Source organism: Bombina bombina, chromosome 4 (genome assembly GCF_027579735.1).
Source record: "Bombina bombina isolate aBomBom1 chromosome 4, aBomBom1.pri, whole genome shotgun sequence".
NCBI lineage: Eukaryota > Metazoa > Chordata > Amphibia > Anura > Bombinatoridae > Bombina > Bombina bombina.
Window position 1 is genome coordinate 985,614,844 of NC_069502.1, and position 72,089 is coordinate 985,686,932.

Here is a 72,089-nt window from a genome sequence, read left to right on the forward strand (position 1 = left end):
TTTTACATGCATGAAAATAATTATCTACATCATTTTAATCAGCATTATTGGTTTAAAACTACTAAAATACTACTAATAATAATAATAATAATATTTTTTTTCTCATTTTTGTATATAGTATTAAGTATAATATGTGGGGAATCTTTCCTCAGTTAAATGCTCAAAGTCAAGAAATGTATGACTTTATGGGGCCTATGTAACAAGGTGCGGACAGATATGATCCGATATTGCATATGCTGTCGGCATTTATCATTGCACCAGCAGTTCTTGTGAACTGCTGGTGCAATGCTGCCCCCTGCAGATTTGCGGCCAATCAGCCACCAGGGGGTGTCAATCAACCCGATCGAATTGGATCGGGTTGATTTTCAGCGATGTCTGTCCGCCGCCTCAGAGCAGGCGGACAGGTTATGGAGCAGTGGTCTTTAGACTGCTGCTTCATAACTTGTGTTTCTGGAGAGCACAAAATGCACAAAAAGTAAGATAGAATATGTTTTACTCCATGTTGCCTTCATAAATATGCTGATAGCATCATTAATGACATCATAGATGACATTGCACATATGTCATTACAGACCACCTGTTTAATTATGTATTCAGGTATAAAATAAGGGTGCAATAAGAATGCAATAATATTACCATATATATATAACAGAGTGTCACACCCAAAATTGGCCTAGTTTCCATTCAGGTGCTAAAGTTTGGAAACTGGTGGTAAAAACATCTATCTCCATTAAAGTCTATGGAGGGATTGATGGGTCCAGGAATTAAATGATGACCCCAATCTCACTGATCACTACAATCTAATCCTAACTGTAGCCAGAAGTCTCAAAGATTAAAGTTCAGCAGATTGACATTTCATATGATGATATAATACCCAGCTAATGGGGCCTATATGACAGTCATAACTGTTAGAAAAACAGTATTATTCAATGCATGCTTTCACTGTGTGTGTCACCATCACATGTTGTTTTGGTCCTGTGCTCTCCCTGATTCCCATTATAGAGCTAACCCAGATAGCAATTAATATTAAACTTCAGTTGTGTAAAAGAAAAAACTGTTAGGGCTCTAGCTTATCGTTTGACTTTAAGTGATGGTTATTTAGTTATATTCATCCTTCATATCCTCGTTCTTAGTGATGCTTGACTTTCTCCTCTTGATGGTATTCCTTTTTTCTGAATCTCGATTAGTTGTTTTCCTGTGATTTTCCTACCTTGGTCTGAGCTTTTATTTGTACAGTTGTGCCTTTGTGTAACTGCTTTAGCAGTTTACTATTAATTTACTCTCAGCCTGACAGACACATGCACATTACATCTAAGCCAATACACGAGACCTCTGTGGAAGCCTGCTCCTCTTTGTAATTTATTACAACATAATTTATTTCATTCTCAGTTGTTTGGGTTATCTAAACTTCACATGCTAACCACTCATTTGTTTCACTTGCCCATGGAAATTTTCCATTTGAGGGTAGCTGTCTCTGAAGCTTCTACTTTTGGATCATGGTAGTAGTTTCCCCATTGTCAAGCTGACATGATTCGCTGTAGCTGCTTCTTAACTTTGGTTTCAGGCAAGCCTGAAATGATTGGTCTCCAGAGCAGCAACCACTGCTTGATAAATTGAGCCATTTGTGCTTATCTTTGACACAAGTGAAATTTATTCACAAACAAACTCTCTGAGCAAATTACTTTAGGCATTTACGTGTGGTTTAGCAATGCACAAAAACAATTTAATCCACCATTTAGCTCTTCTAATTATTACATTTTTACATATACCAATTTAAAGTAGCAGGTATAGGCATATTTTGGCCCAGAATGACTAGACCCATAAACAGGGTAGAAGTTTAAGAGGGGGGGGGGGCATTTTTTAATATCAATTCAGTATGCCTAGGTAAAGACTACAGTGATGGAGGATACTTGAAAAAGTGCTACATACACAGCACCCAACACAGGCTAACATTAGACATCTTATGGCTTTCAAATGACAATCAAGCCTGGGGCTATAGGGGGCTTAGTTGGGTCTGCATATCACTTAAATAATCCAACATCAACAGCATCAACAAATCAAACAAAAGCATTAACCCTCTCAAAGGCCCTGATATGCAAAGGATTCTCTATCTTGGAGAGAAATTGTAGCTCAGACTTCAAAGGGGCTGAACTGAATGCTTTAAAGAAAAAGTGCAGAACTATCCAGCTCTGCAAGATCCCTTGTATGTGAAGGAGACAAGCCCTGTGCAAAATAGTGTGATATGAGAGTTTTGTTACACGTACACTTTGTATTTTATATTACTTTACATTTAGGAATGGGTCCTTTCATTATTATTGCATTTACGCTTTGTACTTTCTCTTTAATATTTTAATACATTTAGATTTAGATCGAGAAGGGATTTTACAAATTCAAATTATGTTCTTGAAATTTTCTGTGCTACTTTAACAAATTATTATCATTCTTTGTTAATTTCTGGGTATATTTTACAAATTACATTGTGCTTTGTATTTGCTCCATTGCAAAATAAAACTGACAGTTTCAGAAAGTGGGGGGACAGGGAAGTTTTGTAAGCCTTTTTATCACCAGCTATATGCAGATGAAGTTTGCTCAAAATTCACTATACACTTATTTTAACTAACACAAAAGTAGTATGTACTAAAATATAGACAAAAGCAAGTTAAATGTTAGTGAAAAAAATTAATTTAAAATTGTAATTGATGCACACTGAGCCTTTATATCAGCCGCAGGGATTCTCCAGTTACCTTATCTATTTCCCATGTGAACTTTTGTATCCCAGATTTTTATGGAAGGCATCTCTCACCCCTCTGGGACTTCAAGGTTCTTCACTTTCTCTTATAGATTTCAGTTAGTTCTGCCCCCAAGAAGTCTGCCCTATAATTTATTTTAACTAGAGATTGTTTGATTATCTGGCCCATAGAAAGTATTGAAGCACTCTGGGAAACTGAAGCTGGCAGTTTTTCAGTTTTAATTTAAATAGAAAAAATGTAAAGTGCAATGTAATTTGTAAAAGATACAAATACATATACAAAGTATGAGACTAATTTATTAAAGTTACACAGAAACTGTGAAGACATAATCAGAATTTGTAAAATCACAATCCTAAATACAGTGATTTATGCAAAATAAAATACAAAATATAAAATGAAAAGCAAGAATATAAGTTTAGATGCCAGTCCATTTTTGATGAGCAACCTGAGTTGTTCTTGCTGATTGGTGGATAAATTCACCCACCAATAAACAAGCGCTGTCCAGGGTCTAAAACAAAAATTGGCTGGCTCCTTAGCTTAGATGCCTTCTTTTTCAAATAAAAATAGCAAGAGAACAAAGAAAATTTGATAATAGGAGTAAAAAAGAAAGTTGCTTAAAATGGCATGCTCTATCTGAATCACAAAAGAAAAAAAAATTAGGTTCAGTGTCCCTTTAACCCTTTGGCTGCAAAGCCATTTCCCACCTGGGTGCTAATATTTTTTTTTATTATTATTATTTTTGAAATTTTTTAAAACTTTTTTTAACTTTTTTTTTTTACAGACCCCCAAGACTTACACTGTTGGAAAGGTTATGCAATTACCTTTCCAACAATGGGTCTTGGGGGTCTGTAGCTGCTTAGATGCCTGAGATACAGGCTTCTAAGCAGCATGCCCCCTCCTCCTATACTTAACATTGTTAAGTATAAATAAAGTTGCGCGGTGACGTCATCACGTAATTGCGCGTGACTTCACTGCGCATCACATGAAGCCCCGGCGATGCCTGTCACTACAGGCATGATCGCCGGGGTAGGAGCAGTAAGAACCCTGCCAATTACTTGTCTTCTTACTACTAATTACACAGTTGATACCAGAAGATGCTGATAGTAGCAGTATTATAGCCTATTGCCAACACATTGAAGACTACATATTTATGAATGAATTAGGAAAAACAGGCTCCAAACACATCAGTATCACTCACACATGCACAAGCTGAGCCAAATAACCTGCTATAAGGAAGAAGTATGACAGTCATGAGTTAGTCACTTTGCAGAAAGTCCGGCATGAGAAAAGAAAATATTTATTTATTCTTAGCTCTTGTAATGTTTTTGTTCAAGTTGAAGTGCACAATGTTTGTTTCATTAACACATTAGCTACAGCTGAGGTCCTGTCTGGAAGCTAAGGTATTATAATGAAAGCCAGTCCAGTGCTATTTGAAGTAATAAAACATGGTGAATGTGTTATTAACAAAAATATTAAATTATAGTGATTTTATTGTGCATATATGAAATGCTGTGCCTCCATGATTCTGGTATTTACTTCCTATGGTGATTTATTAGTGGTGATGGGACATTTAAAGCTTTTTTTATCCAAACTGTAGCTTGAAAAATCCAGTGACCTTAGTATGGCTTACAGAACGAAATATATCTACCAGCGCTAAGAATAAAAAACTAGCCTGTGGCTCCTAAAAGCTGAATAAGGTCCCTAGCAGACCCTAAGGGAGAAGGTAGAATGGAAAAAAGATACTTTAGGAGCGCCAAGGGATGGCAAGGCATAGGTATTATTTAATAAAACAAAGGTATAACATACATTTAAAATATTAATAATGTACAAAAAATCTTAACAATAAAAAACATGGATCCATGTGCAGACCAACTTATTGGAATGGCACTAATATGTTACAAATATAATTGAAAATAGCACTAATATCAATAGTGATAATTACCAGTGACAGTGATATCTGGATAAGAAAATAAAAAATACAGATATGTTAGAAGTCCAATGTTAAAGTATCCAAAAATAAAGTGTCCAAAAATAAAGTGTCCAAAAAATAAAGTGTCCAAAAAATAATAATAAATATGAAAGTTCATCAAATGGATAATTATGCGATGTGGATAAGTGATGTGGATAAGTAAAAAGTAATTCAAAAATATAAACTTGGAAAAATTGTCAAACACGTGATTAACAAGGAAAAAAGAAAAACAAAAAGGCAGTGAAAGACTCCAATAAACTGAAAAATGTGATGTTGATAATCCAATAGAACAAAATTTGATGTTGTATCCAATAAAACTAATAAAAAAGGTAAAATAAAGTCCTAGTGCAGATCTTCAATTAATACCTTAGGTAAATCAAATAAAAATCAATAATGTGGTATTGATATCCCTAATAAAACCAAGGATCCTCATAAAATAAATCCTGGAAACCTAAAAGTAAAAAAACAACAACATAGCGCAATAACTTTTATAATAAACAATAAATAACTGAAATGAAGCTCACCATAGGTTGTAAACGTGTTTCGGCCCCTAGTGTGGGCCTTTCTCAAGACTATGATATGGTATGGTGTGTTTGCTTCTTAAATATCTAAATGTAGCCAATCAACTGGTAGTTGTTTTGGCGCCAAAACTTGTGAAACCTGAACCAGAAGTGGTTCATATGAACCGGAACTACAATCTTACTGTATAGAAATTCTTAAAAGTATGTAATTGAAAAATATTCTCTCCTTAAAAATATATAAATATATAAATGTGTTTGTAGAACTTAGAGATCCTACTGGCTCGTGGTCTCTTATTTTCTATTATTGGTGATTTTGTGTATATGAACTATTTTGTCCTCATTTCTTGTTCTAGTGGTACCGGAGGTGTTAATATGGTCATAATAACCTCCGGTGAGGTCCCAGTGTTGTTGGGACTATTTGGGGGACAAAAATTAGTATCTCATATGTGTCACATCCTGTTTAGTTAATAATTATGTATCGTTCTCGACCTTTGTATACCTCTGGAAGCAAAATATTGCGGCTAACTTATAACCGGAAGTGTCTCTCAAAACTACACTCTTCGGTTAAGACATATACATACCCTTTCTAGTAATATCTCATTATATTTCGTAGTGACGTATGTGTATATTTCATAGGATCAAAAGTCGGAAGTGACTTACTCGTGCTTGGAGTGATGTGTGCGTATTAGCGTCAGATCGAGAAACCGGAAGTGATGACTTCCCTACCTCCGGCGTCGTGACGCACTACCGTGGGAGTCAGAGTTCTCACTTCCGGTTTTTAGCTAAAAGGTGTGTGTGAAAGGGTTTAGCCTTCCTAAAGGTTTTTGGACAATATTACAAGGTTGTATATATTTTAACTGAACGGATGATTCTAGGATAAGTGTTGAATATTAAAAAGGAAAGGAATAAAGGAATAAAAAAGCGACCGTATTAATAGTATCATATGTTAGTGCAAATATGTCAACCTATGAGACAAATGGATAAAAATTGAATAAAAAAAGGGGGAAATGATTAACTGGATATGGAAGTCATCTATATGTGTGCATAAAACATACTAAAGTAACTACACTCGTAAACCAGATGACCATAATGGGACATTCAAAAATGGAAACCAACGTGGAGCTGGAGGAGAAGGAGATAGATAGATAAGTATTGCAGATTCATATAACACTATCAATGTGACTATTGTGTCTATACCAGCTTAGCTAGTATGAAAATACATGCTACCTATCAATGGATACAAATGTCACTAGAGGGATGAAGTGTGAGAAGCATACTCTAGATATATATATATATATATATATATATATATATATATATATATATAAAGAAATAAATATATAGGACCTTAAATAGAATAGGGATATAGTGTCTTATGATGTTTATTTGAGGTGTAACAAGTTAGCTAAATCCTCCTTATTGTTCAGTTCTCTAGGGTATAAGCAGTCAAGGTCAAAGATCCATTTGGATTCAGAAGTCATCAATTTCTTTTCAAAGTCTCCACCCCTCCAATTAGGTGTTATTATTTGGATACCAAAGTAAACCACCTTCGTGAGCTATGCACGTGTACAAAGATGTCACATCACATGTGACAAGTATGTAATTCTCTGCCCATTCAATGTTATCTAGAATATTAAGAACCTGGGTCGAATCTCTCAAATAAGATGGTAGTGCTGTGACATATTTTTGGAGGTTCTTATCAACGTATTCAGGTAAGTTACTCGACAGGGAGCCAATACCAGAAATGATAGGTCTCCCTGGTGGATTGGTTAGAGATTTGTGGATCTTGGGTAGGTAGTAAAAGACTGGGGTAATAGGATGTTTAATCCCCAGGTAACTGTATTCTTTGTCATTTAGTATACCTTTCAACTTAGCCTCACCCAAGATCTCTTCTAATTCTCTTTTAAAACCTTCCACTGGATTAGATCTGAGTATCTCATACGTATCTGTATCGGATAAGATTCTTTCACATTCACAGCTGTAACCTTCTTTACTGAGAATGACGATTCCGCCACCTTTGTCAGCTGGTTTAATGACCAGACTGTGGTTACTTTCTAGTGTTTTAATGGTTTGTAGTTGTATCTTGGACAGATTATGTTTGTGTTTTTTCAACCTATTTTGATTGATGCCTTTAATCTCGTTGCATACCATCGTCTCAAATGTGTCTATAGCGTTGCCTTTGCTGGCAATCGGAAAAAAGTTGATCTTGGTCTTAGATCAGTGTGTTGATATATGTTTGTATCTTGACTGGCACTGTAGTTCGTGCCAAATGCTTGGGAACTTGATTCTAACAGTGTTTTCATGAAGTGTCTTTTTAACGTGAGTTTCCTCACAAATTCTTTAGCGTTAATGAATGTATTAAATTTGTTAAGGCTTTTAGATGGAGCAAAGGACAGTCCATAACAAAGAATGGATTTTTCTTTGTTTGTAAGTGTTGCTGAACTCAAATTATATATTCCTTTCGTTATAACTTGTTTTTCAGGTATAGGTGTAGTTTTAGTATTATTATTATTTTTTATTCTCCTTCCCCCTCTTTTCCCTCTATGGGTTTCCTTTTTTCGATTGGGGTGTGGAATTCTTCTGTACCTGAATTCTTTCTTTTTATTGATGTTCTGTCTGGTTCTCTTGTCACTGAGTGGCCTATCCCTAAAAAAGGAGCAGAGGAAGATGTAGAATGCCTAGAGGTAGATGCTTGTGCATCTGTGATATTCCCTTGGTTTGTACATTCCTTAGAAGGAGGGAAAGTTCCATTGTTTGATGTTTGGTTATGAGCTACATCCTTATTGTAACTTTGGGGTTGTTTGTAATGATTCTGGAACTGTCTGTTCTGGTCATTTCTACTCTTGTGTTGGTAATAGTGTCTCGGATTCGAATATTGATAAGATCCATTTGATCTACCTTGAGTGTATATGTCACCTTCATATGTGTCCATGTGTGATGTCTATTGTCTCTTTGGGGACCATAAAAATTCCTGTGTCTTTGTCCCTTGTGATGGTTAAAAGAGGGAGATGAAAAGTTCTCTCTTGAATCTCTCTGATAGTAGTTCCACTGGTTGGGTGTGTGTGGGATCTGGTTTCTATTATAATTGGTATTATAATTATGAGTAGTATATGTGTCATATCCTCTATTTCCATCCCAATTGTTCCTCTGTCTAAAGGAGAAATTACCTCTCCATGGGATTCTATTGTCATACGATCTCTGATCAGTTCTAGCTTGTCTCCCTCTGTAGTCACTATTGTAAAATGTGTGACTTGGGTGTTGTGGGTTAGGCCGTGGGTGGTTATATCCCATTCTATTATCTTTGAAATTGGCTTTTTTGTTAGGTCTGTTTCTTTTATGTGTGACTTTAATCCAGTCGACCTCATTGTCTAATCATCTATTGTCTCCCTGTTCCTCTGGGGGGCTTTCTGTTTCTAAGTTTTCTTCGATATGTTTTATTTGTTCAGCACTTCTAATCAGCTCTAATTCTTTGTTTAGTTTCTTTGATTTTTTACTGATAATGTCATCTCTGATCTTGGTTATTTTGTTATTCAAATTTTCTTTTTTGTCTAGAATCTCTTTTGTTTCTAGTAGTAAACCATCAGGGCCAATTAACTCATCTTCATTATTTTTAATGTTGATGTCTATTTGTGTGAGTATTGCTTCTCTGTGTTCGATAATAACCTGCATCAATTTTCTGGAAGCATCTATGAGAGTGTTAGACCATTTGGCTAGAAAATCTGGGTCCTCTGTTTGGAATGCACACTCTTTCTTAATCAATAGCCCTTTGGGGATTATGTTAAATGCCAGACATTTCTTTAAAAACGTGATTTTAGCCTTATATTTAACTTCTTGAATCAGTAATTTTTCTAAATTTTTAAAAATCGATATGTAATCTATTTTGTCTATACCGTTAGAATGATGTGTACATGCAGTAGAATCAACATCTAGGACAATATCCTGTCTCATGGAACTAGTTATATTCAACATACTAGAACCACTGGAGGATGGTATGATATAAATGGTAAAATTGGTCTGAATGATATACAGGCCTAATAATCTGCCTATGAAGTAGACAAATATGCTCAAACCTTACAAATGTGTAAAAAAGGTAATATCCAGCTGCTGATAAATGCTATGAAGTAAGAGGACTATAGAATTAAATATATCTACCAGCGCTAAGAATAAAAAACTAGCCTGTGACTCCTAAAAGCTGAATAAGGTCCCTAGCAGACCCTAAGGGAGAAGGTAGAATGGAAAAAAGATGCTTTACGAGCGCCAAGGGATGGCAAGGCAAAGGTATTATTTAATAAAACAAAGGTATAACATACATTTAAAATATTAATAATGTACAAAAAATCTTAACATTTAAAAACATGGATCCATGTGCAGACCAACTTATTGGAATGGCACTAATATGTTACAAACATAATTGAAAATAGCACTAATATCAATAGTGACAATTACCAGTGACAGTGATATCTGGATAAGAAAATAAAAAATACAGATATGTTAGAAGTCCAATGTTAAAATATCCAAAAATAAAGTGTCCAAAAATAAAGTGTCCAAAAAATAAAGTGTCCAAAAAATAATAATAAATATGAAAGTTCATCAAATGGATAATTATGCGTTGTAGATAAGTGATGTGGACTCCAATAAACTGAAAAAATGTGAATGTGATAATCAAATAGAACAAAATTTGATGTTGTATCCAATAAAACTAATAAAAAAGGTAAAATAAAGTCCTAGTGCAGATCTTCTATTAATACCTTAGGTACATCAAATGAAAATCAATAATGTGGTATTGATATCCGGAATAAAACCAAGGATCATCATAAAATAAATCCTGGAAACCTAAAAGTAAAAAAAACAACATAGCGCAATAACGTTTATAATAAACAATAAATAACTGAAATGAAGCTCACCATAAGTTGTCAACGCGTTTCGGCCCCTAGTGTGGGCCTTTGTCAAGACTATGATATGGTATGGTGTGTTTGCTTCTTAAATATCTAAATGTAGCCAATCAACTGGTAGTTGTTTTGGTGCCAAAACTTGTGAAACCTGAACCGGAAGTGGTTCATATGAACCGGAACTACAATCTTACTGTATAAACATTCTTAAAAGTATTTAAAAGTATTTAATTGAAAAATGTTCTCTCCTTAAAAATATATAAATATATAAATGTGTTTGTAGAACTTAGAGATCCTACTGGCTCGTGGTCTCTTATTTTCTATTATTGGTGATTTTGTGTATATGAACTATTTTGTCCTCACTTCTTGTTCTAGTGGTACCGGAGGTGTTAATATGGTCATAATAACCTCCGGTGAGGTCCCAGTGTTGTTGGGACTATTTGGGGGACAAAAATAAGTATCTCATATGTGTCACATTCTGTTTAGTTAATAATTATTTATCGGTCTCGACCTTTGTATACCTCCGGAAGCAAAATATTGCGGCTAACTTATAACCGGAAGTGTCTCTCAAAACTACACTCTTCGGTTAAGACATATACATACCCTTTCTAGTAATATCTCATTATATTTCGTAGTGGCGTATGTGTATATTTCATAGGATCAAAAGTCGGAAGTGACTTACTCGTGCTTTGAGTGATGTGTGCGTATTAGCGTCAGATCGAGAAACCGGAAGTGATGACTTCCCTACCTCAGGTGTCGTGACGCACTACCGTGGGAGTCAGAGTTCTCACTTCCGGTTTTTAGCTAAAAGGTGTGTGTGAAAGGGTTTAGCCTTCCTAAAGGTTTTTGGACAATATTACAAGGTTGTATATATTTTAACTGGATGATTCTAGGATAAGTGTTGAATATTAAAAAGGAAAGGAATAAAGGAATAAAAAAGCGACCATCCATATTAATAGTATCATATGTTAGTGCAAGTATGTCAACCTATGAGACAAATGGATAAAAATTGAATAAAAAAGGGGGAAATGATTAACTGGATATGGAAGACATCTATATGTTTGCATAATACATACTAATGTAACTACGCTCGTAAACCAGACGACCATAATGGGACTTTCAAAAATGGAAACCAACGTGGAGCTGGAGGAGAAGGAGATAAATAGATAAGTATTACAGATTCATATAACACTATCACTGCGACTATTGTGTCTATTCCAGCCTAGCTAGTATGAAAATACATGCTACCTATCAATGGATACAAATGTCACTAGAGTGATGAAGTGTGAGAAGCATACTCTATATATATATATATATATATATATATATATATATATATATATATATATATATATATATATATATATATATATATATATATATATATATAAAAAGAAATAAATATATAGGACCTTAAATAGAATAGGGATATAGTGTCTTATGATGTTTATTTGAGGTGTAACAAGTTAGCTAATTCCTCCTTATTGTTCAGTCCTCTAGGGTATAAGCAGTCAAGGTCAAAGATTCATTTGGATTCAGAAGTCATCAATTTCTTTGCAAAGTCTCCACCCCTCCAATTAGGTGTTATTATTTGGATACCAAAGTAACTGAAATCTTTTTGTTTACCATGGTGCTGTGTAGCAAAGTGTTTGTAAAGTGGGGTTTCGGTGTTATATTGTTTGATCTGGAGCAGGTGTTCACGGATCCTATCTCTCAAAAATCTCGAAGTTTGGCCCACATATTGTAGCCCACAGCTACATTGAATAACATATATAACTCCTTTGCTGCTGCACCTGATTAGATCTTTGATCTCGTATTTTGTTCCTTTTTCTTTTTTACAGACCCCCAAGATTTACACTGTTGGAAAGTTTAGGCGATTACCTTTCCAACAATGGGTCTTGGGGGTCTCTAGCTGCTTAGATGCCTGAGATACAGGCTTATAAGCAGCATGCCCCCTCCTCCTATACTTAACATTGTTAAGTATAAATAAAGTTGTGCGGTGACGTCATCACGTAATTGCGCGTGACTTCACTTGCGCGTGACTTCACTGCACATCACGTGAAGCCCCGGCGATGCCTGTCACTCTACAGGCATGATCGCCGGGGTTTGAGCAGTAAGGAGCCCCCAGATCTCCCTCAAGATGGGAGAGTGCTCATGACGGCTCTGAGCCGTCATTAGCACCAGAGTGAGAAACTCTGTGATGGCTCAGATCCGTCATTAGCACGCAAAGGGTTAATCTGAAGTGTAAAGTTATATAAAATACAAATCAGTGTGTGAATGCAGCAGAAATATAATGTCACACCGTGCTATATTACACTGGGCTTGTCTCTCCTTCACATACATAAATGCAGGAAACAGCCCTTGGAGAAATACAGCAAAATCTGCCTTTTGAAAATTTTACTTGGGATCTTGCAGTGCTGGAGAATAATGTTTAGATCAACTGACTTGAGTGGAGAAGTTTTTAACATCAGACCCAAAGAGAGAGTTCAGCTGCAAACATGGCTTTAAAAGACCAGCAAACATAAATGAAATACATTATGAATTCCCCCATTCCCCTAGATTAAATGTGATCCTGCCAATTACTTGTGTTCTTACTACTAATTACACAGTTGATACCAGAAGATGCTGATAGTGGCAGTATTATAGCCTATTGCCAACACATTGAAGACTACATATTTATGAATGAATTAGGAAAAACAGGCTCCAAACACATCAGTATCACTCACACATGCACAAGCTGAGACAAATAACTTGCTATAAGGAAGAGGTATGACAGTCATGAGCTAGTCACTTTGCAGAAAGTCAGGCATGAGAAAAGAAAATATTTATTTATTCTTAGCTCTTGTAATGTTTTTGTTCAAGTTGAAGTGCACAATGTTTGTTTCATTAACACATTAGCTACAGCTGAGGTCCTGTCTGGAAGCTAAGGTATTAAAATGAAAGCCAGTCCAGTGCTATTTGAAATAATAAAACAAGGTGAATATGTTATTAACAACAATATTAAATTATAGTGATTTTATTGTGCATATATGTAATGCTGTGCCTCCATGATTCTGGTATTTACTTCCTATGGTGATTTATTAGTGGTGATGGGACATTTAAAGCTTTTTTAACCAAACTGTAGCTTGAAAAATCCAGTGACCTTAGTATGGCTTACCCCTGATATGCAAATATTTACAGAATCATATGGGTACAATTTTGTGCTTCAGTATGTTTTCAAAAAGGAGAAGCTAGTGGAAATGTGGATTGCTAGGTCAGACTTCACCGGTTTCTTTGTCATCTCTTTCTGAAAAAGGGGTTTTGGTTACGGATGTTTATGTATTGACTTCCTATAGTGATCTATTAGTGCTAATGAAACATTCAAAACGTAATTGTATTTTGTTTTGGACTATGTGAACTGAAAACCTAAACTCCATATTTGCATTTTGCTGTTTTAAGTAAGTTTATTTTTATTGACACTTCCTTGGCAATCTTCTGGTTTGCTTCCATTTGGCACTACAATCTGGTATTACAAGTGATTGGTAAAAAAAAAAAAAAAGATTTACCAGAATATCTTAACATTGCCAATATTGCTTTAGCTCAATCTACATTTTCAATAGATAGCTCACGAGGATGCACTATCATCGCTCATATTACAAATTGTGAGTTATGTGTTGTGCTCATGCACATAATAGTGCTGGAAAACTTAACAATATACATATATACATACACATATATATATATACACACCCATACATACACATACATATGTACCACACATACATACACTTACATATGTACACACCCATACATACACATACATATGTACACACACATACATACACATACATATGTACACACACATACATACACATACATATGTACACACCCATACATACACATACATATGTACACACACATACATACACATACATATGTACACACCCATACATACACATATATATATACACACCCATACATACACATACATATGTACCACACATACATACACATACATATGTACACACCCATACATACACATACATATGTACACACACATACATACACTTACATATGTACACACCCATACATACACATACATATGTACACACACATACATACACATACATATGTACACACACATACATACACATACATATGTACACACCCATACATACACATACATATGTACACACCCATACATACACATACATATGTACACACCCATACATACACATACATATGTACACACACATACATACACATACATATGTACACACCCATACATACATATGTACACACCCATACATACACATACATATGTACACACACATACATACAAATACATATGTACACACACATACATACACATACATATGTACACACACATACATACACATACATATGTACACACACATACATACACATACATATGTACACACACATACATACACATACATATGTACACACCCATACATACACATACATATGTACACACCCATACATACACATACATATGTACACACACATACATACACATACATATGTACACACACATACATACACATACATATGTACACACACATACATACACATACATATGTACACACACATATATACACACATAAAAATAGTAGATGAGTACAAAAACTAAAATCACTTTTGATTAAACCTGAGCAGTGCAAGTGCATTATAGCTATAGTATTTTTGTGCTCCACAAATATGATATTTTACACTAGACTTTATATATACTGTATATATATATATATATATATATATATATATATATATATATATATATATATATATATATAAATACATATGTACAATATATCCAAGTTTCATTATTGTATTGTGTCAAAAGAGGTTCAGTTTTGGTTCACACATGTAAATTATATTGTTATTCAATAGTGTATAAAAGGAACATTTACATTACACCTTTGCTGTAGATAGCAATACTGCTTTTAACATTCTGCCTACAGTGAAGTATAGTAAAACACCACTGCCTTCTAACAGTGATTTTATCCCCTTTAGAAAATTTCACCTGCAATCTTGATTCCGATGCACATACCTTTTTAACATAGCGTTATTGTGACAATGTTTTGAACATTAGACCCTGAGTGTTGCAACCACCATCAGGATCTCCTCTCCGGTCCAAACTACTTTGTGTACAACCAGGAGGGGCATTCGTCTTATGATGTATTTCTTAATCACTCGTGTGTGTAACATGTATCTCTCATACATCAGTTCCCATCATAATGAATAGATCACTGGGGTTGATCACAATCCTTTAAAAAAAAATCTAATGATATATTACAGATAATCACAACTAAGGTTGATTGTTATTTTTTGTAGATATATAATTTGATAAGTTTTTTTTTTTCTAAAGGAATGAAATTAACCCTTTATGGCCTCATCTATTAAAGCCTGGGCAGACAAAGTTCTAAGCTAATACTCTACCATTTCTTCAAAATTCAATTTATCAATTAAAAATATGTATTTCCTTTTAAAGGGATCATCCCATATGCTAAATCACTTGAAAGTGATGCAGCAAAACTGTAAAAAGCTGACAAGAAAATATTGTTTGAACATCTATATGTAAAAAAGGAAGATGTTTTACCTCAAAGAAATGTCAGCTCACAATAGTAAGTTCTCTTTTTACAGCTATCCTAATTCCTTAAAGGGACATGAAACCCAATTTTTTTTATTGCATGATTCAGATAGAGAATATAATTTTAAACAACTTTCTAATTTACTTCTATTATCTAATTTGTTTCATTCTCTTGGTATCATTTGTTGAAGGAGCAGCAATGCACTAATGGTTTCTAACTGAACACATGGGTGAGCCAATGACAATCTTTATATATTTATGCAGCCACCAATCAACAGCTAGAACCAAGGTTATCTGCTGCTCCTGAGCTTGCCTAAATAAACCTTTCAGCAAAGGATAACAAGAGAAGGACGCCAATTAAATAATAGAAGTACATTGGAAAGTTGTTTAAAATTGTATTCTCTATCTGAATCATGAAAGAAACATTTTGGGTTTCATGTCCCTTTAGGCTACTGTCATCTGCTTGTTGAAAAAAATCAACCAATCAGCTTCATCAGTACTGATGTCATACTTTATTTTACTGTGATATCATGAGATTTCAGGGAAATCTCATGAGACTTCATAGTAAAAATCCTTCAACTGAATAGGAAAATAACATGACTGTGCCTGTGCATGCCAAATGCACGCTCCCTTGCAGGTCCTGTGACTAGCATCCTGAATGACTGCTTGAAGTCACTTTACAATGGGATGTGACTATTGAGGAAATTGTAAGGTAAAATATCTTCATTTTTTACATTCAGGTGTTCAGGTGATATTTTCTTCAGCTTTTTACAGTTATGCTGCATCACTTTAAATTGCTTCAATATTTTGAGTATTATGCTCAATTAAATTAATTAAAATAGTAAAAACAAAATGTCTAATGAAAATGATCAATTTTTAAGGTTCCGGGATCAATCAACTACTTACTATATAACCATTCTATCAAGTTCTCAAATAAGCCTGTTATCCTATAGATTTCTTGTATACTAAACTGAAAAAAATATCAAACAAGGCCTCATGTGGGAAGTTATAAGTAGATCACTTTCTAACCTCACATCTTAGGTCTGATCACAAATTTAAAGAAATATTACGCTGTAACCCTTAATTAGTTCAAAGTAAAGAAATAAAAGTTAACAATTGTGCTTTTGAAAAATGTACTGTACTTCATCTAAGTCATGTAGTATGGGGTTAAAGAAGACAATGCAATAGCACTTAGTCTGAACTTCAAATGAGTAGTAGATTTTTTTAAAATAAATTGTAGTTATGTCTATTTCTACTCCCCCTATATCATGTGACAGCCATCAGCCAATCACCAATGCATATGTAAATTCTTGCACATGCTTAGTAGGAGCTGGGGACTCAAAAAGTGTAAATATAAAAAGACTGTGCACATTTTGTTAATGGAAGTAAATTGGAAATTTGTTTAAAAGGGCATGCTCTATCTAAATCGTGAAGTTTAATTTTGACTTGAGTGTCCCTTTAAGTGAAGGTCAAAGGGAAGGGATTGGCGAATGGATTTAAGGCAGTAAAGGCTGCCTTCATTTGCATTCTGAAACTGCATGGAGAAGCTCCTTACAGCCCTCCCTATGTTAAGAAAGAACTGTTTCAGCCATGGGGTGGTAGGGTACTTGTCATAAAGGGACATTAAACTGCTGAGTACAACTACAATAGAATGGTTACTACTCACCATGCTTACAGCTTTATTCAAAGCCATACTCTTTACCCCTTGCAAATATTATTTAGTGAAGCTTTGCATCTTCACACTGGATGCCACCATCTTGAAGCTTATATTTTTTATCAAACTTTTAAACTGTATAAAAAACTACAAAAATGTAATACTTCCACTCTCTCTGAAGTGAAAGGTACAGCTGTTAAAAAGCAGATCTGTGGACGGGGGGCGGAGCTGGCTGCAGCAAAGATGGCTGCGTAACACCATAGCTCTGCAAACCAGCTCCACAAATCTGTCCGAAAAGACCCTACTAACTGCAGATTAATGCCAAGTTCATAGTGGCAAAAGATGTCCTGCATCCAGGGAACAGAGGGACCTAAGCAGATCTAACATCGCTGCGTAAATACCGATGCAGCCACTAACTACGTCTAATACTGAGGCCTCAGACGCATGCTGCATATACCCGGCGCTGAGAACAGCAGGAGAAAGTGAAAGTCAGCGCACCATCAGCAACGGAGCAGACCGGAGAGCGGTGAGATTGTGCGCCTGAATTCATACATGGACACTGACTTTAACACTTACCCGCGGGAACGGTACATGTCACGCCATAAATAGCGAGCTGTCATTCTATCTACAGGGCAGACGTTCCCGGTGACAAAACGAGCAGGCCACGCAGACTAGGCATAACATCTATGGCACCCACAAGTCAAATACATATGCATGCCGATCCATCACAGGGCTTTCCTAATTCAAATAAAAGGCTGCAACAGAAAGCCACTGTGATTATAGTGTAAGCACGCTACGCTCAAGAACAGCCCCACCAAACACACTCAGCTAGTCACTACACACAACCCTGTGAAAGACTGATCCTCACCCCATAAACAGTAATACAGCGGAACAAGCTCTTCCTAGACAATAGGGTGTCACAGTTTACCCAAATCAGAAAGGTTGGCTGCGGCCTGTAATACACCTTGTAGAAGATACTCTATTCAGCAGAAACAGACATTCTGTATATAGCAACAGCCTAACACAAGGGCACTGTTCTCCTGCTCACAGTGGGGATATTAAGGAGGCAATTGAGTACAGACAAAGGTCACTTAGACAACATGTATGCCAAGCGCTCTACAAAACACCACAAATTGTTAAAATCAACTAGTCATAAAGGCAACCTGGTAGAACAGTTTTTCTCCCCCACAAGCTCTAAGACCTCAGCAAGCGAAGAGCACAGAAGATCGCTTTCACAAAAGCAATCGACACCACAAAAAAACATGGAGGAACCAGAAGAAAGCACTTCAGTACAAAACAATATTGCTGGCGTCCAAACAGGACATAGCCGATATCATACGCTCATGCATTCGTGAAGAAATTGCCGAAATCAAACAAGATCTGCACTCTGTGAACAACAGAGTGGAGGCATTGGAAGAGTTCTCTGACCACTTACAGGAAGAAATTAACGAGGTTCATGACACTACCACCAATCATACAAAAATTATAGCTGATCTATATGACAAAATAGAGGACCTTGAGAACCGAAGCAGACGGAAAAACCTTAGAATCCGTGGGGTTCCTGAGTCTGTGTTACCCAAAGACTTTCCAACATACCTCCCGGCACTTTTTGCTCATCTCAAGAATACTCCTCCCTCCACAGATATCCCCTGGGTTAGAGCACATAGAGCCCTCAGGCCTAAACCCCCAGACACGGCACCTCCAAGAGACATTATCATGAAGTTCAAAGACTTTGGGGTGAAAGAGGAGCTGCTAAACCTTTCTCGTAAACATCAACCAGTGAAATTCAGAGGTACTGTACTCCAATTCTACCAGGACCTATCGCAACGGACACTCCAAAGGAGACGAGACTTAGCCCCACTGACAGCACTTCTCCGTCAAAAGAAGATTCTCTACAGATGGGGATTTCCTTTCCATCTATATGTCCTGCATGGCAACAGAAAACTGAATTGCAGATCCCATGAAGATGTCAGCGATTTCTGCTCTGCATTGGAAATAGAACCGCCAGAGGGCCTATCAACAGATGATCATCCAGAACCCCCTAGGAAAAAAGCATCGAGAGCAGCCCCTGGAGAATGGCAAAAGGTTGTCTCCAGATCCAAGACCCAAGCACCGACTAAGGCCCGGAGCACCCTACTCCAGCCTGTGGCCTAAGGAGAACTGTTCACATGCTGGACTACTTCATAAACTGCACCCAAGCCCTACTACATACTCTGTGAACAACATTAGTGAACTGTGCCTTGGTAAAGTATAGTATATGGTGCTTATTGACTTTTTCTGTGAACAACTGCGTTAATAATATTTCCAATATGTTGTTTTATAGAGTTACTAGTTATACAAAAAGTTAACTATACTATCCTCTAGAAACTGAACCCTTATTCATTTATTAAAACAAAAAACAAAAAAAAAAAGACAAAGGGAAAAGAAAAACAAACAAAAAAAAAAAACTTGAGGCGCCGTAGTAATAAGAGCTAAATCTAACCCCATAATAATATTATGCCAAGCGCTCAGATGAAAGGGTCAGTTTATTTCAGACACTTTTTAGATCCCTCTACAATAAAATATACATTTGTTACAAGGAGCTGGGTCATAGCCCCTCATGAACCAGAAAAGTCACATGACATTATGTAATCTAAGATATTCTTTATTAAGATTTGATTTATGCTACCTGTTTATTTTTTTTTCTTATACTGTTTTGTATTTTGTATGTTATTGCTACACATTGGAGGCATGGGTGTGGGGACTTGCTTGGAGCACCATGCATAAACAGAAACTATAATGCCAGAAACTACTTTCATCCTCATATCCATTCTAATAGACATCTCTTTCCGGACTAGCTATGGCCACTAAAAATAGAACCATCACATTAATTAGTCAAAACACCAGAGGTCTAAATTCAGCACAAAAGCGCTCCTTAGCTATGAAAGACCTCCACAGGAAGGGAGGTGATATCCTTTTTTTTACAGGAGACCCACTTTTTAAAATCAAAAGAACCTAGATATTTTGGAAGACAATACACGCAATGCTTCCATAGCTCATATGACCATAAGCGTAGTGGCGTAAGCATTTTGATAGGCAAGAACATTTCTTTCACTCCCATACAAACACACGCAGACACAGAGGGTAGGTTTCTCTGTGTCACAGGCCTGCTATTTGGCACCCCGGTGACGTTGGTCAACCTATATGCTCCCAATACCAAACAGCTCCCCTTTTTCAGAAAAGTTTTCACACAGGTACTAGACCACACAATAGGAGCACTCTATATAGGTGGGGACTTCAACATCCCTATCCAACCAAACTTAGATACAACTAACCCCAAGCCCACAACACCTAAACATGTAACTAAACAATTATGGAGACTGATGTATGAACAAACTCTGTTCGACATTTGGAGATTCAAACACCCCGAAAAGAGGGACTACTCCTTCTTCTCCTCCCCACACCGCATATATAGCAGAATCGACTATCAACTTACTAACCAAAAGGGACTCACTAACGTCTTATCTTCAAAACTCTCACACACTGTCTGGTCTGATCACTCCGCAGTACTTACTAGGCTCGATTGGCCATCTGCACCACAAAGCACATATCAGTGGAAACTAGAGGATAATTTACTAAAGTGGCCCGACCTCAACAGCAAAATTGAGAAATTGCTCCCAGAATACTTTCAATTTAACTCACTCCCTGAAACAGATCCTTTGATAGTCTGGGAGGCCCACAAGTGTTTTATGAGGGGGGAACTCATAAAATATCAAGCACACATTAAACAGAAAACACGAATGTTATACAAATCATCCACCGATCTCTTATCCAAGTTAGAATATGAACATAAACGAAACCCCACATCCCCACAAATTCTCGCAAAACTCGTACAAGCTAGAAAGGTAGTACATGATCAATTAATAAAGGAGACTAACACTTTGGCTTTAAAAACTAAACAAAAGTTCTACTTTGAAAGCAATAGAGCAGGAAAGCTCCTTGCACGCTCCCTCAAACTAAAAAAACTCAAAACCTTCATACATGAAGTAAAAACCCCCTCGAACGTGAAGGTACACACCACACCAGAAATCCTGTCCCAGTTCCTAACATACTACTCTCAACTTTACGACCTCCCAAAGAAAAATAATCACCCCGTAGACACGCCACAATTGATCAACGCGTACTTAGCAGACTCCCTATTGCCCCAACTGACAGAAACACAGGCAGCAGAGCTGGAAGTTCCCTTTTCTGCAACGGAAATACTTTTAGCCCTTAAACAGCTCCCCACTGGCAAAAGCCCAGGACCAGATGGCTTCACCGTCTCATATTATAAAAAGTATGCACATATCTTATTACCAAATTCATGCTCCATTTACAATACGGTTGACCAGACACACCCATTTCTACCCTCAATGCTGGAAGCACATGTCACAGTAATCCCCAAACCCGGTAAATCACCAGATACCCCTTCAAACTTCCGTCCCATTTCATTACTGAATGTGGACGTTAAGCTATTTGCAAAACTAATAGCCACTAGGATGAATAGATTCCTGCCCCAACTAATTCACTTGAACCAGGGGGGCTTTGTACCCCAAAGGGAAGCGAGAGACAACACCATTAAGGTTCTCAATTTATTAGAATACACACAAGCCCTTAATATCCTGACAGTTTTTCTAGCTGTCGACGCCGAAAAGGCGTTCGACAGGCTAGATTGGACGTTCCTGAAACTTGTTCTAGCTAGGTTTGGTATAGGGGAAAAGCTCATAGAGAAAATTTTTGCTCTATATCAAATGCCAACAGCCTGTATTAAGTTAAATGATTCTCTGTCAGAACCCTTCCGGATTTCAAATGGAACAAGACAGGGCTGCCCCCTATCCCCCTTATTATTTATTCTAGCCATGGAGGTTCTAGCCTAAAAAGTCAGGGAAAATAAAGATATACAAGGGATTCAGATAAATAACACAGAATACAAGTTAACACTATACGCTGATGATATCCTATTCTCGCTCACCTCCCCTCTACAGTCTCTCTCGACACTACTCCCTGAGATTGAGACATATAGTACATATTCCAACTTTAAAATAAATATGTCAAAATCCGAGTTTCTAGGCATTAGGATCACAGACCATGTAAACACCCAGATCACGTCACAATTTCAATTTACATCTAAAAACACCTCAATAAAATATCTGGGGATACACATAACGAACTCCAGAGATTCCTTATATCAACTAAACCACCTCCACCTCCTAGAGTCTATTAGATCGGAGTTAAAATCTTGGCAGGGTAAAAGTCTCTCATGGTTGGGAAGGATACAAGCTTTTAAAATGAGTACGCTAACCAAGCTCTTGTACCTGTTTCAAACTGTCCCCATCCAACCTCCACCACATTACATTAAAACCGCACAAAAAATAGTTAACACCTTCATCTGGGCACACAAACGCCCTAGAATAGCAAAACTGGTTCTTTATAGAAGCAGAGATAATGGAGGCCTTGGGGTACCCAACCTCCTACTTTATCAGCAAGCGGACCAACTCATCAGGGTGATTGACTGGTGCAAGAATACACCGAACAAGGAATGGGTCAAACTAGAACACGATCTAGCGGGCTCACAAAGCTTAGGGGCTATGTGCTGGACACATAGACAACATAGAGATAGCCTTGCATTCACTTCCCCACTGGTGACAGATACACTAATTACATGGGACAGTCTCGCCAGATCTCAGAGAAATATATCCACAATCCCCTCGCCCTTGACTCCCTTATGCCACAACAGCAACTACCCTCCACTTAGACACCTGTGGGCGAAGGGCTCATACTCTATCACAGCAGGCCTACCTATATGCACAGTGATAGATCAGGGGGCTATCTTAGCAAAAGCATCTTTAGAAGAAAAAAATATAACATACTTTAATAGATGGTTCGAATATCTCCAACTATCACACTTCCTTGCACACCACAAAGATAAGCCTAACCTAACTCGGAACCTTAACCCCTTTGAGCAATTATGCCACTCACCGCAAGTAATGAGAGGATCACTATCCATGACATATAAAATTTTAACAACCATAAATTTGAAAAACCTGCCATCATACACCAGGGTTTGGGAGGCGGAGATGAATACCACGATATCCCCAAATACATGGAACACTATCTTCCAACAGATGGGCAAGGCACCCTCATCAATGGGAATAACTGAGACAAACATGAAGTTGCTAGGGAGATGGTACTTATACCCAAGCAGATTAGCAAAAATCTTTCAACACTCTGACCCCCTCTGTTGGAGAAATTGCAAACAGACAGGAACACTATACCACATTTGGTGGGAGTGCCCCATACTCCTGCCATACTGGCAAGAGATACATGGGGAAATTCAGAAAATCCTTTTGCAGACAATCCCTTTCGACCCTTTAACGTTATTATTTAACAACCCTCCAAAGTTTAAGTGCAAGTATAAAGCCACTCTATTATACATCATGCTCAGTAGTGCAAAACAACTAATCCCAAGACTCTGGAAACAGAGCAGGATCCCATCCAAACAGGACTGGTCCCAAAACGTCACATTTCTCCTGTCTCTAGAGAGGTATCACTACCTCAAAACCGAAAGAATGGACTTCTATTGCGCAATGTCCCTATACTTTGAAACATACACCCACACTGATACAGTTAACACCCCCGGTTAAACAATCCCAAATGGATACTAACATATAAATCAATCCACCGGAACATCAAGAACCTATAGGCCACTACATTTCCCCAAGTCGCATCTAAGCATACCCTGCCTTACCTATCTCTGCTCTCACCTAACACCACTAACACCTTTAGGGTTTTGTTTCACCACACACACTAATCCAAAGAACCTGGACACAATCTATACAGCCATAAAAAAAGGAGTAGATCCTGGACACCTGATCTCTTATAGATTTGAACAATCCTAAACCCCTAAGAAGTACATTTAGAAATAACTGAATTAACATAAAACATCTGGCAAACACAGAAAACATCGAGCTGGGAGTACCCCCATGCCCTGCCACCTTAAAAGACAATATGCATAGAAATTTGTATTTGAAATAGCATTTGCAGATTCAGACAATGTGTAGCAATGTTTATAGGTTTATATGTTATAAAAGTTAGAAGTTTTGTTATGAGTAAAAAGAAGAAAACACTGCAAGCTTAAAAAACTCTAGAGAGACATAAAGAACTCTACTGTTATGGACTTATGTTGAGTCACACTTGAATACCGCCTGTACCACTTATCATTTATTTGTCCTTGTATACTCTAAACTGAATGTCTCTTTACTCATTTTTATAACAACTTTTATATCCTTCAATAAAGCTTGTTTGAAAAAAAAAAAAAAAAAAAAAAAAAAGCAGATCTGTGAAATAGAACTGCTTCTATCATAGTATGAGACAAAACGCGAGCTACAAGATGGTGACGCCCAGTATAAAATGCAGAACTTTACTAATTGGATTCTGTAATGAGCTAAAATAAGAGAACAGCTTTAAAGTGAGCTTCAGGTTCAAGGGGGAAAATAGTATGGTAAGCAGTAGTCATGCTACTGTACTTGTACTCAGCTTAATGTCCCTTTGAGTGAGATTTAAATGATTTCCGTGAGTTGTTACTTCCAAAGGTAAGAGAGAGAAAGTGGTTGGGAATGTGCCTGGTGGTCAGGTCAAGCCAGAGGAAGGAACATTTGTTTGAAGAGCCATGCACCTATAGTTGATCTTATATGTTTTTATATTTGTATGTTATAAGACAAATTTATATTTATATAATACTAATAAAGTTTGGCTGCTGCCCTTTACATACCATTCATTTAAAAGTTATTTTAATGGAATGAGTGGCTAGGCTACTGTGTAGTCATTCATTATTTCTGTTTAACATGTTCAAGTATAAAATATTACATTTTAAAGTGTGTTCCATATCTATTACAAGAGATAACTTTATGAATGTACATTTTTTTATTTTTGTTTTTGAAACAGTTTGACCATTAGGGGGCTTTCATTTCCTAAACATAATACTATATGGTTTTACATCAAAAATATGTATGGAATTCAATTTACTTTTAATGGAAGTACTTATTTGTATGAAGAATCTATTATCTTTTTTTTTGTAAAGAAATTCATTTTTCATTCATGTATTGACATTTGTCTTTATATTGAATAAGAATTTGCCATTTATAAAGGATTATTGACCAAATGAACTATTACAAATATATATATATATATATTTCAATAATGGTGAAATTATTTCATGTTTGATTTTCCTAGCAATGGCTACTTATTTGCTTTGTTGTTTGTCTTATCTCTTGAGGGAATATTTTTGTTAATTGGAAATGTTTGATTGACAAACAAAGGATGCAATTAAGAAACAGACTAGAGAGTTAAAACCATATGTTCTTTGAATGCTTTTACAAATTCATATGAATTCATCACACAATCTAATTTTTAACACATGAAGGAATACCATATATCTGTAAATGATTTAGAAAAATAACATCAAGTTGAACCACATTGAGGAAAGGGTGGAGTAGAAAATGTTCATAGTTCTTAGTAAGAGCAGTCTTATAAAGCCTGGAAAACACATTTTGGATAGATAAATGTTATGCGGCTGAATCATATCAATTCAAATTGAAGTCCAATTTAAATTTGTAATTTGTTATGTTGCATTTTTTTTCTGTTTTTCATAAATTGGATCTTACATTTTGTTTCTTCACATATTATTTCTCTTAACAGCCGATTATCTTAAAGGGACACTGAACCCAAATTTTTTTCTTTTGTGATTCAGATAGAGCATGACATTTTAAGCATCTTTCTAATTTAGTCCTATTATCACATTTTCTTCATTCTCTTGGTATCTTTATTTGCAATGCAAGAATGTAAGTTTAGATGCCGGCCCATTTTTGGTGAACAACCTGGGTTGTCCTTGCTGATTGGTGGATAAATTTATCCACCAATAAAAAAGTGCTGTCCAGAGGTCTGAACCTAAAAAAAAAAAGCTTAGATGCCTTCTTTTTCAAATAAAGACAGCATGAGAATGAAGAAAAATTGATAATAGGAGTAAATTAGAAAGTTGCTTAAAATTGCATGCTGTATATGAATTACAAAAGAAAAAAAATTGGGTTCAGTGTCCCTTTAAACTAAAGCTCTTTTTCTCTCTATGCAGAGTTCTAGTTGTGAAGAAAAAACAAGTAAATTGCAATATAATGCTTTTTCACACATGTTCTATACAAGGTATTAAAGCATTCACCTCAACAATCTATTATAATATTTGATTTTCATCTGGACCAGATCTTGTGTAGAATTCTTCCTGCTTGAAAGTGATGGTAAATTTCAGACTTTTAGAATGTTGCAATGAAAAATATATTAGCGTACAAGTAAAACCGCATAATTATTTTTTTAAAAAAAACTGTAAATAAAGTTTATAATAAAATATTTATAATCCTACTTGGTAGGATAGAAGCAGTACCACACACTCTATACATAGGCTTCCTAAGGGCATTTAAAGGGCTGGACTGCAAGAGTGTCACATGACTCACACGCTGATTGGATGTTCTCTGGAACCGGGTCAGCATAACATTGTAATAGAAACATTATTAAAGGCACGGATTTAACCCTTTTCACAGCTAGATTTTAAAAAAATACACATATACTTTTTTAATGGCAAAGATTACATATATGGCATTTGATTAGCTAACGTTTACAATACCTTTAAAGAAAGGTTTTATGACAGAAGTTAGTAGCTTTGTAGGATTTAACATTTTATTAGATGTTCATTAAATTGTCTTTGTTCAGTCTACATTTGATTGATTTGACGATCAATCAAAATATTTTCTGAAAAGTTCTAAAATTCATAGCATAAGGGTTGAGGCAATAAATGTAGGCTAGTGATGCAACTGATCCTTATAATCTGAATTTCACGATTAATTTGGGGTTCATATCTGAAGAATAAGGTAAATCTACCATAAGGTAGTGTATATTCCATACTGAAATTGTCTTTCATGTTATAAATTAATCTGATAGTAATAATATTGATGATTAAATATAGCAAACTATTGAGAAGTGACTGAAAAAATATTTTGACTTTCTTTTTTCATTTATTTTTGGACAAATGTAAAAAAAAGTATCAGTTTCTTCCTTATAGATTACGAGTTATGCGTGCTATAGGGAATTTAACGAATGCTACAAAAGTTGCATTATTTTACCCTCTATAGCACAGCCATTACAAGTTTTGAAACAGCCGGCTTGTGCGTGCAGTATGGTTGCATTGAGCTCCATACCGCAAAAAATACAAGCGCTTTTTTGACGTGCTCGTGTACGCTTTCCCCATAGACATCAATGGGGAGAGCGGGTTAGAAAAATCCTATCATCTGCGATCGCAGAATGAAAAGCTCTGTAACGCAACCCTATTGATGTCTATGGGGGAAAAAAAGTTACGTTTAAAACTAACATAAACCCTAAGTCTAAACACCCCTAATCTGCCAACCCCAACATCACTGACACCTACATAATGTTATTAACTCCTAATCTGGGGCTCCTGATATCGCTGCCACCTAAATAAAGCTATTAACCCCTAAACCTCTGGCCTCCCACATCACTACCACGAAATAAATCTATTAACCCCTAAACCGCCTGCCCCCCACATCGCAACAACCTAAATGAAACTATTAACCCCTAACGCTAACCCTAACCCTAACCGTAACCCTAAACCTAACACCCCCTAATGTTAACATAATCAAAATAGAGCTAAATTAACGCTAAAATTATTAACTAAATAATACTTATTTAAAACTAAATACATACTTACCTTTAAAATAAAACCTAAGCTAGCTACAATAGAACTAATAGTTATATTGTAGCTAGCTTAGGTTTCATTTGTATTTCACAGGTAAGTTTGTATTTATTTTAGCTAGGTAGACTAGTTAGTAAATAGTTGTTAATTATTTACTAACTACCTAGTTAAAATAAATAAAAACCTGTGAAATAAAACCTAAGCTGCCTTACACTAAAACCTACCATTACACAAAATAACAAACAAAATTATTAAAAATAATAAAAATTATTCCTATTCTAAAAGCCTTTGAAAAAAAAATAAAAAACCTACCCCAAAATAAAAAACCCTAATCTATAATAAACTACCAAGGGCCCTTAAAAGGGCCTTTTGTAGGGCATTGCCCTAAATAAATCAGCTATTTTCCTACAAAACAAAAACAAATACCCCCGAACAGTATACAAACCCCCACCCCCCAAAAACACAAAATAAAAATAAAGTAAAACCTAATCTACCCATTGCCCTGAGAAGGGCATTTGTATGGGCATTGCCCTTAAAAGGGCATTCAGCTCTTTTTTCTGCCCTTAAAAGGGCCCAACCCCTAATCTAAAAATAAAAACCCACCCCAAAAACAAAAAAAAATTACACAAAATAACAAACAAATTATCCAAAATAATAACAATTATTTCTATTCTAATACCCTTTTTTTTTTAAAAACACCCCAAAGTAAAAGAAACCATAATCGAGAATAAACTACCAATAGCCCTTAAAAGGCCCTTTTGCAGGGCATTGCCCTAAGTTAAATAGCTCTTTTACCTGAAAAAAAATACAAAGACCCACTAACATTACAAACCCCCACTCCCCCAACCTACAAAATAAAAAAAAAACTATCTAAAAAAAACTAATCTACCCATTGCCCTGAAAAGGGCATTTGTATGGGCATTGCCCTGAAAAGGGCATTCAGCTCTTTTGCTGCCCTTATAAGGGCATTCAGCTCTTTTAAGAGTGCCCACCCTAATCTAAAAAAACCCACCCCAAAAAACCTTAAAAAAACCTAACACTAACCCCTCTTTAGGTACTCACAGTTGTTGAAGTTTCTCTTGAATGATCTTCATCCCGGCGGCTCCATCTTCATCCAGGAGGCATCTTCATCCAGGCGGCTCCATCTTCATCCATCGTGGGACCGGCATCTTCTTCATCCCTGCGGAGGCAGAGCAGTGATGCGCAAAGGTGGAGGTCCAGGCGAAAGTCCAAGGAGGAGGTCCAGGCGTAGGTCCAAGGCAGAGGTCCAGGCGGAGGTCAAAGGCAGAGGTCCAGGCGGAGGTCCTCTTCATGCGATCATCCGCTGTACACTGAGGATTGCAATGCAAGGATCCCCTTTTATACTGGGGGTACCATTGCATTCCTATTGGCTGAAAAATTTGAATCAGCCAATAGGAATTAGGGCTGCTAAAATCCTATTGACTGTTCAAATCAGCCAATAGGATTTAAACAGCTCTCATTCTTTTGGCTTTTTTAAAGGCTTTTTTTATGGGCTGTAAAAGAGCTGAATGCCCTTTTAATTATTTTTGGCAAAAGAGCTGTTATCTTTAGGGCAATGCCCTACAAAAGGCCCTTTTAAGGGCTATTAGTAGTTTATTGTTATATTTGAGTTTTTTTTTTATTTTGGGGTGGCATTTGTTTTTAACTGGGTATTAGATTAGGAATAACTTTTTTTATTATGGATAATTTTGTTTGTTATTTTCTGAAAATGTTAGCTTTTTTATTTTTTGTAATCTTAGCTTTTTTAATTTTAGTTTTTTTTATTTTATGTAATGTCAGGTTTTTTTATTTTATGTGTTAGGTTTTTTATTTTGGCAATGTTAGTTTTTTATAGATAAATTATTTTTTTATTTTTTCTAATTTTTAATTAATTTTTAATGTAGATAGTATTTTGTTATTTTATGTAATTGTATTTTAATTGGGGTTAACTTAGGGGGTGTTAGACTAGGGGGCTTAGTTATTAGATTAATACTTTGCGTAGTGGGGAATTGGCGGATTAGGGGTTAATAGTGTAATTAGGTAGATTGCGATGTTGGGGTTGGAGGTTTAGAGGTTAATAGGTTAATTAGTTGTTTGCGTTGTGGGGGGTTGGCGGTTTAGGTGTTAATAGTTTAATTAGATACTTTGTGATGTGGGGGGGTTGGCCGATTAGGGGTTAATACTTTTATTAGGTAGTTTGCGATGTGGGGGTTGGCGTATTAGGGGTAAATACTTTTATTACTTATTGCGATGTGGGGGGACGGCGGTTTAGAGGTTAATATGTATATTAGGTAGTTTGCGATGTGGGGAGATGGCGGATTAAGGGTTGATAACTTTTATTAGTAGTTGCAATGTGGGGGCATGGCAGATATAGGGGTTTTGATGAGTCGGTTTAGATTTTTATGTGTAATTTCAAGTTGTTGTTTTTTTTAAACTTTAGGGCCGGAAGATGATATTCTGGCGTAAGTCACTGGCGACTCCAGAAATGTTTATTTGTGCGCATTTCTGAACCTCACCAGCTTGATAGACTTACGGAATTATAGGATCTGCCGGCACCGTTTATGTGATTCACCTAATGTGCGAGGTGAACTTACGGGCGATGTGGGTTTAAGCAGTTGTGCTGAAACTTATGCCGTATATGTAATCTCGCCCCCTTTTTCACAGAGTCCAGGGCCACACTAATAGGAGGCTTAGAGCGGCGGATTCCAGAGCCTGCGCTAATAGAAGGCCCTTTAGTGCAGTTTCTGGGATCTGCTGCGTAAAGCCTCATAAAAAAAACTTTTTCAGAATATTCATTACAAATGATTATTTCAAAACAAATTATTTGCTGTTGCACAGTTCTACTATATTATTATATTATCTATATAAAGATGATTTTCCATAGATACACAGCTTTTTTTTTAACTTATATTTGTGATAACTTATGCTGCAGCCTCTATCATTGTTTGAACATTTTTCTTTTGATTAACATTACAATGTTAAGTGGTCATGATCATTTAGTTTTGTTATTTTCTTATTTATTAAAGTGATATTAAAGTCATTTTTAATAGTTACATAATATCTCAACAACAAAGAACTGAATTATAAAATACCCCACGTACAAAATAAGACCTAGGTTACAATAAGCGAGTATGTCAGTGCTATTGTACGTTAATATCACCCTAAGCACAATCAATTATGCTTCTATCTGTGCACTTATATTACAGATCCAAAGTAATTTTTCTATTTTTTTCTATTATAATTTTTATCGAGGTGATTGAACAAGCATTACAGAGAAAGCATACATAAAGGGACACTTTACCCTAAATTTGCATCCCCTTTATTGTGTTCCCAATAATCCATTTAACCTGCTGAAGTGTATTAAATTATTTACAAATACAGTGCCCTTGGTAAATATGAGCAAAGAAGGCTGGGAAAAATTGTCTTTATTGTTTAATCTTTTGATCTTTTGTTAAAAAAAATACACAAAAATACTCTGCTCTCATGGATATCAAACAATTGCAAAAACAAAACAGGTTTATCCAAAAAAAAAAATCTTTGTTTTCAATATATGTGTTTCACAATTATTGGCACCCCTATGAATTCATATGATAAAACTATATTTGAAGTATATTCCCATTGATATTATAATTTTTTTAGTACAGCTGGGTGACTAGGAACAGGAAATTATTCAACCATGACTTTCTATTTCAGAAGGGTATAAATAACATATAGGGGTAGATCTATCAAGCGGCAGATGCTGCAATCTACCCCCAATGTTTCCAGATCACAGATTGGCCGTGAATGTTCAAGGGGCAGCATTGGCATCATGGACTCTATCAAATATTAACAGTTATTAAATGAACACCTCACTGCCTCTGCCAGAAAGCTTAAAATGGGGTGTGGTTGGATCTTCCAGCAGGACAATGAACAGGATCCAAAACATACATTAAAATCAACACAAAAATGGTTTAATGACTACAAAACCATGGTCCTGCCATAGCGATCCCAGCCTCTGACTTGAACCCCATAGAAAACCTGTGGGGTCTGGATAAACCTTTGTTGTGTTTGCAATTGTTTGATATCCATGAGAGCATAGTATTTTTGTGTATTTTTTTAACAAAAGTTGAAAAATGTAAACAATAAATACAATTTTTCACAGCCTTCTTTGCATATATTTACAAAGGGTGCCAATATTAGTGGAGGGCACTGTAGTTTTTTTGCCTTTATGTTAGTCTTTGAAATAGCTGATTTTGCTTGTGGTATCCCTACCTATACTGAAAGTTTATATATTTAGGTATAGGCTATTGACAAGCTTTGTAAATATATCTAGTAGAAGAAATTACATTCTCAGTGGAAGCAATATAATTTTAAAATGTTAATTATCAATTGTTCTTTCTAAGTATTGAATAGTGAAAGAGATAAGACAGGGAAGAATTTGAGTCATAAGATAAGGATGTCTAATCTCTCTGCAAGCTTACCATATTTTATTAATGGGTTGTTGTTTCTAAGATCAAATCCAACTATTTAATTTGCAAAAAGAAACATAAAGAAACAATTTATCATACATGTCAGCTGGTATGCCAAGTATTTGATGTCATATTAAACAGTACATTACATTACATCAAAGAAATGCATATGTCACATAGTAAAATATCCTACATGGGATGTCTGTATGTGTAATAAATAAACCAACTCAGTTTTAGATATTGTATAACATCCACAAAGTATAAGCAAAATAATACAAAAATAATATACCCTTCTGAAAACTAGGGGCCACTCTAAGACCCATGCATTGAGAGTAACTGAACATTATGGGGAATAACAGCGGATAAATAACAGCAAGAAATGTTTTGTGTAATAGATGTAAAATTTGTAAAAAAACAAACAAAAAAAAAATAGCATTCAAGGGACAGTCTAGTCAAAATTAAACTTTCATGATTCAGATAGGGCATGCAATTTGAAACAACGTTCCAATTTACTTTTATCATCAAATTTGATTTGTTCCCTTGGTGGTATTTTTGAAAAGCTAAACCTAGGTAGGCACAAACTGATTTTTAAACAGTTGAAAACTGTCTCTTAGCTGAGAGCATTCTGAAAGTTTTTCACAGTTAGACAGTACTAGTTCATATGTGTCCTAAAGATAACATTGTGCTCACTCCCGTGGAGTTATTTAGGAGCCTGCACTGATTGGCTAAACTGCATGTCTGTCAAAAGCACTGAGATAAGGGGGCAGTCTGCAGAGGCTAAGAAACAAGGTAATCACAGAGGTAAAAAGTATATTAATATAACTGTGTTGGTTATGCAAAACTGGGGAATGGGTAATAAAGGGATTATCTACCTTTCTAAACAATAACAATTCTGGTGTAGACTGTCCCTTTTAGTAAGCTTTATCCAATATATAAAGTAAGATAACAAAATATAAACCTGGCATAATAGTACTTAGAAGCAAATGTTCACATTAAAGGGACATTAAACACCTCAATATATTAATATAAATTGTTTAATTAAATGTACTAAAACAACTTTGCAATAGATTTTCATTATTCATTTTGTTCTCCTTGCATGTAATTTAGTTTTGAATATTTTGGGCTTTCCATTTTATGTTAAACATGGAAGTACAGACACAGCTATATTACACACAGTCATTGGTTGCACCTTCTATAAAATCCATTTATAACCATTCCTAATTGGCCTCCGCAGAAAAGGTAACCTAAGTTACATATGGCGGGGCCCACTGCTTTACGGACATTAAATTTACACTTATTTTTTTCAATATTTAAACAACTAATATATGGCTAGATTACGAGTTTTGCGTTATGAGAAGTGCGGTGCTACCTTGCGCGTTATTGTCACCGCTCACTTTGCTACGGCGCTGGTATTACAGGTTTTCCTAAACCCGGTGTTATTAAGCAAGAAGTGAGCGTAGAGCAAAATTGTGCTCCATACCACACTCCAATTCCAGCGCTGCTTAAGTCAGCGGTGAGCTGGTTGTACGTGCTTGTGCACGTTTTCCCCATAGACATCAATGGGGAGAGCCGGCTGAAAAAAAGCCTAACACCTGCAATAAAGCAGCGTAAAGCTCCGTAACGCAGCCCTATTGATTCCTATGGGGAAACTAAATTTATGTTTACACCTAACACCTTAACATGAACCCCGAGTCTAAACACCCCTAATCTTACACTTATTAACCCCTAATCTGCCGCCCCACATCGCCAACACCTACATTATATTTAATAACCCCTAATTTAATAATCTCCCGCCCCCAATGTCGCCGCAACCTACCTACACTTATTAACCCCTAATCTTCCACCCCCAACGTCGCCGCCAGTATAATAAACATATTAACCCCTAAACCCCCTCACTCCCGCATCGCAAACACTAGTTAAATATTATTAACCCTTAATCTGCCGCCCCTAACCTCTCCACCACCTACCTACATTTATTAACCCCTAATCTGCTGCACCCAACGTTGCTGCCACTATACTAAATTTATCAACCCCTAAACCTAAGTCTAACCCTAACATCCCCTAACTTAAATATAATTCAAATAAATCTAAATAAAAATTAATATCATTAACTAAATAATTCCTATTTAAAACGAAATACTTACCTGTAAAATAAACCCTAAGATAGCTACAATATAACTAATAGTTACATTGTAGCTAGCTTGGAGTTTATTTTTATTTCACATGCAAGTTTGTATTTATTTTAACTAGGTAGAATAGTTAATAATAGTTATTAACTATTTACTAACTACCTAGCTAAAATAAATACAAATGTACCTGTAAAATAAAACCTAACCTGTCTTACACTAACACCTAACATTACACTACAATTAAATCAATTATCTAAATGAAATACAATTACCTAAATTACAAAAAACAAACACTAAATTACACAAAAAACAAAACAAATTATCAGATATTTAAACTAATTACACCTAATCTAATAGCCCTAGCAAAATAAAAAAGCCCCCCCAAAAAATAAAAAAACCCTAGCCTAAACTAAACTACCAATAGCCCTTAAAAGGGCCTTTTGCGGGGCATTCCCTTTTACCTGGAAAAAAAATGCAAACCCCCCAACAGTAAAACCCACCACCCACACAACCAACCCCCCAAATAAAATCAACACTAAAAAAACCTAAGCTCCCCTTTGCCCTGAAAAGGGCATTTGTATGGGCTTTGCCCTTAAAAGGGCATTTATCTCTATTGCTGCCCAAACCAGCAAGAAGTCCTCAATGAAGCCGGGAGAAGTCTTCATCCAAGCCGGCAGAAGTGGTCCTCCAGACGGGCAGAAGTCTTCATCCAGACAGCATCTTCTATCTTCATCCAACTGGCGTGGAGCGGTTCCATCTTCAAGACATCTGACGCGGAGCATCCTCTTCTTTCCGATGACTAACGATGAATGAAGGTTCCTTTAAATGACGTCATCCAAGATGGCGTCCCTTGAATTCCGATTAGCTGAAAGAATTTTATCAGCCTATCGGAATTAATGGTGAAACATTCCTTTTGGCTGATGCAATTAGCCAATAGGATTGAGCTTTAATCAATCCTATTGGCTGATTGGATCAGCAAATAGGATTGACCTCGCATTCTATTGGCTGATTGGATCAGCCAATAGGATTGAAGCTCAATCCTATTGGCTGATTGTATGTAATAAAAAACAAATACAAATATATTGAAATTTTGTTCACTCGTTAGTTTTTGATACACTTCCCTTGTTTAAGGTTAGAAAAGTTCAAATGAACCAGATAATCCTGTATTTAGCTTTTTGGCCTCTGATACATTGGTATCCATTAAAATTATACCACCAGCAGGTATTTACCCTACTAAAGTGCTCAAAATATAGAGGTAGGCAGATTATCAGAAGCACAAGTTCTTAATATATAGCTCGGTACCATATGATTCCAGCACAGTAAAGGAAATAATATACCACCAGATGGTCAAATCCTTAGCAGACTGTATTCCAACAGGGTAATATCAGTAGATAATATCACAGTCTATGTATTTACTTGTTACCTTTTTATCCTGGCAGTTTAGATGTAACAGGAGGGTGTTGGCAGCTATGTTGCTCCTTCAACATTTGTTAAGTTTACGTTCACCCCACGTGACCGATGGCGTCTGACATCACCGGTGACACTCACTAATAGTTACCTCTCTGATTCTTGACAGCCGTTTAAGGGATAATAGTGCTGTGGATGTAAACTTGTATCCTGTATACTCAGATAGATGTCTTTACGCCCTGCTAGGCACACAAGAGTTATTCAGTGCATGTTCTAGGTATACTTAGTTCTTGGTATATAAAAAAACAATTAATCCGGGTTAAAAATGATTCTCAACTTGTGTAAAAGAAATATTTTTATTCCCCACAACAACAAATGCCAATGCTTTCATCCTGTTTCGCCCTTTCCAGGGAGATTATTGGAACACCATTAAACTGTAACCCAAACAAAGAACTCAGTGAAAGATATCTTGCTTAAAGAAGTTAATAGAAAATTATACTTAGGTATTTGCCTGAATAGGAACCTAGCAGAATGGTATAATGAAAATTACAAACCTTTATTCCCTAAATTAGAAAATATGTTGGAGTCTTGGAAGAAACCCCCACTGACTCTATCTGGAAAAATTAGTCTGGTTTTTCCAAAAATCATCTATAAGTTACAAAACTTACCTCTTCTGATTAAAAAAAAAGATATTAAAGCTTTTAATAAAAGCATAGTACATTTTTTCTGTGGGGAATTTTTTTTTAGATATTCCATGAATAAACTATGTAAAATTAAAAATGTTGGTGGGTTTTTTTTTTCCCATCCTTACAAGATTATTTAACATAGCGTCTTAATGGCTAATAGAGGAAGAATATTTCACTGCAAAATAACTAAAAAGGGATATTCTCTGAAGGCACTACTGCATGTAGATATTAAAATACTACCTAGAGAATGCAAGAATTTAAAATTTATATATGTAAGAGGATTGGTTTTGATTTTGCAAAGTCTAAGTATCTTGAGATAGCAGGAAATCCACTTTCCTCAGAAGAATTGAAATCTGAAATTTTCTCTAGGAGAAGAGCGGGTTTGGTTTTTGTGTCGCAAGCAATTGACAAAATAGATGGAATTGAGACGATTACATTTTTTGAAAAATTGAGGCAGGAATATAATCTTCCGCAGAAGGAGTTTTTTTGCTTATCTCAAATTTAGACATTGGGTAACCAAACTAAGTAAAAACTATAAAGGATATTGGAATTTTGCCCAAATAGAAACATGTTTTAGAATTTGTAAAATAGGAAGTTTCTCAATAAATATATGGTATAAGTGTCTCCTGGAGAAAGATGATAAGAAAGGCATTTAAAATTTGGTGTTAAAATAGAAACTAAAAGGACTCCAAAGTATACAGGAAGGGATGATTAGAGACAGTTACATGAGTATCTGGAAAACAACACAGGCAAGTAATTTTAGGGAAGCATACCTAAATATGATACATCAAGTTTATCTCACTCCCTCTCTTTTACATAGATGGAGACCAGATATTAGTGATAAATGTGTTGTGTTAATATATCTCAGCTGAGTTAATACACTGTATATGGGAATACCCCAAGATAAATAAATTTTGGAGGAAGGTTAACTATTGGTTGAATAAGACTACCCAAGAACATTTCAATCTACAACTTGAAACAGTGATTTTTCTTCTACCAAAACAAAGTAGGTATAGAAACAGAGACCTGAAAAATGCTACAATTGTAGCTTTGGCGCTGCAGATATGAGGCCCACATGGCTAATGGAGACACACCAAGATCAAGTTTAAGAACTATCAACACTGCATTGTGCTTAACCTTATGATTAAACCTACCAGAGGCCCTACATCTCATTATATTCAGTAATGCCACTAAGTAGAAATAAATAAAAGGGTAACCATTTCCACAAGAAAAATACAGCCAACAATTTATTTCATATATATATATATATATATATATATATATATATATATATATATATATATATATATATAGATATATATATATATATATACATAACATTGTTGTGGGAACTCTCTTAAAAGATACGTAAAGACTTTAGAACTGACACATTGAGTCAGCGGACCCCAATCACAGTCATGACTTCTAGGAGGCTGGCTAAACAAGACAAGCACCTTAAAGTTCATCTGGGCAATGTCAATACCTTCTTTAAAGCCATAGACAAACAAAAGCCAAGTGAGGATATTTCCAACCATGCTTCAGACATTACGCAAGATACCAATTGCTCAATGCTCCATACCCCTGAAAGAGAAACAGAGCCAGATGAAGGTGGTCCCGTCACTCTCAAATCAATGGAGTTGCTCATAAACCAAGTGAAATCTTGTATAAAAGAGAAGTTTGCGGACCTCAAGAAAGAACTAAATGATCTAGGAATGAGAGTGGAAACTCTTGAGGAGGATAGAGAAGAAATAACATCTGAAATATTATCTATGTCAAATAAAATGCGCATACAGAAAAAACAAATACTGGAATTAGAAACTAAATTAGACGACATGGAGAATAGGATGAGGCGTAACAACGTACAAATAAAAGACATTCCCGAAGCTGTTTTAGGCCATCATCTACGTAACTACCTAGATGGCCTGTTTCGATCATTGCTGGGGGATGAACACCCAAATTCTTCTTCTATAAAAATGGAAACGGCCCATCGCTCCCTAAAACCGAGACCTACAGATAATAACCCACCCAGAGATGTACTAATATGTTTTACGAAGTTCCAGGAGAAGGAACTAATTCTGCAACAAGCCCGTCAACAAGTATCTTTCCAATACCAGGTTGCAAAAGTCAAGTTTTTTTGCAGATCTTTCAATAAGAACATTGCAAAGGAGAAGAGAATTTAATGCTCTCACTCTACATCTCCAAAACTTAAACATACCTTATAGGTGGGGATTTCCTGTACAAGTCCAAGTTGTTAAAAATGGAAGAAAATTTGATTGCACCCAGACAGCAGACATAACCTCCTTCTGCAACAGACTCAACATCACTACGCCAAACATTACTTCAACAAACACATCACCACCTTCTAGATCGAAACGTTTCTCCCCTCAAACTTCAAAACACAAATCTTGGAGTGACATTGCTAAAAATCCTCCCAGTAAGAGGCATCAACCTCAAGATCCTCAACAAGCATCTTCGGTGCATTAATATCAGCTCCTCTCATGAGGTGAAATACAGAAGACCAGACATTTATTATACATAGGCAGCTATGTTCAAGATATTTGAAGATCCCTGACCAAATACTCTCTAACTCACATTGAGGGTCTGCCTAAAACTGTTTTCCTTTAGGCCATCTTACAGTATCCTTTATATTAATTTTCAACAAGTCAAGATATGATAAGATACCACATTTGTATGGGTATTACCAAGTTTATTGATAGACTGTAATCAAATGCTCAGACACATCTGACCCACCACCAGGTTCCTCCTGTTTAACTGCACTTGTTTGTTACAAACATAGGTGATAAAAGGAGAGTTGAATACGGAACCAAGATGATGGGATCACGACTTTAGTATTCATAGACTTGCATACTATTATTACTACAAGGTTTCTAGATTTACACTAACAATGAATGGGGCCCGTTTGGTGAACTTTTGTTACTTGTTAATTTGTTTGATTTTTTTTCTTGTCCTTATATGTTGTTGGCCCATTGACCCTTTTTGTTTTTCAGGTTTTGCGGACCTTTGTATTTGCGACAGTGATATTGTGACTAACTCCTTTAGATAGGCTTTGCAGAAACTGATGTACTTAGAATTCTTAGACAACTTTCGGTATTTACAACTGTTGATCATGTCACCACCTGCTTGGGTTTAAGTTTTGTTGAGGTATGTCTCACTATGCTCAGACTAGACTTGTCTATATAAATAATAACACTCACTGCAAAGGTTTACATTCCATTTTTTAATAATTCTACAAAATGATTACTTGTTAGTTTGACATACAGGGGTATATAGGTTTGTTGTCCATTGCTCAGTAATCATACTCTTACCCATGGTTTTACAAATGGAAAGTTACACCTGATGTTTTACTAAAGCCTTATCCTGAAACATATATGTTATATTCAGTTTGAATTTTTCTATTTTTCTTCCCCAAGCAGTATGAGACATCCTCAATACAAACCTCTCCCTATCTTTCAGATAGTATCTATTGTAAATTGAGCTTACTATCTAGTTTGCAATTGACCCTGGTGCCACCTCGCCTGGACCATTCAAATTAGATAACGCCTTACCAGACCACTACATGATCCTCTAAAACAACTCTTTACAACACTGATAGTTGCTAATATTACTTCAAGTTTTACTTACCTAAAATAACCCATTTCCTCTTCCCTTTACCCTTGGTAAACATATCCCTTATCCCAAGAAATTTTAACTTAGACACTCATATTATTCATCCAGACCACAGAGAGTTCTGACCCTTTTAACATGACTCAAAAAGTTACTGCTAGCAATCTCAACATTGCAACCCAAAATGTAAAGGGTTTCTTGTCAGCCCAAAAACTCTCTATAGCCCTACACGACTTTCATAAAATGCACCTTGATATAGTGTTCACCCAAGAGATGCACTTCAGGAAAAAACACAAACCCAAACTCCCTTCCTTCTACTATGATGAATACTTCACCAGCTCCAAAACAACAAAGAAAAATGGGGTCTGCGTTCTTTTTAAATAAGCTTTACCTTTTGACCTATTACACCGTAACCAAGATGAAGAGGGCAGGTTCCTTCTTCTGGTGGGGCTATGATACAGCAGACCCATCATGCTATTAAATCTATATGCCCCAAATAGCCCAATCCTTCATTCTTTAGAAAAGGGATGACAGTTATACTAGATCACGCAAAGGGACCCATCTTCATTGCAGGTGACCTAAATTTTCCCTTTGATCCTTCGATAGATGTCTCCTCAGGGAAATCATATATACCCACTACAAATATCAAAGCTAACTGGCTTGCCCTACAAACCATACCCACCTTTGATACGTGGAGACTAACCCACAACCTGACAAAAGATTACACCTTTTTTTCCCACCCTCAAAAAATATATACTCGACTGGACTATATATTGTGATCAGTCCTCTCTACATTTACTTATAGACTCCAAAATATCCCAAACCCCATGGTCTGACCATGCAATGATTATCAATTCATTTGCATGGCCCCAAAAACCAGGGATAAGAAACTCCTGGAGTCTTAATGATGTGATTTTCACAGATCCACTTGTATTTAAATGTATCATGGAAAAAACTTCCCTGATCTTTGCTGTTAATGACCCGAACGCTACCTCCCATGTTAATAACTGGGAAACCTATAAATGCTTCATTAGAGGTGAACTAATTAAACAGGCCACACAACATCGTAGATAAATTGAACAGGTATACTCCAAACTTTTACACACACTAAATATAACTGAAAAAGAACATAAGCAAAATCCATTATCGGTAAAACGTTTACAAAAAGTTAATCAAGCCAGAGAGGAACTAAACCAACATCTCAATAAAAATGCCCTTGCCATAGATGCTAAATTTTTTGCAGAAAAGAACAAAGCTGGCAAGTTAATGGCCAGATCTCTAAAAAGAAAATCATATAAATCTTTCATTAGAATGGTTCAAAGCAAGGGTAAACAAAATACCCATATAATCTCAGAAATAGCAAACACTTTCTCAGAATATTATGGTAGACTCTACAATCTAGATATCTGTAATTCGTCTGATGGGAAAAAAAAAGCATTGAAAATTACCTTTCACAAAGTGTCCTCCCTTCCTTAACCAAGGCAGATAGAACAGATCTAGAGTCTCCTATTACACTTTTGGAAATACAAGATTCCATTAAACAATTGACTCCAGGGAATGCACCAGGGCTTGTTAGATTCACCCCTAAATTCTATAAATTAATAGCACCCTACATTGATACACATCTCCTATCACTCTACAACTCTATGAGTAAAGACTCTACCATTTCTAAACAGATGCTAGAAGCCAACATAACAGTCATCCCCAAAACAGGCAAATACCCTGAGCGGGTAGAAAATTACAGGCCAATATTGCTTCTAAACATTGATCTAAAAATGTATGCTAAACTACTAGCAAACAGGCTTAAGCGTTATCTCCCATACCTAGTTCAGATAGATCAAGTTGGCTTCATTCTTACTCGAGAAGCTAAAGATAACACAAGACTCCTTCAAATTATTCACCATACCTCATCCCTTAGCATGCCTCTCACTCCGCTGTCAACAGATGCTGAGAAAGCTTTCGACAGAGTTGATTGGCAATTTCTGTGGTCTGTACTTTTCAAATTTGGAATTCCCCAAACATCTATAGATACGATTCTAGCAATATTATCCTCCCCTAATTCAAAATTCATAGTCAACAACTCTTTCTCAAATACCTTCCAAATAACAAATGGCACTTGTCAGGGCTGCCCCTTGTCACCTCTGTTGTTTGCACTTTCAGTGGAGGTGCTTGCTGCCAAAGTCCGATCAGCCTCAGAAGTGGAAGGCATTCAGATTGGGGTATGCAATACCAAGTGTCTACTATTTGCAGGTGATATTCTATTTACTCTAGCCAACCCTAGGAAATCATTACCAGCCCTCATCAATATTTTTTGCCGAGTACAAGCTATTCTCTTATTTCTCTATCAACATTGGGAAATCAGTAATCATGTCAACATGAACCTCTTCAGATGATAACCAGTTTATAAAAACACAAACTCCCTTCACCTCAGCAGATCACATCACATACTTAGGGTTAATTATAAAATCCACCATTTCGGAAACAATCAATATAAATTATTTAGAATTAAAACAAAAGATAGATATTGAGATAAACTCCTGGCATAGATCCGGACACTTGTCCTGGTTAGGACGGGTTAACGCTATAAAAAAGACCACCCTTCCAAAATTTTTATACCTCATACAGATACTAATTCTTATTCCATCAGTTTCATATATAACTAATCTTCAAAGAAGTATAAATCGGTTTGTTTGGCCCTTATCTAAACCGAGAGTCCCAGGCCATACCCTATATCTACCTAAGGAGCAGGGGGGTCTGGGAGTCCCTAATATCCTAAACTATTATACAGCAACACATCTTTCACGTATTGTGGCCTGGAACCAAATCTCCGAACCCAAACTTTGGGCTACACTAGATGACCAATTCCTTACAGGCTCCACAATACATGACATATGTTGGATAACGAATAAGCTTTGACCACATATCACCCCACCTAATCTGTTTATAGAGGAAAATCTGCGGGTTTGGGACAAAGCAATCTCTTTATACAACAATATTACATATTTTTAACCACTCACATCTAAATTAAATAACAAAATATTCCCGGGACTAAACCTTAGTAAGCCGGTTGGTGCTCAAGATCTACCTACCCACGTTCCTATCTACTCTCTACTAAGAGAGGGACACATCAAAACATTTCAAGAAATACGTGATGAAATAGGGACCCCACTCAACACCTGGTTTTCCTACTTTCAGATCAGACACTTTTTACTGAATCATACAGATAAGAAACAATTTAGCAGACCCTGCACTCCATTTAAGATGATGTGTTTACTGCCTAACACCCCTCAACCCCTGATATTGTCCACTTATAAATTAATATTTTTTCAGACTCACAAAACCTTCCTCCTTTAGAATGCTCTGGGAAAAAGAACTACACACGCAAATAAGCGACTCTACCTGGAAAAATTGTTTCAAATCAATCAAAAGTCATCCATATCAATGGATATAGTTGAGACTAACTATAAGTTATTGTCCAGGTGGTATTTAACACCTGTGCACTTACACAGAATATATCCAGTTGTCTCCCCAAAATGTTGCAGGAAATGTGGAGAACAGGGTACATTGTCGCATATATGGTGGGATTGTCCTGTGCTCAGGCCATTTTGGAATCAGGTTGAGGACCATATAAACCAAAAACTAAATCAAAATATAGTTCTAGACTCCCAGACAATACTACTTAACAAGCTCTCACACCTACTTTGTCAGTATAAGACAGGGTTATTCCAGATATTGATTAATACTGCCAAGAGGGGAAAAAAAACAGATTCCAACTATACAATATTGGTTAAATGAAATTGAACATGTAATGACTTTGGAAGAAATGTACCATAGTTATTATAACAAGACAGATTATTTTATTAATATTCTCTTATTGTGGAACCAGAATACGATACTGAATTCTCTTGTTTGAGGTTTGAAAATAAAGGTTAATCCCGGACCTATACTCACCAAAATTTCTTGACCCCCCTACACCCCCCTTCCATCCCAAACCCTTCCTTTCCCCTATTTTTATTTTATGAGCTATGTATAATCCTTTATCTAGCTTTTGTTAATATATAGCCTGATGGTTGTAGGCTATAGTACCGACATGTAACTCGTACTAATCTGTCCAAAATTTTTTTTTTTCTGTATAGATACTCATGTTTATGTATCTGGAATTATTTCAAACCAATAAAAATTATTGAAATTAAAAACATCCAGCTATATTACAAGTGATGCAGTGCTGCTTTTAACACTGAATGCGTAATGGCCAGGAACGCATATTACGAGTTGTGTCAGTATAGCTGTAACGCAAGCATTTTAGCCTGTAACGCAACGTCTATTCCGCACTCAAGAAAATTACATTTATGTGTGGGATTTTTATAGCGCCGATATTACAGGTTGTGCGTTCAGGCCAACACGATCCATACCGCCATCTGAGAGCAGTAGTTATGGATTTTGCGAAACAATGTTTCACAAAACTCATAACTAAAGTGTTACAAAGTACACTAATACTGAATGAAAAACAAGAGAACAGCGCATCCGCGATTCACAGTAGAGTTTATTCAAGTAACACACCTACACAAATAAAATACACTTACAAGATTGCAGTGATAATGGTGCCTTAGCTCCAAATAGCTAGATGGTTATGCCTGTAAGCAATGTACGGGGAGGATTCCTATGATGCCGACATGCAGCTTTCAAAACACCCTCCTTTCTCCGGCTTCAGTATAGCAGCTTTATCACTGGTACAGTTAAAATAAGATATTCCTCATCAATATACAAAAGCACCCAACGCGTTTCCTCTGCTCACAGGCAGAATTTCTCAAGGGACAGGTTGAAAACATAGAATGACTGATATTGTTACCAGCCTTAATTTAAATGTTCCCGCAAATTTTACCTGTTCATGGATAGGTAGCCCCGTTACCTTATTTACCTTATTATACTGGCAATAGACCACATGTGTGGATAACAAGGGCACTCTATACAAGAACGTCACATTTAAAACCCCAATATTGCCAATAATATAAAATATAGCTCCAATATACATATAACATTAATCACAAATATTTACAAATATTTAGAAAACAACATATATAAAACATAAGGGACTTATCCCCTAATTGATAATACATTAGCCCTCACTACATCCTGTATCTCCTCATCCATATGATAAATCCAGGCTAAATTCATATGTTATATTATTTTTAAAAATCATATAGGGACTAACCCCCAAGTAATATTTAAAAAGAATAGAAATTTGAAAAGCCTAATAGCTCCCTCTAAACTAAGGAGTACCAAAGGCAGAAACTGTGGAAATAATGGTTGTGCAAATACTTCTAACTGGCTACAACTAAAAGCAGGTACATATAGATGTGGTAGAAAAAACTGTAGTATGTGTGATAATATTATTAAAGGAACAGAGGTTAGTAATTATGATAAAAGTAAAAATTTCAGCATCAATTGTAGAACAACATGCCAATCTACATATGTGGTATATCAACTCCTATGTAAATGTGGGAAAATATACGTAGGACTCACTAAAAGAACCATAAAACGGAGATGGTATGAACACATTGAAAACATTAAGGAAGGGTTTGATAAACATAGTGTATCTAGTCACTTTAATAATGCCCATAATAGAAACCATAATGATTTAACTATTAGAGTATTAGAACAAATCAAACCAGGTCCATGCCCAAATAGAAGGCTACTTTTACTTAGGAAGTGTGAAACCAAGTGGATACACCGCTTGGAGAGCTTGGAACCCAAAGGTCTGAATATCGACATTGATTTACAAGCCTTTATGAACTAAGTAGCTATACTGGGGATTGCAAGGTTAGGAGATATACGGCTAGATTTAGAGTTTTGTCGGTAAGGACCCGCGTAGCTAACGCCGGCTTTTTTCTGGCCGCACCATAAAAATAACTCTGGTATTGAGAGTCCACATAAAGGCTGCGTTAGGCTCCAAAAAAGGAGCGTAGAGCATTTTTAACGCAGCTTCAACTCTCGATACCAGAGTTGCTTACGCAAGCAACCAGCCTCAAAAACGTGCTCGTGCACGATTCCCCCATAGAAAACAATGGGGCTGTTTGAGCTGAAAAAAAAACCTAACACCTGCAAAAAAGCCGCGTTCAGCTCCTAACGCAGCCCCATTGTTTGCTATGCGTAAACACTTCCTAAGTCTGCACCTAACACTCTAACATGTACCCCTAGTCTAAACACCCCTAACCTTACACTTATTAACCCCTAATCTGCCGCCCCCGCTATCGCTGACCCCTGTATATTATTATTAACCCCTAATCTGCCGATCCGTAAACCGCCGCTACTTACATTATCCCTATGTACACCTAATCTGCTGCCCTAACATCGCCGACCCCTATATTATATTAATTAACCCCTAATCTGCCCCCCACAACGTCGCCTCCACCTGCCTACACTTATTAACCCCTAATCTGCAGAGCGGACCTGAGCGCTACTATAATAAAGTTATTAACCCCTAATCTGCCTCACTAACCTTATAATAAATAGTATTAACCCCTAATCTGCCCTCCCTAACATTGCCGACACCTAACTTCAATTATTAACCCCTAATCTGCCGACCGGAGCTCACCGCTATTCTAATAAATGTATTAACCCCTAAAGCTAAGTCTAACCCTAACACTAACACCCCCCTAAATTAAATATAATTTTAATCTAACGAAATTAATTAACTCTTATTAAATAAATTATTCCTATTTAAAGCTAAATACTTACCTGTAAAATAAACCCTAATATAGCTACAATATAAATTATAATTACATTGTAGCTATTTTAGGATTAATATTTATTTTACAGGCAACTTTGTAATTATTTTAACCAGGTACAATAGCTATTAAATAGTTAAGAACTATTTAATAGTTACCTAGTTAAAATAATAACAAAATTACCTGTAAAATAAATCCTAACCTAAGTTACAATTAAACACTATACTATCATTAAATTAATTAAATAAAATACCTACAATTACCTACAATTAAACCTAACACTACACTATCAATACATTAATTAAATACAATATCTACAAATAACTACAATGAAATAAACTAACTAAAGTACAAAAAATAAAAAAGAACTAAGTTATAAAAAATAAAAAAATATCTACAAACATAAGAAAAATATTACAATAATTTTAAACTAATTACACCTACTCTAAGCCCCCTAATAAAACAACAAAGCCCCCCCAAAATAAAAAATGCCCTACCCTATTCTAAATTACTAAAGTTAAAAGCTCTTTTACCTTACAAGCCCTGAACAGGGCCCTTTGCGGGGCATGCCCCAAGAAGTTCAGCTCTTTTGCCTGTAAAAAAAACATACAATACCCCCCCCAACTTTACAACCCACCACCCACATACCCCTAATCTAACCAAAACCCCCCTTAAATAAACCTAACACTAAGCCCCTGAAGATCTTCCTACCTTATCTTCACCATACCAGGTTCACCGATCCGTCCTGAAGAGTTCCTCCGATGTCCTGATCCAAGCCCAAGCGGGGGGCTGAAGATGTCCATGATCCGGTAGAAGTCTTCATCCAAGCGGGGCAGAAGAGGTCTTCCATCCAATTGAAGTCTTCATCCAAGCGGGGCAGAAGAGATCTTCCATCCGATTGAAGTCTTCATCCAGGCGGCATCTTCTATCGACATCCAGCCAATCAGAATCAAGTTCAATCCGATTGGCTGATCCAATCAGCCAATCAGATTGAGCTTGCATTCTATTGGCTGTTCCGATCAGCCAATAGAATGCGAGCTAAATCTGATTGGCTGATTCCATCAGCCAAGCAGAATATTCCTACCTTAATTCCGATTGGCTGATAGAATCCTATCAGCCAATCGGAATTCGAGGGACGCCATCTTGGATGACGTCATTTAAAGGAACCGTCATTCGTCATTCAGTCGTCGGCCAGGATGGATGTTCCGCGTCGGAGGTCTTCAGGATGCTGCCGCTCCGTTCCAGATGGATGTCGATAGAAGATGCCGCCTGGATGAAGACTTCAATCGGATGGAAGACCTCTTCTGCCCCGCTTGGATGAAGACTTCAATCGGATGGAAGACCTCTTCTGCCCCGCTTGGATGAAGACTTCTACCGGATCATGGACATCTTCAGCCCCCCGCTTGGGCTTGGATCAGGACATCGGAGGAGCTCTTCAGGACCGATTGGTGAACCTGGTATGGTTCACCAAGACAAGGTAGGAAGATCTTCAGGGGCTTAGTGTTAGGTTTATTTAAGGGGGGTTTGGGTTAGATTAGGGGTATGTGGGTGGTGGGTTGTAATGTTGGGGGGGTATTGTTATATGTTTTTTTTACAGGCAAAAGAGCTGAACTTCTTGGGGCATGCCCTGCAAAGGGCCCTGTTCAGGGCTGGTAAGGTAAAAGAGCTTTTAACTTTAGTAATTTAGAATAGGGTAGGGCATTTTTTTATTTTGGGGGGCTTTGTTGTTTTATTAGAGGGCTTAGAGTAGGTGTAATTAGTTTAAAATTGTTGTAATATTTTTCTTATGTTTGTAGATATTTTTTTATTTTTTGTAGCTTAGTTCTTTTTTATTTTTTGTACTTTAGTTAGTTTATTTCATTGTAGTTATTTGTAGATATTGTATTTAATTAATTTATTGATAGTGTAGTGTTAGGTTTAATTGTAGGTAATTGTAGGTATTTTATTTAATTAATTTAATGATAGTATAGTGTTAGGTTTAATTGTAACTTAGGTTAGGATTTATTTGACAGGTCATTTTGTAATTATTTTAACTAGGTAACTATTAAATAGTTCTTAACTATTTAATAGCTATTGTACATGGTTAAAATAATTACAGTTGCCTGTAAAATAAATATTAATCCTAAAATAGCTACAATGTAATTATAATTTATATTGTAGCTATATTAGGATTTATTTTACAGGTAAGTATTTAGCTTTAAATAGGAATAATTTATTTAATAAGAGTTAATTAATTTCGTTAGATGTAAATTATATTTAACTTAGGGGGGTGTTAGTGTTAGGGTTAGACTTAGCTTTAGGGGTTAATACATTTATTAGAGTAGCGGCGAGGTCTGGTCGGCAGATTAGGGGTTAATAATTGAAGTTAGGTGTCGGCGATGTTAGGGAGGGCAGATTAGGGGTTAATACTATTTATTATAGGGTTAGTGAGGCGGATTAGGGGTTAATAACTTTATTATAGTAGCGCTCAGGTCCGCTCGGCAGATTAGGGGTTAATAAGTGTAGGCAGGTGGAGGCGACGTTGTGGGGGGCAGATTAGGGGTTAATAAATATAATATAGGGGTCGGCGGTGTTAGGGGCAGCAGATTAGGGGTACATAAGGATAACATAGGTGGCGGCGCTTTGCGGTCAGCAGATTAGGGGTTAATAAGTGTAGGTAGCTGGCGGCGACGTTGTGGGGGGCAGATTAGGGGTTACTAAATATAATATAGGGGTCGGCGGTGTTAGGGGCAGCAGATTAGGGGTACATAAGGATAACGTAGTTGGCGGTCGGCAGATTAGGGGTTAAAAAAATTTAATCGAGTGGCGGCGATGTGGGGGGACCTCGGTTTAGGGGTACATAGGTAGTTTATGGGTGTTAGTGTACTTTAGAGTACAGTAGTTAAGAGCTTTATGAACCGGCGTTAGCCCAGAAAGCTCTTAACTACTGACTTTTTTCCTGCAGCTGGAGTTTTGTCGTTAGAGTTCTAACGCTCACTTCAGCCATGACTCTAAATACCGGATTTAGAAAAATCCCATTGAAAAGATAGGATACGCAATTTACGTAAGGAGATCTGCGGTATGGAAATGTCGCGGCTGAAAAGTGAGCGTTAGACCCTTTTTTGACTGACTCCAAATACCGGAGTTAGCCTAAAACCAGCGTTAGGAGCCTCTAACGCTGGTTTTCACAGCTAACGCCAAACTCCAAATCTAGGCCATAGGAAGTAGATAGAATCATGCAGGAACTAGGGTTTTTAATTAATACATTTTAATGATTTTTATTGTATTTTCTAATTAATTTTAAATGTATTATTATTATTATTATTAATATTATATAATAATATAACATATGAATTTAGCCTGGATTTATCATATGGATGAGGAGATACAGGATGTAGTGAGGGCTAATGTATTATCAATTAGGGGATAAGTCCCTTATGTTTTATATATGTTGTTTTCTAAATATTTGTAAATATTTGTGATTAATGTTATATGTATATTGGAGCAATATTTTATGTTATTGGCAATATTGGGGTTTTAAATGTGATGTTCTTGTATAGAGTGCCCTTGTTATCCACACATGTGGTCTATTGCCAGTATAATAAGGTAAATACGGTAACGGGGCTACCTATCCATGAACAGGTAAAATTTGCGGGAACATTTAAATTAAGGCTAGTAACAATATCAGTCATTCTATGTTTTCAACCTGTCCCTTGAGAAAGTCTGCCTGTGAGCAGAGGAAACGCGTTGGGTGCTTTTGTATATTGATGAGGAATATGGTATTTTAACTGTACCAGTGATAAAGCTGCTATACTGAAGCCGGAGCAAGGAGGGTGTTTTGAAAGCTGCAGGTCGGCATCAGAGGAATCCTCCCCGTACATTGCTTACAGGCATAATCATCTAGCTATTTGGAGCTAAAGGCACCATTATCACTGCAATCTTGTAAGTGTATTTTATTTGTGTAGGTGTGTTACTTGAATAAACTCTACTGTGAATCACGGATGCGCTGTTCTCTTGTTTTTCATTCAGTTTTTTGCCTCTGCGGGACGCACACAGTGGGAGCCCCGGGATATATCAGCTGCGCCGGACCTTGATTCCAAGAAAAGATCGTGCAGTTTGGAGTGTATTACAAGGAGACATCTGCCAAAGTGTTGGACCTCTCCATCGGATAACAGCAAACAGGCGAACCAAATTGGAACTGAACTAAGTGTGGTTTGTAGATCGCTGAACATTTACTGACTATTGATTTTGTATATTGCTTTTGAGCTAACAGTTGATACTGCCACATATAGGGAGTGCTGAGAGGTCCTGCCTATTTTGCTGACGTGTAAATGACTATTTAGCACTATTATTATTTCATTAGTGTCCGATTTTATTATATTGTTGTATTTCAACGTGTAGGTGATAACTTATATATTTTAAATTCCCCTACCACCTGGGTAGCTGTAGGCGTGAATTTCCAATCTTCAGCGGTTGTGCTGTCTGTATATTATAAAGTACACTAATAGCCATAAACTACCTATCAACCCTTTAAACCGCCACCCTCCTGCATCACAAACACTATTTAAAACTTATTAACCCCTAACCTGCCGCCCACCCACATAACAACTATTAAATACATTTATTAACCCCTAATCCACTGCTCCCTGACATTGCCGCCACTATGATAAAGTTTATGGGTGTTAGTTTAATTTAGTGGTTTGCGATGTGAGGGGCCAGCGGTTTAGGGGTTAATAGGTTTATTTAGTAGCGGCGATGTGGGAGGCCAGAGGTTTAGGGGTTAATAGCTTTATTATAGTGTCAGCGATGCTGGGGAGCGGCACAATAGGGTTTAATAACTTTATTATAGTGTGGGCGATGTCGGGGAACAGGCGAAATAGGGGTTAATAACTTTTATTAGTGTCGGCGATGTTGGGGGTGCGAGATTAGGGGTGTATAGACTTGGGGTTTATGTTAGGGTGTTAGGTTTAAACTTAAAGGGACACTGAACCCAATTTTTTTTCTTTCAGGATTAAGATAGAGCATGCAATTTTAAGCAACTTTCTAATTTACTCCTATTATCAATGTTTCCTTGTTCTCTTGCTATCTTTATTTGAAAAAGACATCTAAGCTTTTTTTTTTGGTTCAGACCTCTGGACAGCACTTTTTTATTGATGGATGAATTTATCCACCAATCAGCAAGGACAACCCAGGTTGTTCACCAAAAATGGGCCGGCATCTAAACTTACATTCTTGCATTTCAAATAAAGATACCAAGAGAATGAAGAAAATTTTGATGATAAGAGTAAATTAGAAAGTTGCTTAAAATTGCATGCTCTATCTGAATCACAAAAGAAAAAAAATGGGTTAAGTGACCCTCTAACTTTTTTCCCCTATAGACATCAATGGGGTTGCGTTACGGAGATTTTTCATTCTGCACTTCAGGTTATAATTTTTTTTCTAACACTCTCTCCCCATTAATGTCTATGGGGGAATGTATCAGTAACTTGCAATGGCAGCGCTATGTAGAGTGAAATAACGCAACTTTTGTGGCGTTAGTTTCGCATCTTGTTTAACGCAAAACTCGTAATCTAGGTGATTTAAAACTGTTACTCTATCAATGATTTGCAAAACTAGTTGAAAACTCAAGTATATTCATCTTCTCTCTAATAATTTGGGCAAATTAGGACTAGTTTTAAATTAGTTTTTCAACTACACTAAGCAATTTCTGTCTAGTTTGTAGTTAGTTTAGGCAATATCCGCATGAATGCACCAGCCAAAATTTGTCCGTTTTTATTAGTTTCCTTAAAATTTATTTTAAAAGCTTAATACTTACCTTAACAAGCTCTGGAGAGCGCGCTAACCCAATCCTCTTCTTGCCAGTTCCCTGGCTATGTCCCTGGCACGCTCACCACCCAGGACCTGCACTAACTTTAGTGTAGGTCCTGGGAGCAGATAACCCTCCTGTAGCTTTGAAACATTTACATTTTGTTTAACAAAAATTAATTTAAATATTTGACGAAAATTTTATTTTTGTTTTCTTTTAAACTAAATAAAAACCGCATAGTGCAGGCAACAAATATTCGGGGAAATTTCCTCAAATATTCAAAATGAAAATTTCATTTAAAGGGGCATTATACACCAAAATTATTATAGGCTATTTAAAGGGACAGTCAACCATAGAATTGTTATTGTTTTAAAAGATAGATAATCCCTTTATTACTCATTCCCCAGTTTTGCATAACCAACACAGTTATATTAATGTACTTTTTACCTTTGTGATTACCTTGTATCTAGAAACCTTCTTCCAGCCCCCTGATCACATGACTGTGACTGTTTATTATCTATTGTTTTAAATTTAGCATTGTATTGTGCTAGATCTCAAATAACTTTCTGTGCCTGAACACAGTGTTATCTATATAGTCCACGTGTACTTTCTGTCTCTTTGTGTTGAAAAGAGATTTAAAAAGCATGTGATAAGAGGCAGCCCTCAAAGTCTTAGAAATTAGCATATGAGCCTACCTATGTTTAGTTTAAACTAAGAATACCAAGAGAAAAAAGCAAATTTGATGATAAAAGTAAATTGGAAAGTCAATTAAAATTAAAAGTCCTATCTGAATAATGAAAGTTTAATTTATACTTGACTGTCCCTTTAAATAAAGCATTAGGTGTAGATTCAATATGCAAATGACATGCATCGCCTATTTAGGAGCTAACTTTCCTAAAAATGGGATAAACCATGCAGGGTGTGAATATGAATACCTATGTACTATACTCTAATCAATGAGCTATCGTTTTCTCTTCACTCCCAAACTGGAAGTTAAACTTCTCACACACTTCTCAGTGAAATATGACACTTTACAAATTACAAGACCTTGGAGGAGGTGAAGGGTAGACCAATTGTCTCAGGCATAGGGTCACTTTTTGAAAAACTCTCAGGTTGGATTGAGTCCCTTCTGCAACCAGTCATTCACTTTTTGCCGTCTTATCTGAAAGATACTACGCATCTCATAAGGGCTATGGATAGTGTCATATGGGAAGAAAATTGTACATGGTTAACAGTTGATGTGGTTGGCCTCTACTCGGCTATTCCTCATGAATTTGGTATTGAAGCCGTGAGGTATATGCTACGACACTTCAGTAACTATCATGAGGATTTAATTGAGTTTGTAGTCAAGGCCCTTACTTTCCTCCTGACACATAAATATTTTAAGTTTGAGCATACTTTTTATCACCAAAGACGTGGGACAGCGATGGGGGCCAAATTTGCCCCATCATATGCCAACCTTTTTATGGGTTGGTGGGAGCTGTCCCACGTCTTTGGAGATAATAACCCATTCAGAGATAGGATTAGATCCTATAAGCGTTTTATAGATGATCTCCTTTTTATCTGGGAGGGGGATTTTGTGACTTACCTCAATTATAACGGGGTGGGTTTGGAATTCACTGCCCAAACAGGAACAAATACAATACCATATTTGGATGTGGAACTTAGGGGGGATCCTCTAAGTGGTAAGGTCTCTACTTCCCTATATCGCAAACCTATCACTTCCAACTCCTTGCTCCATGCTAGGAGTAACCATCCCCGTCACACGGGGTTTGGGGTGGCCAAGGGGCAGTTCATGAGAATTAAGCGGAACTGCTCCTTGGAAGAAGATTTTGCAAAGGAGAGTGAGACACTTAAGTGTCTCCTTTCTGAGAGAGGCTACTCACGCAAAACCATCAATAGAGCCCATTTGGAGGTGACTAGGATGAATAGAAGTGAGGTATTGAGGGGTAACACTAGACCAAAGAGTGGCTATGATTCAAGTAGGCCTACTCTGGTCACTACCTACAGCCCGCAGTTTAAGGATATTACCAGTATTGTCAGTAAACATCTACCAATACTTACAGCTGAGGACAGCTTGAAGGACTATGTGTCCAAAGGGTGTAACTTTGTGTCTAAGAGAGCATGCACAATAGGCAACTTGGTGGCACCTAGTGTACTAAGGGACAAAGAGAGGGCCAACAGCAGTTGGCTAAGTGTGAAAGGGCATTTTAAATGCCATTTCTCAAAATGCATAGCCTGTCAGCATAGCAGAGTTACGTCCACTTTTCAGTCAGCAATAACAAATCGGGTATTCAATTTGGCGAATTGCACAAGTTGTAGAACCCCTTTTGTTGTATACTTGGTAGATTGTTCCCAGTGTAATGGGCAGTATATAGGGTGTACAACAAGGGAGGTTAGCTCCAGGATCAGAGAGCATTTAAATGACATCTCTCATGATAAAGACAGCTCAGGCCTTTCACAACATTTTATCTCTGTGCATGGGGGCGATGTTACTTCGCTCTCATGGCAGGTAATAGAATGTGTCCGAAACCCCCCTAGAGGGGGAGATAGAGCAGCACGCCTGATGCTGCGTGAAGCCTTTTGGATCTTCAAAATGAAGACAAGAAGACCACAGGGCTTCAACATAGAGGGGGATGTGATAAACTTCTGGAAAAAATAATAGTTCTTTACTTAAAATAAATTTCTTAGGATCCTCTTATTAATCAGTGTAGCAGCGATAGCCTACCCATAAAATATATACACATATAATGCTGAGATATGAAACTCTAGTGATATACATATATATTTGTTACAAACAATAGGGGATAATTGTGCTATAAACATAAAGTAGTGTTTTTGGACAATGTACCTAATAATGAGCTTAATGTAATTAGCCATTAGTGTTTTTTCTTATATACATAGGCTTTGAGTTAGCTCAGACAATATACATATATGGCAATGTGAATGAGTTTACATGTTACAGCTTAATAAAGGTTTTTTCTAAAACAACTAAGGGGGTAGAGCATATATAAAAGCAACAAGCAGCTGAATAATAAGGGGTTAATCACAATAGACTGAGGAACCAATAGGGAATCACTTTCAGGTTTAAGAGGCAGGAAGGAGGGGTAACCGGTCATGTTCATGATTAAGGAATTGACCAAAACATGTAGGACAGACTGGTTCCTGAAAATGTTCTGCCTATTCTTTTGATTTTAACAACTCTGTTGCCTACCAAGATGTTTTAATCAATGTATGGATATTAAACTACTTATGCTAACTTTATAGGATCGCAGTGTATTCCTTTCGTTTGCATGTACTTTACAAATAAAACAACCATTTCTCAGCAGACCTCATATAACGTAATGCAGCTTTAGTGAGCCAGGCATGTCAGTTAGTGACTTCCTGTTGTAGGCAGTTAGGGAGTGAAGATAAAAAACAATAGCTCTGTGATTAGAGTATAGTACTTAGGTATACATATTCAGTGAAACACCCTGCAGGGTTTATACCATTTTTAGGAGAGTTAGCTGCAAAATAAATAATGCATGTCAATTGCAACTTTTATCTACACCTTATGCTTTATTTAAATAGCCTATAATAATTTTGGTGTATAATACCCCTTTAAAACTAAATTTTCTTCCCTGCACATGCCTAATATGTAGTATTTTGAACTAAAGCAAAGCTACAAAGATTGTTTTCAGCATATCTAGGCAGGGCAGGATAACCACCATTTTTTTACACCAAAGCAAGATATTTTACAGAAAAAGCAAGCAAAATAAATAACCCAGATCTTTTAAATTTCTATGTTATCAATTTAGAGGTTTCTGTCTTTCCTTTATTATGAATGCTGATATGAATGCTAATACGTTTTAGGTTTATATGCCCTGTTATGAATCATGGTAACAAAGTGAAAATACCTTTTGAATGTTGTCAGGTTTACATGATTCTTTTGCTCTTATGTTATTGTATTAAACTAATAGGGTTATATAACTATGTACTCACTATGATTGCTTTTTGCCCATATCTTACAGTTCATTAAAATTTATATCAAATAGTAAATTAAAATAATCATTCAGCAAACACACATTTTCATTTTTCAGTCATTAGTTGAAGGAGATGCAAAAAGCGTTGAAGCAGAAACTATTGCTGTATAGATATTTGTCCTGAGGGTGATTCAAGAAGCCATTCCATGGGATCCACTAAGATTTTGAGCTGATACTTGCTGTGTGCCACAGCTGTGATTCATGATTTGATATGTAGCTGATCAGGCCTAGCATTTTTTATTATGTTTATTATTATTTTTTAATATCATACAGCAAAAACTGCTTGAGTTATACAGATAGCAAATATGTAATTCTATCGACATTTTAATAATTATTGGACAGAACACTGGAAAATTAGCCAATAGTCCTTAATACTGTACTATGATTTTACATTATGAGGAAAAGTTTAATTTTATATACAAATGTTATATTTTCCTCTTAAAGGGACACTGAACCCAATATTTTTCTTTTGTGATATAGATAGAGCATGCAATGTTAAGCAACTTTCTAATTTACTCCTATTATCATTTTTTCTTCATTCTTTTGCTATCTTTATTTGAAAAAGAAGGCATCTAAACTTTTTTTGGTTCATAACGGTGGACAGCTCTTGTTTATTGATCGGTTAAATTAATCCACCAATCAGCAAGAACAACCCAGGTTGTTCACCAAAAATGGTCCGGCATCTAAACTTACATTCTTGCCTTTCAAATAAAGATTCCAAGAGAATGAAGAACATTTGAAACTAGGGATGTTTGATTTTTTGTGGACTGATTCTCCCACTCACAAAGACGGTCACTCTCTTGACCTGATCTTTAACTATTGATGCACTCTCTCAAACTTCACAAACTCCCCCTTTCCTCTTTCTGACCACCATCTCCTTACTTGCATCATATCATCCCTCCCTACAACTCTCTCTCCTTCTACTCCTCACACCAAACTTCACAGAAGCATTATGTCATTAGATCAGCAACAGCTTGCTAATTTCCTCAAACCTCTCCTCTCATCCTTCTCCTCCTTTTCCTGCCCTGAACAATATATCTGCCACTATAATTCCACCCTTACATCCGTCCTTGACAATCTCGTCCCTCTTACCATAGCTCGGAAATCACACACTCATCCTCAGCCCTGGCATACTCCTCTGACACGGTACCTACGCAGATGTTCCCTTACTGCTGAGTGGCACTGGAGAAAATCTCCAAGTTCAGCTGATTTTCTTCACTACAAATTCATCTTGAACTCCTACTATTCTGCTCTTAATCTCCATAAGCAACACTACTTCTCTACTCTTATCTCTAATCTTTCTTTCAACCCAATACGTCTGTTCTCCACTTTCAATACTTTCCTCCGCCCTCCACCACCTCCTATACAACTTCTCTGTCAGCTCAAGACTTTGCCAGCCACTTCAATAACAAAATCAACTCCATCAGAAATGAAATCAACTCTCAACATAATTCCATTCTCTCACCCCCTCAAATGCTCTTAATCAACCACAACCCACATAACCTTAAACTTAGCTCATTCTCCCCTGTTACTGAGGAAGAAGTTTCAGCACTTATACTGTGCTCTCACCTCACTACCTGTCCCCTTGACCCTATCCCCTCACAGCTACTTCCCTCCCTCTCTGCTACCCTTACCCCTATACTAACACACATTTTCAACCTCTCTCTCAGCATCTGTATATTTCCCTCATCACTGAAACATGCACTGGTCACACCTATCCTCAAAAAACCTTCCCTTGTTCCTACCTCCCCATCCAACTACCACCCTATTTCCCTCCTCCCTCTTGCCTCAAAGCTTATCGAAAAACTATTATATGCACGCCTATCCCAATTCCTTACGTTAAACTCCCTTCTTGACCTACTGCAATCTGAATTTCGTCCCCATCACTCCACAGAGACAGCAGTTGTTAAGATTACCAACGACCACTTCTCTCTGCTTATCCTTCTTGATCTGTCTGCAGCCTTTGACACTGTTGACCACCCTCTTTTGCTCCAAACCCTCCAATCCTTTGGCATCTGTGACACAGCCCTCTCGTGGCTCTATTTCTATCTGTCAAACCGTACCTTTAATGTAGCCTTCTCTGGGGCCTCCTCTACCCCGTCACCATTTTCTGTCGGAGTACCGCAAGGCTCTGTCCTCAGTCCCCTTCTCTTCTCAATCTACACGTCATCACTAGGTTCCTTAATTAAGTCCCATGGGTTCCAACATCATTTGTATGCCGACGACACCCAAATCTACTTCTCTGCACCAGACCTATCTGCTTCCTTGCTAACCCGTGTCACTAACGGTCTTTCTCACATCTCTTCCTGGATGTCCTCTCACTACCTCAAGCTAAATCTCTTCAAAACTGAGCTCCTCATTTTCCCCCCTTCTTCCAAAATCTCCACCCCCAATCTCTCTATAACTATCGACAACTTCATCATTACCCCTACCCCGCATGCCCAATGTCTTGGGGGCACATTTGACTCATATCTTTCTTTCTCTCCTCACAGTCAGTCCTTGGCTAAAGCCTGCCACTTCCACCTTAAAAACATCTCTAAAATTAGACACTTCCTTACACAAGACACAACTAAGATTTTAATCCACTTTCTCATTCTTTCCTGCCTCGATTACTGCATCTCTGTCCTCTCTGGTCTCCCCACATGCATCCTAGCTCCTTTACAATCCATAATGAATGCCTCTGCCAGACTCATCTTCCTTACATGTCACTCTTCATCTGCTGCACCTCTCTGCCAATCCCTTCACTGGCTTCCTCTTGCCTCTAGGATCAAACACAAAATTCTCACTCTGACATACAAAGCCCTCAACTGCACTGCTCCCCCCTATATCTCAGACCTTGTCTCCAGATACTCTCCCTCCCGTCCCCTTCACTTTGCTCATGACCTCCTACTCTCCTCCTCTCTTGTTACCTCATCATATTCCCATTTACAGGACTTCTCCAGACTGGCTACCATCTTGTAGAACTCTCTGACTCGGTCCACAAGACTCTCCCCTAGTTCTGAAAGCTTCAAGCACTTCCTAAAGTCTCTACTGTTCAGGGATGCATACAGCCTACACTAACCTTACTTTATACCAGTTCCTCTCCTCGATTGCTATCCCTTGGACCCCCTTAGCATGTAAGCCTAAGAGTCCAGCTGTTTGTAGATCACCTTCTTATGTACAAGTTATGTGCGTGAACAACCATTTTTGTGTGTATATTTGTGTTTGTGTTTGTGTGCATGCATTATTATGTGCACAACGAAACTTAAACTAAGCACAGACTGGAGATGAAAGACAGAGATTAAATAAGTTGAACGTTTATTTACATGAAAAACTTACCCATAAGGAAAATAGATCAGCAAGTCAAGTGGTGAGCAAAAGGATCAGGGACCGTGAAACAGTTAGTGATAAGGTACCAATAATGAAGGCACTGACACAGGTGGGTATGCTATAGGAGCCATAACATACAGGTGCAGAACATAGAGTACACATGAACAAGCTGGAGGTCTCAGGGTATACAAGGACAAGCTGTAGGCCTCAGAGTACACTGAAACAAGGTATAGACCTCAGGGTACACAGGAACAGGGTGCAGGTCTCAGAGTAAACAGGAACAGGGTTCAGGCCTCAGCTTACACAGAAGCAAGATGCAGACCTCAGGTTACACAGAAACAGGATGCAGACCTCAGGCAGAATACTGCAAGATACTGGATACCAGGGTGGATACAGGAGGATGCTGAATACAAGGCTTGATACTGCAGGGTACTGAATACAAGGCTAGATTAAAGGGTCACTGAACCCAATTTTTTTTCTTTTGTGATTCAGATACAGCAATTTTAAGCAACTTTTTAATTTACTCCTATTATCATTTTTTCTTCATTCTCTTGCTATCTTTATTTGAAAACCAAGGCATCTAAGCCAAGGAGCCAGCCAATTTGTGGTTCAGCACCATGGACAGCACTTGTTTATTGGTGGGTGAATTTATCCAGCAATCAGCAAGAACAACACAGGTTGTTCACCAAAAATGGGCCGGCATCTAAACTTACATTCTTGCTTTTCAAATAAAGATACCAAGAAAATGAAGAAAATTTGATAATAGGAGTAAATTAGAAAGTTGCTTAAAATTGCATTCTCTATCTGAATCACAAAAGAAAAAAATTGGGTTCAGTGTCCCTTTAAGCAATGCAGTGTGTTTACTGCAATCAGTCAGAACAGACTGATGGGCTGAGTAAGATTATATAAAATTATATAAGAACCTCCGTACTTGAAACAACTTAGGTGTAGATTGTGCGCTACCCCTTTTAATGTCACTGAGGTGCACCTGAGTGCCTAGGGGGAGCAGGATGTTACAAAAAACAGAGTGGCATCAGCATTAAAAACCAAAACTTAACCTGGTGCTCACTGCTGGAACAGGGCTTGGATAAGTACTACATTCTTCCTCTTAAAGCGTAACCCCAGGGATGCCCGAAGACAGGGTGGTTGGGTTGAAATCCCTGATCCTTGAAGGGACATGCAATTCAGAGACAGAAATCCAACACCATTATTTAGGTCCATATCCCTTATAATGAATTAGATATTCCAGTTGGTTCCTCTGGATACTAGCATTTAGGATATCTTCATTCCATCTCATATTCTTTGAACCCATCAACAATAATAAGCAGATGGTTTCTGTTGAAGGAAATGGATCAGACACTGGTTAATTCAGGAGAAAAAGGTAAACAACTGAGTGAAAATGATATGATGATGATTGTAACTGGAGGTGAATAACAACAGTATAGATTACCTTCTTTTTTTGTGTGTAGGGTGAATAAAACAAGGTTCCAACATTTTGAGGGTTGGTTTATGTGAAGGTGCCCAGAAGATAAATACACCCTGTATTTTGGTTGATACTCTGGTGCCAAATGTCTTCTCCTATCAGAATAAGATTTAAATAGCTGTTGAGTAGTGATGTCGCGAACCTAAAATTTTGCGTTCGCGAACAGCGAACTTCCGCAAAAGTTTGCGAACGGGCGAACCAGGCGAACCACCATTGACTTCAATAGGCAGGCGAATTTTAAAACCCACAGGGACTCTTTCTGGCCACAAAAGTGATGGAAAAGTTGTTTCAAGGGGACTAACACTTGGACTGTGGCATGCCGGAGGGCAAAACTCCCATGGAAAATGACATAGTTGATGCATAGTCTGTTTTTAATCCATAAAGGGCATAAATCACCTAAAATTCCTAAATTGTTTGGAATAACGTGCTTTAAAACATCAGGTATGATGTTGTATCGTTCATGTAGTGTAAGGGTTATGCCCGCTTCACAGTGACAGACCACAAACAACCAAAAACAGTCCATTTGCACAACCGCAAACTCCCCATTTGCACAAGGTTGGATATCAAGCTAGCCATGTCCCGTTCCTTGTCCTCACTGATGTCACTGCGCGTGCAATCAATTCCTGGGGTAACAGAAAATGCTCCACCCACAAGATGCTCCTATTATATTACTGCACTGAGGATGCTGCCTATATCTGTGTGTCCTGCTCCCTGGCCGGAGAGCACAGGGGACACCAGGTCGAGCTGCTGAATGAGGCTTCTGAGAAGAAGAAAAAGAAACTGAGAAATGTTCTGCAGAAACTGACCACAAAGAGAGAGGAGACTGAGAAAAGAGTCAAGAGTCTGCAGAAGCACAGGAGAGGGGTGCAAGAGAAAGCAGCTGGTGTAACAGAGAGACTCACTGTCCTGATTAGGGACATCAGGAAACAGCTGGAAGACCTAGAGAAGCGAGTCCTGAGTGAGATCAGCAGGAGCAGGTTTTACTCACAATCTCTGATCTGATCCAGCAGCTGGGAAAAAGAGAATGACAAGCTAACCAGGAAGATTTGTCACATTGAGGAGCTGTGCAACATGACTGACCCATGAACTGTCCTACAAGAACAGGAATCACACAGAGATGAGATGCTTGGTCGGTCCTCCTACTTCCAAGTTCCAATTTGGGGCACTGCGCGTGCAATCTAATGTGCCACCAGATAGGAGTGGTGTGTTAACTAGTACTATTCTTATCAGTTTAATCCCTGTTACGTGCCCTATCAGGGGACGTGTATATGGCATCGATTTTAGGAACCGGGAGATGATTTTAGGAACCGGGAGATGGAAAAAGATGCTTGGTCGGTCCGGCCACGAGATAGATAGATAGATACATAGATTAGATAGATAGATCAATAGATGCAATAGATACATTTGATGATATATACGATAGATAGATTTGATAGATAGATAATTTCCCAGACAGAGAATTACAAGACGGGCGGTCTGGGACCCATGGTAAGGTTCCCAGAGGCAGTTGCGGTGCCCAAGGCTCTGATTAGAACATTCTCCCAAGGCTCTAATCGGAACATTCTTTAGCTTTCTGTCTGTCGGCTAAATGTCTGTCTGCCAAATGTCCTTCTGCATTTTGTCAGAGCACCGCGTGCAATCTACTGTGCCACCAGATAGGAGTGGTGTGTTAACTAGTACTATTCTTATCAGTTTAATCCCTGTTACATCCCCTATCAGGGGACGTGTATATGGCATTGATTTTAGGAACTGGGAGATGGAAAAAGATGCTTGGACACCCAGTACAGGTCGTTCTCCTTCAGCCTTTTTATACAAGGGTCCCCGACCCTCATCAGGCACTACAGCATGAAAGACCCCATATGCCATTACTTCCTTTTGCACAATTGAGTACAGCTATGGCATCGATTTTATGAACCTTGAGATCATTTTAGGAACCGGGAAATGGAAAAAGATGCTTGGACACCCAGTACAGGTCGTTCTCCTTCAGCCTTTATATACGAGGGGCCCCGACCCTCAACAGGCACGACAGCATGAAAGACCCCATATGCCATTACTTCCTTTTGCACAATCAAGTACAGGTATGGCATCATTTTTAGGATTTGATAGATAAATAGATAGATTTGATAGATAGGTAATTTCCCAGACACAGAATTTTACAAGACGTGCGGCCTGGGACCCATGGTAAGGTTACTTCCTTTTGCACAATCGAGTACAGGTTGGGGATTGCCTTTTGTGCAAAGAAATTTCGGCCGTGTACCTTCCACTGCGGTGTCCCCTATCAGGGGACGTGTATATGGCATGGATTTTAGGAACCGGGAGATGGAAAAAGATGCTTGGCCGGTCCTCCTACTTCAAATTTGGGGCAATGCGCGTGCAATCTACTGTGCCACCAGATATGAGTGGTGTGTTAAGTAGTACTATTCTTAGCAGTTTAATCCCTGTTATGTGCCTTTTTTTGGTTTGGGTTTTGAAGCCACAGTGCAGCACCAGAGGCCAGAAAAATTAGGCATGTACACATGCCTGAAAAATCAGGTATTGTTGCAGCCGCTGCTGTAGCAGCGGCCAGAAAAATTGATGTCTGTTTGACAGTTAGAAAGTGCCCTAAAACATTGCGGCTTGAACCCTAGTTGTTGGCGGATAAGTCACGCAAGTCATCCGGCATTCGAAGATAAAATACAAAGGTGAGATAATCAAGACTTTTTTGACCTAGGCGACTTCTTTTCTCAGTGACAATACCTCCTGCTGCACTGAAGGTCCTTTCTTACAGGACACTTGAAGCGGGGCAGGCCAGAAGTTCAATTGCAAATTGGGATAGCTCAGGCCACAGGTCAAGCCTGCACACCCAGTAGTCAAGGGGTTCATCGCTCCTCAGAGTGTTGAGAGGTTCATCACTCCTCAGAGTGTCGAGATCTGCAGTTAATGCGAGGTAGGCTGCTACCTGACGGTTGAGTCGTTCTCTGAGGCTGGATCCCGAAGGGCTGTGGCGATGCATAGGAGTTAAAAAGGTCCGCATGTCCTCCATCAACAACACATCTGGAAAGCATTCTGTCCTTGCCGGCGTGGTCGTGGGAGGAGGAGTATTAATTTCATCTCTTTCCCTGTTAGATTTCCGTTGTGCTGTGACATCACCCTTATACGCTGTGTAAAGCATACTTTTTAATTTATTTTTGAACTGCTCCATCCTTTCCGACTTTCGGGAATTCAGTAACATTTCAGTCACTTTATGCTTATACCGGGGGTCTAGTAGCGTGGACACCCAGTACAGTTCGTTCTCCTTCAGCTTTTTTATATGAGTGTCCCTCAACAGGCACGACAGCATGAAAGACCCCATTTGCACAAGGTTGGATGCCGAGCTACTCATGTCCCGTTCCTCGTCCTCACTGATCTCACTGAAGGTATCTTCTTCCCCCCATCCACGTACAACACCACGGGTACCAGATAGGTGACAACAACAAGCACCCTGGGATGCCTGTTGTGCTTGGTCTTCCTCCTCCTCCTCAAGGCCACATTCCTCCTCTGACTCCTCTTCCTCACAATCCTTTTCCTGTGTTGCTGCTGGTCCAGCAAGTGATGCTGATAAGGCTGTTTCTGGTGGTGATGGAGACCACAACTCTTCCTCTTCACACTCATCTACGGCCTTATCCAGCACTCTTCGCAGGGCACGCTCCAGGAAGAAAACAAATTGTATGATATGGTTGATGGTGCCTTCAGTGTGACTGACTAGGTTTGTCACCTCCTCAAAAGGACGCATGAGCCTACAGGCATTGTGCATGAGCGTCCAGTAACGTGCCAAAAAAATCCCCAGCTCCCCAGAGGCTGTCCTAGCACCCGGTCATACAAATACTCATTAACAGCTTTTTCTTGTTGGAGCAGGTGGTCGAACATTAGGAGTGTTGAATTCCAATGTGTTGGGCTGTCGCAAATCAAGCGCCTCACTGGCAGGTTGTTTCGCCGCTGGATATCTGAAAAATGCGCCATGGCTGTGTAGGAACGCCTGAAATGGCCACACACCTTCCTGGCCTGCTTCAGGACGTCCTGTAAGCCTGGGTACTTATGCACAAAGCATTGTACAATCAGATTACACACATGTGCCATGCACAGCACATGTGTCAATTTGCCCAATTTCAATGCCGCCACTAAATTACTTCCGTTGTCAGAAATCACTTTGTCGATCTCCAGTTGGTATGGAGTCAGCCACTGATCCACCTGTGCATTCAGGGCTGACAGGAGTGCTGCTGCGGTGTGACTCTCTGCTTTCAGGCAAGTCAACCCCAAGACGGCGTGACACTGCTGTATCCTGGATGTGGAATAGTATCTGGGGAACTGGGGGGATGCCGTTGATGTGGAGCAAGACGCAGCAGCAGAAGAGGACTCAGCTGAGGAGGTTATGGAAGAGGATGGAGTAGGAGGAGTAGAGGAGGTGGCAGCAGGCCTGCCTGCAAATTGTGGCAGTGTCACCAACTCCTCTGCAGTGCCAGGCATTCCATGTCAGCAGGTTTACCCAATGCGCAGTGTAGGTGGTACCTGCCCTTACCATGCTTTGCAGACCAGCTATCAGTGGTCAGATGGACCCTTGCCCCAACACTGTTTGCCAGACATGCCATTACTTCCTTTCGCACAATCCAGTACAGGTTAGGGATTGCCTTTTGTGCAAAGAAATTTCACCCGGGTACCTTCTACTGCGGTGTCCCAATAGCTAAAAATTTTTTGAACGCCTCAGACTCCACCAGCTTGTATGGTAAAAGCTGGCGGGCTAACAGTTCAGACAAGCCAGCAGTCAGACGCCGGGCAAGGGGGTGATTTGGTGACATTGGCTTCTTACGCTCAAACATGTCCTTGACAGACACCTGACTGTGGGCAGATGAGCAGGAACTGCTCCGGAAGAGAGACGGATTGGTGGATGGTTGAGAGGGTGCAAGGAGCAGAGCAGTGGTTAACATGGCTGAAGATGCTGGACCAGGAGGAGGATGGCGGCTTTGAGTTTGTGTGCTGCTTGTCCTCATGTGTTCATCCCATAGGCATTTTTGATGTGCGATCTTGTGCCTTCGCAAAGCAGTTGTACCTAGGTGGGTGTTGGACTTCCCACGACTCAGTTTCTTTTGGCACAGGTTGCAAATGGCATTGCTGTTGTCAGAGGCAGACACATAAAAAAAATGCCACACTGCTGAGCTCTGCTATGACGGGATTCTGGTGGTGGCAACAGCATGCGTTGATTGGCGTGCTGTCTGGCTGACCCCGGGTGCCCGAAGCTAAGCTAGAGGAGAAGGATGGTGCGTCAAGCTTACAAGCGGAAGCTGTAGAAGATTGGGTGTCCTGTGTTATAAAGTCAACTATTTCATCAGAACTTTTCGTGTTCATGGTACGTGGCCTAACACTGGGCATTATTCTATGGCCAAAAGGAATCACAGCACCACGACCACGATGGCCCCTGCGGGTTGGCCTGCCTCTGCCTGTCATTTTTTTTTTCAATTAGTGCTACTATGCATGCAAGCTACTGTGAGTGGGCACAGTATACGCTGTGAGCCTGACACAAAAAAAGAGACTGATGTTTCACAGTCAAATTTTTTTTTTTTTTAATGTACACTGACACTACTATTAAACAAGATAATATGAGTGGTGGCACTGGTCAAGTGGGAACAGTATACGCTGTGAGCCTGACATAAAAAAGCAGACTGATGTTTCACAGTCAAAATATATATATTTTTTTTTTAAAATGTACACTTACACTACTATTAAACAAGATAATGTGAGTGGTGGCACTGTGCAAGTGGGCACAGTATACGCTGTGAGCCTGACACAAAAAAGCAGACATGTTTCACAGTCAAAATAGTTTTTTTTATTTTTAAAATGTACACATACACTACTATTAAGCAAGATAATGTGAGTGGTGGCACTGTGCAAGTGGGCACAGTATACGCTGTGAGCCTGACACAAAAAAGCAGACATGTTTCACAGTCAAAATAGTTTTTTTTATTTTTAAAATGTACACATACACTACTATTAAGCAAGATAATGTGAGTGGTGGCACTGGGCAAGTGGGCACAGTATACGCTGTGAGCCTGACACAAAAAAGTAGACTGATGTTTCACAGTCAAAATATTTTTTTTATTTTTAAATGTACACTGACACTACTATTAAACAAGATATGAGTGGTGGCACTGGACAAGTGGGCACAGTATGCGCTATGAGCCTGACACAAAAAAAGCAGACTTATGTTTCACAGTCAAAATAATTTTTTTTTATTTTTAAAATGTACACTTACACTACTATTAAACAAGATAATATGAGTGGTGGCACTGGTCAAGTGGGAACAGTATACGCTGTGAGCCTGACATAAAAAAGCAGACTGATGTTTCACAGTCAAAATATATATATATATTTTTTTAAATGCACACTTACACTACTATTAAACAAGATAATATGAGTGGTGGCACTGGACAAGTGGGCACAGTATACGCTGTGAGCCTGACACATAAAAGCAGACTGATGTTTCACAGTCAAAATAGTTTTTTTATTTTTAAATGTACACTTACACTACTATTAAACAAGATAATATGAGTGGTGGCACTGGACCAGTGGGCACAGTATACGCTGTGAGCCTGACACATAAAAGCAGACTGATGTTTCACAGTCAAAATAGTTTTTTTATTTTTAAATGTACACTTACACTACTATTAAACAAGATAATATGAGTGGTGGCACTGGACAAGTGGGCACAGTATACGTTGTGAGCCTGACACAAAAAGCAGACATGTTTCACAGTCAAAATAGTTTTTTTATTTTTAAAATGTACACATACACTACTATTAAACAAGATAATGTGAGTGGTGGCACTGTGCAAGTGGGCACAGTATATGCTGTGAGCCTGACACAAAAAAGCAGACATGTTTCACAGTCAAAATAGTTTTTTTATTTTTAAAATGTACACATACACTACTATTAAGCAAGATAATGTGAGTGGTGGCACTGGGCAAGTGGGCACAGTATACGCTGTGAGCCTGACACAAAAAAGCAGACTGATGTTTCCGAGTCAAAATAGTTTTTTTATTTTTAAAATGTACACTTACACTACTATAAAACAAGATAATATGAGTGGTGGCACTGGACCAGTGGGCACAGTATACGCTGTGAGCCTGACACAAAAAAGCAGACTGATGTTTCACAGTCAAAATAGTTTTTTTATTTTTAAATGTACACTTACACTACAATTAAACAATATAATATGAGTGGTGGCACTGGGCAAGTGGGCACAGTATACGCTGTGAGCCTGACACAAAAAAAGCAGACTGATGTTTCAGAGTCAAAATAGTTTTTTTATTTTTAAAATGTACACTTACACTACTATAAAACAAGATAATATGAGTGGTGGCACTAGACCAGTGGGCACAGTATACGCTGTGAGCCTGACACAAAAAAAGCAGACTGATGTTTCAGAGTCAAAATAGTTTTTTTATTTTTAAAATGTACACTTACACTACTATAAAACAAGATAATATGAGTGGTGGCACTGGACCAGTGGGCACAGTATACGCTGTGAGCCTGACACAAAAAAGCAGACTGATGTTTCACAGTCAAAATAGTTTTTTTTATTTTTAAATGTACACTTACACTACAATTAAACAAGATAATATGAGTAGTGGCACTGGGCAAGTGGGCACAGTATACACTGTGAGCCTGACACAAAAAAAGCAGACTGATGTTTCAGAGTCAAAATAGTTTTTTTATTTTTAAAATGTACACTTACACTACTATAAAACAAGATAATATGAGTGGTGGCACTGGACCAGTGGGCACTGTATACGCTGTGAGCCTGACACAAAAAAGAAGACTGATGTTTCACAGTCAAAATAGTTTTTTTATTTTTAAATGTACACTTACACTACTATTAAACAAGATAATATGAGTGGTGGCACTGGGCAAGTAAGCACAGTATACGCTGTGAGCCTGACACACACGCTGGCAGTGGCAGGCTGGCCTAGCAACTGCAATTAGATTACACTAGCAGACTGATGTAAACAAAATTAAAAAAAAAATTACACTACTGTTACACCAGATATGACTGGTGGTGGCACTGAGAAAGAAGGCACAGTATATGCTGTGAGCCTGACACACAGGCTGGCAGTGGCAGGATGGCCTGGCAACTGAAATTAGATTCCACTAGCAGACTGATATAAAAGTTTTTTTTTTTAATTTGCACTACTGTTACACCAAATATGACTGGTGGTGGCACTGAGCAAGTAGGCACAGTATATGCTGTGAGCCTGACACACAGGCTGGCAGTGGCAGGCTGGCCTGGCAACTGAAATTAGATTACACTAGCAGACTGATGTAAAAGTTTTTTTTTTTTTAATTTACACTATTGTTACACCAGATATGAGTGGTGGCACTGAGCAAGTAGGCACAGTATATGCTGTGAGCCTGACACACAGGCTGGCAGTAGCAGGCTGACCTGGCAACTGAAATTAGATTACACTAGCAGACTGATGTAAAAGTTGTTTTTTTTAAATTTACACTAATGTTACACCAGATATGAGTGGTGGCACTGAGCAAGTAGGCACAGTATATGCTGTGAGCCTGACACACAGGCTGGCAGTGGCAGGCGGGCAACTGCTATTAGATTACACTAGCAAACTGATGTAAAAGCTTTTTTTTTTAAATTTACACTACTGTTACACCAGATATGAGTGGTGGCACTGAGCAAGTAGGCACAGTATATGCTGTGAGCCTGACACACAGGCTGGCAGTGGCAGGCTGGCCTGGCAACTGAAATTATATTACACTAGCAGAATGATGTAAAAGTGTTTTTTTTTTAAATTTACACTAATGTTACACCAGATTTGAGTGGTGGCACTGAGCAAGTAGGCACAGTATGTGCTGTGAGCCTGACACACAGGCTGGCAGTGGCAGGCAGGCAACTGCTGTTAGATTACACTAGCAGACTGATGTAAAAGTTTATTTTTTTTAAATTTACACTACTGTTACACCAGATATGACTGGTGGTGGCACTGAGCAAGTAGGCACAGTATATGCTGTGAGCCTGACACACAGGCTGGAAGTGGCAGGCTGGCCTGGCAACTGAAATTAGATTACACTAGCAGACTGATGTAAAAGTTTATTTTTTTTTAAATTTACACTAATGTTACACCAGATTTGAGTGGTGGCACTGAGCAAGTAGGCACAGTATATGCTGTGAGCCTGACACACAGGCTGGCAGTGGCAGGCGGGCAACTGCTATTAGATTACACTAGCAAACTGATGGCCTGGCAACTGAAATTAGATTACACTAGCAGACTGATGTAAAAGTTTTATTTTTTAAATTTACACTACTGTTACACCAGATATGACTGGTGGTGGCACTGAGCAAGTAGGCACAGTATATGCTGTGAGCCTGACACACAGGCTGGCAGTGGCAGGCTGGCCTGGCAACTGAAATTAGATTACACTAGCAGACTGATGTAAAAATTTTTTTTTTTTTACATTTACACTAATGTTACACCAGATATGACTGGTGGTGGCACTGAGCAAGTAGGCACAGTATGTGCTGTGAGCCTGACACACAGGCTGGCAGTGGCAGGCAGGCAACTGCTATTAGATTACACTAGCAGACTGATGTAAAAGTTTAATTTTTAAATTTACACTACTGTTACACCAGATATGACTGGTGGTGGCACTGAGCAAGTAGGCACAGTATATGCTGTGAGCCTGACACACAGGCTGGAAGTGGCAGGCTGGCCTGGCAACTGAAATTAGATTACACTAGCAGACTGATGTAAAAGTTTATTTTTTTTTAAATTTACACTAATGTTACACCAGATTTGAGTGGTGGCACTGAGCAAGTAGGCACAGTATATGCTGTGAGCCTGACACACAGGCTGGCAGTGGCAGGCGGGCAACTGCTATTAGATTACACTAGCAAACTGATGTAAAAGCTTTTTTTTTTAAATTTACACTACTGTTACACCAGATATGAGTGGTGGCACTGAGCAAGTAGGCACAGTATATGCTGTGAGCCTGACACACAGGCTGGCAGTGGCAGGCTGGCCTGGCAACTGAAATTATATTACACTAGCAGAATGATGTAAAAGTGTTTTTTTTTTAAATTTACACTAATGTTACACCAGATTTGAGTGGTGGCACTGAGCAAGTAGGCACAGTATGTGCTGTGAGCCTGACACACAGGCTGGCAGTGGCAGGCAGGCAACTGCTGTTAGATTACACTAGCAGACTGATGTAAAAGTTTATTTTTTTTAAATTTACACTACTGTTACACCAGATATGACTGGTGGTGGCACTGAGCAAGTAGGCACAGTATATGCTGTGAGCC